Source organism: Balaenoptera musculus, chromosome 10 (genome assembly GCF_009873245.2).
Source record: "Balaenoptera musculus isolate JJ_BM4_2016_0621 chromosome 10, mBalMus1.pri.v3, whole genome shotgun sequence".
NCBI lineage: Eukaryota > Metazoa > Chordata > Mammalia > Artiodactyla > Balaenopteridae > Balaenoptera > Balaenoptera musculus.
The window spans coordinates 10,219,389-10,275,455 of NC_045794.1; the positions used below are offsets into that span (position 1 = coordinate 10,219,389).

At 42.7% G+C, this 56,067-nt stretch overlaps 1 protein-coding gene across 1 annotated transcript; it reads right to left on the minus strand.

Annotated features, from left to right (window-relative positions):
* Positions 1–6,079: 6,079 nt before the first annotated feature.
* GPR19 (G protein-coupled receptor 19) lies at positions 6,080–39,405 on the minus strand. The gene is given in 4 exon segments (XM_036866230.1): positions 6,080–6,885; positions 6,887–7,489; positions 38,528–38,580; positions 39,084–39,405. Coding segments are annotated over 3 exon segments (1,317 nt in total). The 5' UTR covers positions 38,578–38,580; positions 39,084–39,405; the 3' UTR covers positions 6,080–6,221.
* Between the last annotated feature and the right edge of the window lie 16,662 nt (positions 39,406–56,067).

The window sequence follows — 56,067 nt, forward strand, 5'->3', positions numbered from 1 at the left end:
GCTGTTCCTTCCACGTTGAGTCTGCAAAATATTAGCAGAACTAAAAAAGAAAGAAAGGAAAAAAGCTAAAGAAGGAAAACAATGCCACAATTTGAGAATGGTATTAAAAACCTGTTTCTACTAGTTAGCACATAGCAATAGGTGCTGAATAACTTGAAAATGGAAAAATCCATTGGGTTAGCAACAACTAAATTTAAATAACAATAGAAAACCTTTTTTGAGGGCTTCCCATGTGTTTGGTAATGCACTGAATGAATGATTTACATGGGTCTGGGCTCATTTTATTACAATCCTATAAGGTGGTATGATAATCTTACATGTCAGCTATGGTAGAATACCAAGTTATTTAATCAACACTAACCTAGGTGGTGCAGTGAAGGTATTTTGTAGATGTGCTCAACAGCTTCAACCAACTGACTTTAAGTAAAGAAGATTATCCTTGATAATATGGTTATCTAATTGGTTAAAGGCCTTAAGAGCAAAAAAAAAAAAAAATGAGGTTTCCCTAAGAAGAAATTCTGCCTCAAGACTGGAGCATCAAATCCTGCCTGCTGGCCTGCCCTAGATTTCACACTGAAGACGACAGCAACTACCTGAGTTTCCAGCCTGCCACCCACCCTACAAACTTCAAGCTGGCTGACCCCCTTAATCTCAAGAACCAATTTCTTAACATATTGTCATCTATCCATCTATCTATCTGTCATCTATGTCCTATGGGTTCGGCTCTTCCTGGAGAACCCTAATACAGGTAGGCATGTTATTTTCCCCATTTTAAAAATAGAGAAGCTGGGGTTTGAGAATTTGCTGGTTAAATAGGTGGTAAGCAGAACCTGAGCTTCAACACAGAAGTTGATTCCAGAGCCCTTGAAAACAACCATCATACTTGTTTTTTAAGGAAAACTTTGCTGGCTGGAGGTGTCACTGGAGTCTTGTGCCCAATTTTTACTAATTTTTAAAGGGTCATTCAAGTATATATAGTCCATCTACCTGGAGAATCAGATAGCCCAGAATTTTAATGAATCTGGACTGATGAATAGAGTATGAATCCATTCTTCTCACACACTGTGCTCCCCACCCTCTCCGCCATAAAACTCCTCACAACTCTTTTGCTGCCCAGGTATCCATGCCATGGTCTGTCTAGCACATTCAGGGTCCTACTAGCAGAATACAGTCTCCTAAAACAGAGCACTCTTTGGAAGGTATTGCAGGGAAACAGAATAGAGAGGATTCATTCAGAATTCCCTTATAGTTTTCATTTCCCATATCTAGCTGTTGTGGGCAAACAGCTGAAACTGCTGTATTGACTGTCTGCCACTGAAAACCAGATGATGTTCTCAAGCTTCCAGACCTGCATCATAACCCTGAAACCAGATACACACACCCAGCATTTCTGGGGGTCATTTTCCTGCGGAATTAAAATCACACATTCTTCAAATTATAGGTGAATCCTAATTGTATAACTCAATTAGGGTTGATGAGAGTTTTTAAAAAGCAATACTTTTAAAGAGGCTTCTTCTAGTAAGTCAGACAGAAAAAGACAAATATCATATGCTATCACTTACATGTGGAATCTAAAAAAATGATACAAATGAACTCATTTACAAAACAGAAACAGACTCACAGACATAGAAAACAAATTTATGCTTACCAAAGGGGAAATGTGGGGAGGGATAAATTAGGAGTTTGGGATTAGCAGATGCAAACTACTATATATAAAATAGATAAACAACAAGGTCCTACTGTATAGCACAGGGAACTCTACTCAATATTCTGTAATAACCTATATGGGAAAAGAATCTGAAAAAGAATAGATATTTGTATATGTATAACTGAATCACTCTGCTGTACAGCAGAAACTAATACAACACTGTAAATCAACTATACTCCAATATAAAAAAAAAACAAAAAACAAAAAACAGAAACAGATTCACAGACATAGAAAACAAACTCATGGTTGCCAAAGGGGAAAGGAGGGGGAGGGATAAATTAGGACTTTGGAATTAACAGATACACACTACTATATATAAAATAAATAAACAACAAGGACCTACTGTATAGCACAGGGAAGTATATTCAATATCTTGTAATAACCTATCTGATAATGGAAAAGAATCTAAAAAAGAATATATACTTTTACCTTCAGGTGTCCAGTTTACACCTGAAACTAACACAACATTATAAATCAACTATACTTCAATTAAAAAATAATAATAAGGAGGCTTCTCCTGAGAAAGAAGACAGAGCTTTTGAACAGAAGTGTTCAGTTGAGCAAACAATTCAGAATGGCCCAGATTGTAGGTAGGGGCTCAAAAAATTAAAGAGGGTCTGAGGAAAATGAGACGGGCCAAAAATAAATTTAACCTAAAATAAATTTAAGTGCCTACTTACCAGGAACACAGGAACATTTACTTTTAGGGAAAGTCTAGATTACACTGCTATGGAATCCATAAATTCTCAGAGTCAAATAATAAAAGGAGAAAAGAGAGAGGCCCTGGTAAGTGTGGGTGGCAACAACTGCATGTTGGTGAGATGACGGGGTTTTTCGAAAATGCTACCATTTGTAAAATGGGTTTAAAATAATATTTTGACTAGTGATTTCATGTCTGTAAAGGGTATTAATTATTTTGGAATTTCCTCCTATGTTTAGATGCTTTGTGTTTTGAACACACTGATTAGTTAATCTGCAGCTGCTGCTCTGGGTGCTCAGCAATTTTCACTGTCTTGTTGCTATGCAACGAGGACTTTCCCCCAAATCGCCAGTGTGCCAGGCCCTGTGAAGAGCTGGTGGGGTCTGCCTACTGGCCACAGTGCCACCAAGCGGTCGGTCTGCAAAACAGTGGCACCAAGCTGGTTCGTTTCCATGGCTGTCTAATCACGGCCCCCTAAGGTCGTCTCTGCTCCAGATGAATTAGCAGGTTCACTAAGCAATGGGGAATTGTTTATTCTTTTCATATTCTTCCCAACACAGTGAGGATTTTTTCACTCCAGTGAATGCATCATGCCAGCAGCACGGCAAATTTAAAGAATGTTGGACTGGTTGGCAGAAGGCATTTTTGTGTACCCCTACTTTGACCTCTCTTGGACATAATTTGCTCTTCTAAACAGTGAGGGGCTTGGGTTAGGTCTCCCAACGTCCCATTCCTTCTACTCTAAAAGTCTAATTCTTTGCTTCTGTTACGTGTGGTTTTTATAAGGAGCATAACCTTGAAGCTGATCCTGGTCCCGCAGCTCCAACAGACCTTGCTTGTTGCTTCAAAGCGAGTTTGGCAGGTGGCAGCAAGGCTGGAGGGTGAAGGGAAGCACTGCACCCACCAGGAGAGGCAAGAGTGCCAACCTTATCTGGCACATGACTCTGCTCCCCACATGCTGGGTGGAGGTCCCCCTGGATAAAATTGCCCTTGCTGAGAACTCTGGCCCAGGGCATTCATTGGTTCCAGGCATCCTGGGGAAACCTGTGACGGGTCCACAGGGAAGTGCATCTGAGCAGGATGTGCTGATGGCCTTTGACCAGCAGGCTGGCGGGACTAATGATTTCACTGAAGATGAGAAGAAAAGGAGAAATTCGAATTCCACCTCAAAGGAAGCGACCCTGCCCCGTCCTCTGATGGTCTGTGGGCACCTGGAGCCAGGTAGGGGAACTGCTCTCCTCAGAACCCTGCTCCCCGTTAGCTTTCTTGAACTCCTGTTTGGAGGCTACATGAATCCACATTTGTGATGCCCCTCGTCATGTGCCTGGTAAGGAGACTGGAGTCGTTTTCTTATTCCCCTCAACAGCCTGCCTCCCTGTGCTTGGCAGGTAAACGTGAGGTATGGTGAATATTGTTCCCGTACTGCTGGGACTTATGCAAATCTTCATCAATCTGTGCGTTACATCCAGTTTCTTCCAAATTCAGGATCAAGTGAGACAACAGGAACCATAAATACTAAACTAAACTAAAAAAAAAAAAAATACAATGAATTATCCACATGCTGAGAAAATGTAGCTGAATTATCATAGGTCATGAGACTTTAGAGCTCTCTCCATTGTGATTTGATTAACACTCTTAATTTGTCATTATTTGGGGGGATTTTTTAAAAAAGCTAATCTCGATAACAAGAGTTTGTAAGAGGTTGTCTCACTGAATTTCCACCCACTGGGGTAAACTCACAGAACATTAAAGACAGAATGGAGCTTTGTAATCATCTAGTCTTTTTTGGTTTAAACTGAGACCTAAAATACATAAATAAATAAAATTAAAGTAAATTAAATTTTACTTGTTACAATCTAACTTCAAAAAGTAAATTTAAAAAAATAAGTACTGCAGGGTCTCTTCTATTTTTTAACAACTCTGAACCACAAAATACAAGGGCCATGTGACATAAACATCTGGCTCATTTTGTCTGGTCAGCCATTGGCTGATAGGATAAGGAAGAATATGTGGAGGAGAAAGAAAAGGAAGAAAATAAAAGACACTGTTTTTATCTTTTGACTTTGATTAAAGAAATCACCTCCACTTAAATGCATCAGCATCTACATGCATCTACACCATCTGTAGATGTTTTGTGGATGGAATACTTTATTGTTCTCATTCTTTGCCCCAAATACCAAGCCTCATCTTGTCTTGTTTCCCTGTGTCTGCGAGGTGGGATGTACAGCTTCTTTCCCATTTCAGACGTTTAGCACCACCAGCCCAGGAACCTAGCCACAGCCAAGGAAAAGGTGAGGGCCAGCTCGCTAAATTTCTATACTCTCCTGTTAAGAATGCCACGTTCTCCCAGACCTCAAGATTTCCACGCAGGCAGCAGCCATTAGGCCCACAGAGGTCTGGATGGGTTTGGCTACACATGCATTCCCTAGAGAGAAATCTGTCATGTCAAGGAAAGAGCAACAGACTTGCAGTTAGGGGACCTGAAGGTGAAAAACAGCTCGGTCACACTCCGACTTGGGCAAGTCACGTAGAGATGATAATATGAACATCACAGAATACTTGAGAGGATAAAGTGAGATAATACAGGTAAAATCACTGAACGACTGATATTATTATTTGCAATTCTTGTTAACTAGGGTGTGAAAATGCACACCAGTCTTGTCTGTAAACCCGTTATTGTTTGAATAAGTACATCTTTAAAATGTGCTAGGCCTAGATTTGAAATAATGGAGACCTGGCAACCAGAGAAGAAAATCTCGAGTTACCACAGCCAAAGAAGAGTCTGAGCTTGGTGAGGGTAAGACGATACATCCTGGAGAGAGAGGAGGGGCAGGAAGTGCTGGCTGGAGAAACGGCCTCATGTCTGAGTGTCCAGGAGAAAGAAGAAAGTGCTCCTTGCCCTTGCTGTCCTAGGGTATAGGGGCAGCGCCGGGCAGCCAAAGGTGTCTGCCTGAACTGCAGAGCGCAGGGAGATCCCATCTGCACTTCTCCCTTTGGCATTTTCTGGGCTTGCCCAGCCAGGGTCCCTGCTCATTTTCTTGAGTTTAACTCAGAAGAGACATAAACATCCTGGACACAGCCTAGATGGGACACAGATGTGAGGAAAACAGCACGGCCGTTTCAAATGTTTCAAGGCATCATCAGCTGGTTAGGTTAAGGGAGAATGAAAGAGAGAGAGAAAAAGAGACAGAGACCAAAATTAGGCAACTCTATAAGCTTTCTTTCCCTAAGAATCCTGATTATAATTCGATCACAGAAGACTACCCAGCAAGTTCCAGTATATTCCCATATATGGAGTGCTCTCCAGAACAGATCCGGACAGAAGGTAATGTAAAAACATATACAATATTAACACTTTCTAAATGTTGCTTAGTAGAGAAATTCAAGTCTCTGAAATGTGTCACACAGGAGATTTCATTTGGAACAGAAGCCCATAGTTAACAAAATTTCAGTAGGGAGGAGAAAAAGGAAACAATAAAACCAGGTTGAATCATTAATCAAAGACTGTGTATATGGCTTATGCTTTTTGGACCTAATGGTAAATAAAAAGTAGGAAAGCATTCTTTTTTTTAATGCATGTAACTAATATAGTAAAGGGACTGTTGACCATAAGCTCAAGGTGAAAGCTTCCTCGAAAACAAAAAGCAACTAAAATAAAAAACACGAAAACTAAAATCAATAGTGAGTGCATTTTACAAAATCAAACATTTCCCTCAGAAAGTTGATCGAAAAAAATATATAAATAGCTTCTGTTTTTACAGTTAAACGTTTTAATCTCTGGTACATAACAGTAATTGAAAGAATTCTGAGAAATCAGACAAAAGTATTGGGCGGATTTGAATTAATGGGCCAAGCAAGCTTTTTTTCCTTGGCTTCCCTGTCAAATGAACCATAGCTTGAGTCTTTGGCTACAGCTTTGGCCGTGGGGAGGATTTCTGAGACGCCGACATAGTTTTTTTTGGCCATCCTTGAACTGGTTGTGATAGTGTAGGCATTGCTTCGGTAACACTTCATCGAGGACATGCAGAAAGTCTCTTTCATTCCTCTCCTAAAATTGGCATTATAAATGGAATACAGAGTAGGTTTAGAGGCTGAGGAACTAAAGGATATCCATGTGATAGCTGTAAAAACAAGGGAACTTTTCTTATAGTCTCGTTCATGCGGGTGCCACAGCTGAGCAACATGAAAGGGCAGCCAGGAGAGCAAAAACAGAAGATTTAAAATGAGGAACATCTTGATAGTTTTCACTTTTGTCCTCGGGACGATGTTCATCGTCCGCCTCACTGTTCGACCATCGGTGCCGATTCTCCAAATGTATTTTATGACCTTCTGGTAAAATAAGATTATGAGGACGGATGGAATCACAAAGCTCACCAAGAAATGGATGACGGTATAGGCAGTTCCTTCCCAAGAGGAGGGGAGGAAATAGTTACAATGACTGTCCCAGTTGGAGCCATAGAAAAAGAACACGGGGTCACAAGGCCGCCTCAAAGATCCAGGACGCTGCAATCATCTTCTTGGCTTTTTCTCTGGACACCTTGAAGCTCAGAGGGTAGACGATGGTGTAGAACCGGTCTATGCAGATGGAGAGGAGAACGTAGACCTGGACGCCCGGGGTGAGATACTGAAAGTAGCGCACGGCCTTGCACGTGGCGCTGCCCAGGGCCCACCGGCCGGTGGTGAACTGCAGCAGGACGAAAGGCATGCCGGCCACGCTGATGAGCAGGTCGGCACACGCCAGGGACACCACGAAGTAGTTGGTGGTGGACTGAGTCCTCCTGCTCCGGTGGATGACCAGACACACCAGGGAATTGCCAAAGACAGAAAACAACCACAGGGCCCCAAAGAAAATGCTGGCTGTGGCCACTTCCCCGGGGTTCGGTCTGTCGCGCAGGTCTGTTCCGTTGCTCCTCCAGCCGTGCTCCTCGTAGAGCTCCGTCAGGTCTCGTCTCAGCAGAGGGGAGGCCGTTTCCGTGCAGCTGTGGTTTTGGAGGGGCACCAGAAGTGTAGGAACAACCAAAGGCGGCTTGCTGTTATCCATTCTGTGAGCAAAAACCATATTCATTTTTTCCCTCTTAGTTCTGGATAAGAAAAGAAGAATGAGGCCTCCTGTTAAAACGGTGTTACACGGATTGATTCCTAAGACTAACAATCTTACTTGACGCTTAGATCGGTTGTCATCTGTCAATGAGTAGGACTTGTGTGTTGGCAGGAAAACACGACTACTACCCAGAAAAAGCTCTGGCCCCATTTCTCTTTCATTTTAGGACGGTTTCAGCTGATCCCAGCTCAGGCTTTCCCTGGCCTCCCCCTCTCCTGACCCTTAGTCAAATGCGGTGGAACTCACAGCAAGCCCCACTCCTACGCTGAACCTTGTTCCCTTCATACGCTGGGGATCACGGAGGGTTAGAGAGCTCAAATCTGGCTCATGGTTAGGGCGTTACCCCCAAATGAAGTGCTGCTGGAATCCTGGGAGGTACGTGAGAAGTTCCTGAATGTCATAACACTAAAGTAACGAGGCTGCAAGGGAGGAAAACGGGCAGATGGAAACACACAGGCGTCAGCTATGGAAAAAGCGAACAGAAATCTGTGAATACAGACTGACTGGCTACTGGGAACGACCTTGTCCTTACTTATTGTAGAATTTCCATTACAAAAGCATTATGGCAGCACATGGAGCAAACATAACACTTTCACATGAGCCAGAAGTAGCTCATTTAATGACACATAAACATAGCCTGTTTTTTTTTTCCGAAAGATGATAGGCCACCTATCAGTGACATATTTTGATGCTATTCTGTTGTTAGTGTTTCACAAAACGACCCTGACTGAAGAATATACAAGATGTCCCCTAATGAATGTGTAACCAGGTTACTAGAAACCTTATGGCATTCAGATGATTATAAGCAACCAACTCTAACTTCACCCAGCCTTTATTTTAACTCTTTTTTCCCTACTATTCAGTGAGGGGAAAAAAAAAAGGTATACTTTTTAATAGGGAAAAAGCCTGTATCATCGTGGGCCATTCAATTAAAATTGAGGTGACTGCTTGCAGTCCGATCATTAGGGTTTAATTTGGTCTGAATCTATTAAGCAGAAAGAGAAAGCACAGCGGCTGAATCCATAATAACCACAGCGATTCCACCTGGCCGGTGGCGCAGGGGAGGGCACACCAGCAAAGGCTCAGCAGGGCTTCCGTCCCTCTCCGGGGGTCCTGTCACTACACCTCACAGAGGAACGTTTCTGGGGTTTAGAGGTGAGACGAAAGAACAGTTCTATATGAAAGAACAGTTCTTAATGACCCATTTTTCCTTGAAGTGTTTTCCCAATGACTTGTGGTAGGGAGAGGGTGTTAATAGATACTGTCCTCACCAAGAAACCACATTCAACAAAAGTCTGGGGCTCAGGGCAATGCACTAAAGGCCAGGTCCAGGTTCCCTTCAAGGCTTTTTTTTTTTGTCCATGAAACAGCCCTACTTAATTTCTCAAAGAGAAATGTAAGGTAATTAGCCATTTTAATAACTAAAAGACCTTTAAGCATGGCTGACTGGTTGATAGTAAACTGTAAGACTAGCTACCATATTTTCCATATAAAAAATTAGGATACACGGTCTGAAGACAGGACGTAAGATCTAAAATTAGCACTGTCCTAGAAAATCTGGAATGCATGACTGTTATCCTTACAAAATTGAAATAATCTTTTCACCTTTATTTGTGTAAAACCTACAAAATTCCAAAAAATAAAAACACCCCAAAACCAAAAAAAAAAAAAAACCCTACAATTTTTTAAAAAGATTTAAAGTTTAAAAATAAAACAGACGAGCTATTTTCCCAGACAGAAAGAGCTGTTCTAAACTCTTGGGGGATGCCTGTGGCCTAAATACAACAGGAGCTGGTAGCACAGGCACTTTCCCATAGCTCCACACGCACTTTGAAACCTGTGAACTTCCTTCTGTTTCCTTCTTCCTCTCACAGCAAAACTCTGCAGATGAAACTCAAGATCACCACTACCACCAAAGCGCTGCGAGGCCTTCGCCCATCCTCTCCTCCAGCTGCTTTACATCAACTAGTGTGTCCACCAATTTCCCTGACGCCCCTTCCCCCGCCTGGAAGCGCAGGACCCCGCTGCTCAGAAATGGGATGAGGGAGCCTGAGGAGTTCTCGAGTCTAGGTCTCCCCTGACCGATGGCATGACTTTTCTGACTGGACCTAAAAGTGCTGCGGCTCTGTTTATTCATTCAATACACCAAGAAACTATGCTAGGTACTAGGAGAACAACGAAAAGTAAGGCTCATAAAAGGGTAAATGTATAAATGAGCTGTCTGCCATAGTATAACTAAATTCTATAATAATTATAATTAGTAGATAAGGAGCTAAGTGACAGAGAAAAATAGGGACCCGATTTTTCTTGGGATAGGGGGAAGGAAAGGAAAGGCTTCACAAAGGAGGTGAGGTGTAAGCCGGGGACCTGGAGGATGAAGGTCCCTTCTTCAGGAACACAAGGGGTTTTTTAAAAAGCCCCAAACATTCCAAGGGAGGGAGAAAGCATGTGGAATGATTTGGGGGTCATCCTTCTAGGGCTGATCTTTCTTGGGCCCTTTTCCCCTTAGAGGTATAGTCTTCTGCAGACCATACCTCCCAGACTATACAGTCTCTAAACGCCCTACAAGCAAACTGACCTACATTTTCCCCATGGTTATAATGAGAGGTTACATTTTCCACATTCATGGGCTGAAATGTGGTCACACAGTGGATAAGAATATACAGAATGGCTGTGGATTCCTTGTTCAGAGAGCATGTTGTTACTCCTTTTCCCAGTTTGTTTTGCTTTAGAGCCATGGTTCTCTAGCTTAGCAACACACTGAACTCTCCCAGGGAGCTTTAAAAAAAAATACTGATGCCTGGGTCCTACCCTCAGGGATTCTGATTTAATTGCTCTGGAGTGCAGCCTGGGCATCGGGATGTTTGAGTTCCCCAGGTGATCCCAACGTGCAGCCCAGACTAACAATCACTGCTTTAGAATGGCTTCCATGTTTCTGTCTTCTCTCATTAACTATGGGGTCCTGGGAAAAGGGCATTATTCTTTGTCCGTGCTCTACAGCTTCCACTGAAGTTCTTTACATTAATAATCGCTTGTTAGCTATTTACTGAATTGACTCCATAAGTACAGAGAACTGAAATACAGGCCTCCTACTCTAGGTGGCTCTGCTAGGAGCATTAAATGCAGAGACAGAAAATCACCGTGTGTTCTCAGAGAGCCGAAACGCTGGTGACCATGGAGACAGGGGAAAACATGGCTCCAGAGCAGAGCAGGGCAGGTGAAACTGAAGTCACCCAGGTCAACTCTCATTTAAGGGACAGTCAAGGTAGTTTAGGTGACCTCAGACAGCCTCCTGCACCCCCTCCCAGAAAACATGGTCTGCCATATTATAACTAAATTCTAGGGTCCCAAAGTAAAAGTTCAGAAAGGTCTCCCCTGCTCCATTAATTTGGAAATAACTACATCTTCAAGGGGGTGTTTCTGAAATGCAAGGGCTGCGGAATTCATAATTATGTCTGGGTCATCCATATTCAGTAATTATAGCAGCAACAAGAAAGATGTCTTCACCTCTTTCCTGCTCAACCTGTCTGTTCCCAACCAACTCGGAGACTGCCACATGACACACTCCATTGGGTTGATATTGAGGGCCGCTATTTTAAAATATATCTCTATCTATATATTATCTAAGAGAGGAATTATTCATCTATTGGGCTCTAAGAGATGGGTTTTAATATATAGGTGGGGAAAATGATGGATGGGCTGACATGGTGTAGAGCTACGGACTGGGGGACCTCTGAAATAATGGGACCCTGGAGAGTCCCATCATTACAGAGGTCTGGGTCTATATATAAGATGATATGTCTATCATTTTATACTGTAATTTTTATTTTGAACGTTGTCTCCCCTGCTGCATTATGAGTTCCTTAAAGACAGTGACTGTGTCCTTATATCCCTGGGGCATACAGATATTAATAAAGGTTTACTGAATACATAAAGGGATAGAGGTGTTAAGAAAAATCATCCAATACTTGAAAATAAGGCACAGAGAGCATAGCATAAGTTTTTTTTTTTTGGCTGCACCCTGTCCAGGGATCGAACCCAAGCCCCTGCATTGGAAGCGTGGAGTCTTAACCACTGGACCGCCAGGGAGGTCCCCATAGCATAACATTTTAATGTCATGCTACGACACTGTTAAATGGGCTTCCCCAAGGATCATTTAATTCTCTGGAAGAATGTATCTGTGCTTGATTTTGCTATTACTATATGACTAGCGCCCAGACATTACACGCTAACATGCAAGTTTCTGTCTAGTAGAAAAAAATAACCCCAAAGGTTATAGACTTATTGCCCTGTAGGGCAGTAACCAGCTCTGTGCCTCCTAGCAATCTTATGCTCACATTATTTAAGGAAACAAACAACAGCAACGACAAAAAACCCTATAAATATCCATTTATTCAAATGCTCTTGGAAGCAACCTTATTATCTCATCAGTTCCTTCAGTAATAAGTTAATAAATCTTTGACATGGTGTTCATTCTATATTTGAATGAGAGTCATGATGAATGACAGTCATGATTTTAACTTTTTGAAAATCGTATTTTGATGGATGGCTGAATGTATGAATGATTAGAAACTAATGAGAGGACCACAAAGAGGAAGAGAGGGGCACAGATGAGAAACTGTGTTTACTTCACAGTTTGCCAGCGGCTATTCCTGGATAAGCATATCCTTGCTGGTTAGGTTTCTTCTAGACTCAAAAAACCCTAACAACGGATTTCCTTTTCCCTCCTGAAATTATAAAGATCCACAGATGTTCTCATAATATAGGAAGACCATTTTTTTCTGACATTTGTTTAAAAATTTAATGGCAAATTAGAATTTTATAATGTTGAATATTTATATGATTTGGTTGGAAAAAAAAAATGAACGGAAACATTTTCTGTAGAATGGAAAGTATCTGCTGCACCTAAGCAGATACATTGGCTGTTTACTAATAAGCAGTGAGATTAATTACAATGATGACAGTATTTATAACATTACTACTACCAAGAGTTAGTATTTATTTTGTGCTTACTATGTGTCTGGTACTTCATATGCGTAGCCCTTCGAGGTAGGTAACATGATTAGCCCTGTTTTACAATTGAGAAAAACTGAAGTTCTTCCCCAAGGTCATACTGTTGGAAAGCCACAGTGGGCTGGATGTGAATTCACACAGTCAAACTGGCTGTACATGGACTTCTCAATCAAACATAGGAATATAAAGTTATTCCCCCACAGCCTCTTGCTACCCACAGATACATCTGTTCAATATGCTAGCTGAGAAATATGTGACACAGTGAACATTTGGGGGAAAAAAATCACTCCCACTATATACTGCACAGAGGCTTAGCATCAAAAGTGCAGTAGAAATGTTGGTCTAGAAATACAGCCTTTCTTCAGAATAAAGAATGTGAGAATATTGGAAATTCATTATCACAGATGATTAACTTGTTGCCTTTTAAATGCGGAATAAGGGGCTTCCCTGGTGGCGCAGTGGTTGAGAATCTGCCTGCCAGTGCAGGGGACACGGGTTCGAGCCCTGGTCTGGGAAGATCCCACATGCCACGGAGCAACTAAGTCCGTGAGCCACAACTACTGAGCCTGCGCGTCTGGAGCCTGTGCTCCGCAACGAGAGAGGCTGCAATAGTGAGAGGCCCGCGCACTGCGATGAAGAGTGGCCCCCGCTTGCCACAACTAGAGAGAAAGCCCTCGCACAGAAACGAAGACCCAACCCAGCCAAAAATAAATTAATTAATTAAATGTGGAATGTAAGCAGAACTCTAGACTTCAGTTTGATTAAAGGGCAGAAAAAGTGTGATCAATAGTATTTCCCTGAGTAGGAAATTCTCTTTTAAATTTTAATTGTTGTAATTTAGGAAATATAATGGCGGTAGATATTTTCCTTAAATCTTTCACTGTTATGCAGGCTTGATTTACCTATATATGAAATAAGAATGGAACAGAGGTAGACTGGGACTGGCTTGCATGGAGCTCCTCAGAGCCAGCTGTGCACATTCCTTCCCAACTCCAAGTTCAGTGACATCATGTTGGTATCATGAATCAGCCATGGTAGGAATATTCACACCATGAAACGGACAAACATCACAAATAGGTTTTTTCCCTGAAGAGCCAGTTGTTAAACGTTGACCAGCCCACCGCTTCCAGTAGGGCAGAGTTTACAGGGCAACCTATCCCAAAGTCCTGAACTTACACACATCCCTGCATTTACAAATGGCTAAGGAGGTCCCATAGGCTCTTCAGAAGCTTGCTGAGTTCCTATCTTGCTTTCCGGCTCTGAGCTATGGCTCTGTTGTGGACACTGAGCTATGTGCTTTACAGAACTACGTTAAGGCCCAGGTAGCCACCAGCATGACTGTGGTGGGGAACAGGAAAACCAGAGAGACAGAGACACGTTCTCATAATGTGCCACCCAGATGGGGCTGCCAGATAAAATACAGGATGCCCAGTTAAATGTGAATTTCAGATAAATAACACATAATTTTTTAGCATAAGTACGTCCCATGTAATATCCCCTACAGTATTTAACTGGTGTCCTGTATTTTTATTAGCTAAATCTGACAAACCTACACACCCAGAACATAATCTTCTGCTGAAAAACATTTATTTTTCATCTCACAATACAGGAATATTGCAAAGTGGTTATGTGTGCAGGCTTTGAAGCAGACAGCTGAAGTATGCGTCCTTCCTCTGTCACTCACTAACTAGTTGTGTGACCCAAAACAAGTTATCTAACCCACTTGATTCCAGTGTTCTCATCTGTAAAATGGGGACAATTAGTCCCTATCTCATTTGATTATGATGAGGATTAAATGAGATAACAGATGCACAGGAGTTAAATGAGTTATTACAAGTCAATCTGTCTGGTATGAGAAAAACACTCAATAAATGTTATCCTACTGTAGTTCTAAAACACACCTAGCTTGGTGTCTGGCACATAGCGAGTGCTGAAAAAATTAGCACTCTTACTACTGTCAGCCCATAAAAGTCTTCTAAGCCATATGACAAGCAAATTTTAGTAACCACATCACATACTATAGTGATAATACTAACATTAGTCACATAATTTAGCATTGTTAAGGATGAATGGCTTTTGTGAAGGGCCCTGGGTACCTAATCATCATTCACAACATTGTTTTTAAGGGGAAAGTCATTGGGGTCCAAATAAATAAACATAACCTTTCTCCAAGTTGGGGATGATTTTTTAGTGACATGTTAGCCAGATAAAACCTTTTTCTATACCCTAAACCAAAAGATGTAATATAACTGGATTGACTATGTGTTTCTCAAAAGCATATAGAGTCTATCCTGCTTAAATTATTTCCTTTAGATAATTTTGAATAATTGCAAAAGAACCTCATACTTTCAGTGAAAACCAAGTTTCTTCTCCACCATCTGAGACCACTAGCATCACGACTTATAAGCCTGGAATTTTCCCTAATGCCCTTTTCCCTTTCCTCCTGTTATACAAGATATATAAATATTCCTCCGTAATATTTCTAGGTCTATGCCTTTCAATCTGTTTCCCAACTGGGATCAAGCAGTTTCCTGAGATCAGACTTGGCACGTTTTCTTTTTGTTTGAATATTGGTTATGCTTTCAAGGAGAACATGATTTTTTGAACAGAGAAGGATTTTCAGAACAGCCTCTTCTAACATCACAAAATAACCCATAACGACATTTCTGGGTGAGAAATTCTAGATATCTAGATTTAAGGAACTATTCCTCTTCTATCACCTTTACCTTTCTTTGTTCTTTATACGAATTCTAAAATATTAGAAATAAACAAAGTCAGCATCGTTGGCGTGATTTCCAGAAACCAGGAAGGCTTCTATCACCATCAGAGCATCATTCTTTTAAAGTCAAAGTCCCATTTTAGTATATGTGCTGCCGAAGTGAGCACCAAAGTTCCATTTAAAATGTAACCACTACTTAAAGAGTAAATTTTTTTACATATTATCAGTAGAGCAGTGACCTCTGAGACCCCGTCTATCTCTGAGATCTATGATCTCAGAAAGGAGCCCGAGCTTCACTCCATGTGGAGGTTTATGTTGACCACGAGCTGCAATCCTCCCCAAATTCTCTGCAAACCAAGTTGCAGGAGAAAATGTTAGGTCATACTGGCTCCTCTTTGGGGGAATGTATAAAGGACACTATCCAGTATTTCCCACCCTAACTGCCACTTAGTAGGGTTCTGTGTGGAATGGTTTAATAACACAGAACTTCCCTCCCTACCGTTCTCACAAAGTCGGTGGTCAGATAAAATGGGAAAGAAAAAGAAAAAGAAACACCAAGAAACCTCACCGTAAGAAATGACTAATTTGTTATGATGGTATATGCAAAGTAGTCCTCAATCACACAAAATATCCAAATTTTTAACACTTAGTATGAGGCAGGATTGTGCTAAATGCTGGAGATACAGAAGTTAACTAGACAGACAAGGTCTCTGCTTTTATGGAGCTTTCCTCTAGTGGGAGAAACAATATTACACGGCTAAATAAGAAAAATTACACAATTAATAAAGAAATGGTTAGTGCTATGGAGAAAAATAAAGCAGAATGGGGAACCAAAATGGATGGGAAATGGAGGGCAGATGGTTGGTTGGTTACCCAATGGCCATTCCCAACTCCTTCCTTGCCTTCCTCTCTCCAGAGGCTGAAAAGGAAAGATAATCACTTCCCAGCATTCCTTGCAGCTAGGGGTGGTCACATCAACATCACCTGCTTCTGGCTACTGAGACAAGAGAAGGTCTCCTGGCAGGGTGCTGGAAGGCTCTTGGGAAAATCTTTCTTAATAAAAGGAAAAGTGCGTGTGGGGAGTGTTCTCTCTTATGGACCTGGCTGCCCCTCACCTCCTGCCTTTGAAAACTGTCACGTGATGATGTCAGGGCACTGGGTGGGATGTTATGAGGTCAAGGGAGGTCCTAAGACTCACAAAGATATCATCCAGTGCCCTGACACTGTGGTACTGCTAGGACACCTGCCTCCAGACTACTTGTTAAATAAGTAGTAGGTTCCTTTATGGCTTAAGCCCTTTTAAAGTTTTCAGTTATTTGCCTCTAAATGCATCCTGAAAGATACAGGGTCTTATTTCAGATACAGTCACCAGAGAAGGATTCTCTGAAGAAGTGATACTAGAGCTGAAACCCCAATGACAGGAAGCCAGCCATGTGGAAATTGGAATAGCATTCTAGGCAGAAGGAACAATGAGTGCAAAGGTCCTGGGGCAGGAACGAGCTTGTTACGTGGCTGGAGCATATGAATGTGGAAGAAAATGAGATAATCAGAAATGTAGGCAGGGGTCAGATCACATACGGCACTGCAGGGCACCGGCGTTAGTCTTATTGCAGTGAAATCCATTGCAGGTTTTAAGCAACAGAGGGATATGAGCATGACCTGATTTGTGCTTTAAAAATACAACTTTAGTTGCTGTGTAGGTGGCGGAGAGTAGAAGAAGGGAGACCAGCTAAGAGGCTCTTACAGTAACCTAGGTACATGATGATGGTGGCTCAGGCCAGGGCAGTAGCAGTGTAGGTGGAAAAAAAGTAGATAGACATTGAAAATATTTAGGAGACGACAGAGCCACCAAGATTGGCTGATGTTAGGGGATGGGGATGACTCCCAGGTTTGAGGGTCTGAGATGGGGCAAGAAAAAGTCTGGGGAGCTGGAAATCAACAATTCTATTTTGGCTGAGTTAAATTCCTATTAGATATCCAAGCAGAGCTATCCAGTTAGCCCCTGAATATATAAGTTTGGAGAAACGTCTCTTCAGATTCTTTGCCCATTTTTATTAATTCATTCATCATTCCATAAACATATTTTAAGATCATACTACGTGCCAGAACGTACTGTGCTAAGAACTGGGTATACAATGGCAAACAAAACTGTCCCTACCCTTATGAAGGTCACAGTCTAATTAGTTGTGGAGGAGTGGAGAGAAGAGTAAGAAATAAGCACAGATAAAGATGGTAAGTTGTAATAAGTTCTACAAAAGAGGTGTTATAAGAGAGCTTGGCAGGAGGCCCCTCTCTTGGGCTGGGAGGTTCTGGAAGCCATGGAGGCAGGAGAAGCAGGGACAGAGAACAGGGTCACCTAGGGTAGACTCGCCAGGACTCCTGCTGCAGACAGACGACAGGACAAGGAAATCTGGTCACCATGCTGCCCTGGATCCCCAGCCTCCTTCCAGATCCTGAACAATGTTTCAGGCTCCTTGAGGCCTGGCCTTCGGACTGCTCTTGTGATAGGCTGTTGTTCTTAAGTTGGCTCAGAATTCTTTGCAGTGAAAAGAACCTATCACATGGGGGTAGGGAAGAGAGAAAGCAGGGTAAGTGGGGCCTGGAGGGACAAAGTGCCTCTGGGAAATTCCTTTCACTCTTGTGCCACAGATTGGCTCCCCTATTCTCCCTCCCCACTCCTCACTATGTGCCCATCAGGTCATTTCAGCTGTGGGAAAAGAGCACCTTCTTTCTGCTGAGAGAGGAAGAAAGGGGGGAGGAGAGGAGGTCTGGCTCACTCCCCTGCAGGTCACTGCTGCATGGGGTCAGCGGCTGACCACTGATAACTGCAGTTGGGAGACCCCACCGCCCGGTACAGAGACAGGATACGCTGCTGAGATACTGATGTGCGTGCGCTGCGCTCCTTGCTAGGACTGTTTTCCTGTCCCCTTCGGAGGATGAACCCAGGCCCAAAGTACTGCCTTGTCTTAGGGGTGAGTTGTCTCACCGGGCCTGAGACAAACCTGTTTCCTTGGCTCTTGTCTTCTGGAAGCTGAGTTCTCTGGGGGGATTTCTGCAGAGGGGAGGAGGGAGAAACAAGGACCTCTGAGCCAGGAATGTGGCTGTGCCCCCCTGGAGCCCTGCAAAGGGGAGTCCTGGACAAGCACAAGGGAGCTTTTGAGGATGATGAAAATGTTCTGAAATTGGATTATGTGATGGTTGTACAACTCTGTAAATGGAACAAAAGTCACTGACTTGTACCCTTAAAGTGAGTGAATTTAATGGTATGTAAATAAAGCAGTTAAAAAGAAAAGGTAGGCCTGGGACCCTTGCCTCACTTTCACGCTGTGCTCCAGGTAAGGGACCGGTGGTGCTGGAGGCGTGTCCAAGGAATAGAGCTCCCCAGCTGGAGAAGAGGCCACTGCTGCAGGGCGGGGGTGGAGGTGTCCCGAAGCAGCAGGCCCATCAGCCTTCAAGGACACACACCAGCTCAGGCCATAATCACATCTCTGCTACAATCAGAGGAGATCCAGGCCTAGAGGGACCGCCCTACACCTTGTGCTGTGTGTAAGAGCCCCAGGGCCTAGAAAGAGGAAGACAGTCCCAGGAGTGTCTGTCACCGACTTTCCCATTATCCTGGTAGGATGGAGCCTCGTTATTATTTAAAGGAAATAATGTGTGAAGTAGGCAGAATGGCCCCCCAAAGATGCCCATGCCCCAATCCTGGAACCTGTGAATATGTTACATTACATAGTAAAAGGGACTCGGCATATACAATTAAGGTTACGAAACTTAAAATGGGAAGATGATCCTGGATTATCCAGGGCGACCCAAACTAATGAGCCCTTACAAAGAGAGAACTTTCTCGGCTAGTAGCAGAGAGATGCGGCGGAAGCCAGAGAGAGATTCCAAGCGTGAGAAGGAATCAACGTGCCGTTCTGGCTCTGAGATGCCGGGGCCCACATGCAAGAACCAGGGAGAGGCCTCTGGGAGCTACCGGGGGCCCACAACGGAGAGCAATCAAAGAAACGTGACCTTGGTCCTAAAGCACGAGGCACCGGATTCTGCCAACCACCGAAATGAGCTTGGAAGGGGAATCGTCCCTGGAGCCCCTAAAAAGGAGTATGGTCCTGCCAACACCTTGAAGCCTTGTGAGACTCTAAACAGAGAAACTGGCCAAGTCCCACGCAGACTCCTGACCTGCAGAACTGTGATGTAATAAATGGCCGTTATTGTAAGCCACTAAGTTTGTGTTAATTTGTGACAGCAGCAATAGAAACTAATTCAGTGTAGCATCTGTTATATAACTGAGTGTGAAAACTGAAACTCATACCAGCCATTCTATCACTTTCCACTACCCCACCATCATCTAGAATATTAGAAACCCCCCAAAAGCTTACTTCACCTTAAATGCTAGACTGGAGACTAAGAAACCTAAGTTGTAATTCTGATTATAAGCACTGAACAGCAAGTCAAGAGGCCCAGGTCTTATTTTTACATCAGTGTAAGGACCTTAAGTAAATTAATCTCCCTGAATCTCTATTTCCATGTCTACAACATGAATGAGTTGGTCTAGATGATTTCTAGGGTCATTTTTGCTCTATGAACTACAACTGATAGGTAGACATTGTGACGAGCAACACACTTTCATTTAACTTTTAATCCACCACTTTCACCTGGCGGAGAGTGCATCCTGAAAGTGCATTGTGATGGGAGGACACAGAAGCTGTTTAGGGCTGCTGGGGCCCAGTTCTTGAGCCTCTGCTGTCCAAGATTGGTAGTCCTGGGTCTCCAAAGGAGAGATGCATTGTACCAGCCAAGCCCTCCTCACTAACTATCCTGGATGTGCCAATAATCTCTTACTGAAGATTCCTTGCAAGAAGTGGTCTGGTCTAAGAAGACCTGCCACCTGTGTTTGCTTCCCATCCCATGTAACACCAAACTTCTCAGCAGGGAGAAACACTTGCTAGAACCCCTGACTGTCCTCGACCAACTTTCCACACCTCTCCTCCTAGTAAGGGATCTTTCAAATTTTGAAGAAAACAATTTGGCCCCAGAATTTGCAGCTCGCCAAATTCGATTTAATTTATTACAACAAACATTTTTTGAATAGTTGCCGTGTGCTCATTGAGTCCAAGTTTGGGGGGGAAATGTTCAGTTTTATGTCCAATGTCTGATTTCAGTATCAACATCTTTAGTTGTACGACTGAAATAGGAAAGGGGTGGGGGAGGCAAAGACCAGACTCATTACACTCAAAGCAAAGAGCTGTACAGTAGATATGATTTATAGCTATTTGAAAAGAAGGTGAAGGATTCGTTAAGAACCGAGTGTAAGCACCGAACAGGGAGTTACTAAGAACTTCCGTTTTTCAGAAGCATTTACATTCTGTCTCACATCAAGTTCACATCAACACTCTGGGGAAATTTTGATCTGCACCACTGTCTTCAATCAGGGCTTTCCAAGAAAGCAACCTTCAAGTTCATGGAGCAGAAGTTAGATTTGAATTTGCAGTAACATGTATTTTTCATGGGCAAATTATGCAACTATATATGTGGTCAGATGTGACTGAAAATATGGCTGAACATGTATTTGCATATGTTTCACATGGTTAATATATTTTTTAGTGGCATATATTTTTAGACATTTTGTAAGTTAAAATGCTACTGCTATCACTTCTCAGTGCTTATTTTAATCCTCTCTGCATATCAGCAATGATTGACCAAAATCACCAACACCAGCAATTTTCAACCTCTTCTTCAGAGGCAGATGTGACAAATGTGTCCATACATGTGATACACTCCTACGGACACAACCAGAATTACGTGCAACACCAGGAGCTCAGCCTACAATCTTCAACCTAAGAAGTCATGTTGAAAAGAAAATAAATATGCAGATATCCTTACATTTATTCTAATTAGTTTTTTAAAAAATGAATCACCGGCAAACTTTGGTATTTTATTAGCTAGAAATTATTTGCAACAGACATTTTTTGTTTGGGACATATTCTGACACTTTGGTTGATAAGCACTGCCCTGCTATACCATAAGTGTACACCTGAAATCTGAATTCTTGAAGGCTAAGGGTGCCTGACACATAGAACCAGGGAAAAGGTAATAAGAGAGAGAAACATGGCTATTCTCCACACTGGGCAACGGTGGGACATGACAAATCTGTTACAAAAGTCTAGCATTTCCCTGGAAATAATTAATTTCCTACCTATGCTCTTTAAAGCCACTGACATCCCAGGGAGTCTTCATAGCCTGCCTCCAAATTCAAAGGTGTATATTCCCTTCTTTAGATGTAGAAGAAAATAACTCTGAACACATTTAAAATGTGAAGAGGCTACGTTATCTCAACCATAATGCATGGTTGACAGCACGGGCTCTTAGACTAGTGGTTCAGAGGTCATTTTGCCTCCCAGGGGACATTTGGCACTATCAGGAGACATTCTTGGTTGTCACAACTCGGGGAGGAAAGCGTTGACGTCTGGTAGGTAGAGGCCAGGGATGCTGCTAAACATTCCACAATGAAGAGGACAGCCTCCCCCCGACCCCCAGCAGAGAATTATCCGACCCAAGAGGCCAATAGTGCTGAGACTGAGAAACCCTGCTCGCAAGCCAACCTGCCTGGGTTTCAAATCACCTGTTAACCTATATAAGTTACTAAACATCTCTGTGCTTATTGAGTGTCTTTACCAGTAAAATTAGGATAAAAACAGTGTCCACCTTCTTGATTTGTTGTGAGAATAAAATAAATGACACAGACAGGAGCTAAGAACAATGTCTGGAAAAAAGCTAGTGTTTAACAAATGTTTACTTTCATTACCACTATATGCATCGAAAAAGACTGAGAAGAAAAACACCAAAATTTTAAAATAAGTTGTTTCTAGGTGGCCAGACCATGACTGATTTTTATTTTCATTACACTTTTCTATTTCTTTATATTTTCCAAAGTTTCTAGAACTGTATTTGTATTACCCTAATATCCAAAAACATTTTTTTTTTGAAGAATGTACAGGAAAGAACTTTACTTTGTGACATAGTGGAAAGAGCACAGAATCAGAAAGACCTGGATTCAGATCCTGGCTTTATTTGCTGTGTGTGACTTTGGGCAGATTAGTTACTCTGAGCTTCAGTTTCCAGATCAGAAACTGGGGCTAATAATGCATATCAGAGAGTTTCCATCAGGATTAAACATGATAGACATCCAGTGCCTTGGAAATGTGCTGAATGACAGGCTCCAAGAGATGAGTGCTTTCAAAGTTTGGCCCAGGAAAAATGACTCTATAAACAGGGAAATACAGTCATGATGGTAACTCCCCTCTTGCTTTTTAAAGTGTCCTCTTGGAGAAGCCACCTCCCATCTCAACCCACTGTTTGCCTGGGTTCAGAGGAGAAATTGCATCCACACTTTGGTCCTTCTCTCTATTCTTTCCACCTCCCCACACATACATCCTAGCAAAGGACCCGATAATTCAGCAGGCAGGGCTTACTAGCAGCGGGAAGTTACTAAGAGTGAAAAGCAGGACCCAGGCATCACTTTCACATGCCCACTGAGGGACACGTTCATTGTCCTTCTTCTTGTTTCTTCTTTCATCCCTAGCCTCCAGGCTGAAAGCATTCTTGGCAAGGCCTCTCCTCCAGAGGAACGCTCCACTTTCTCTCTATTCTATCTTCTCCTGTTCAGCTGGTAGAGAGGACTGCCCCCTTTCAGTTTTGAGAGGGATGAGTAGGAAGCCCAGAGAGGCTTCCAGATCTAAGCCTCTTGTGTGCACTAGCCTGGCTCATCTGAGAAGGCCGGCAAGCGTGCGGTGGGCAGGCAGCACTGGCCTGGCTGTACTGTGCTTCCAGCAGGGCTGTTCCTTTTCCACCCCTCATTCACTCCAGGTCACACTAAAGACCAGGAGGATGAGTAGACAGGATTCAAGGACCCAAACCTTAACCACAAACCCCACTCTTAATGCTCCTTAATGACTTAATCAGATGGAAAAAGAATAGAATAGGATATATTTGTGTATATTATCAGGAGGGGTGACTATTTTAAGCCAGGTTAGCCTGCTAACTTAAATTCAAATCCTAAGCAACCTTTCAAGATGCCCTGAGACAATCTTTCGTACTCAGGTCCTAATTGCCACGGTGTGGAAAAGGCAGTCGGGCTCAACCCACTCTGACTTTGAAGATCCCATGGTTCTCCAGGGAGGAGTCTTGTAGTCCTACCGGGTGGGCTCTTGGTGCCATGTTCTAGGGGCTGGGAGGCACAGCTGATTAGGGCAGGATTGCCTGGGGCAGGCAGTGACCTTCTCACGACATTCACTCTCAACCCAAGGTGAACTATTTCAACACGGGGATATGGTGCCAGGCAAAACATCAGAGGAAAATGAGACTATTTGGGGTGCCCCCATCTAGGTGTAAATAAAAATATCAGGAGAACTTCATTCTAAATATAAATAAAATGTCAGGGGGATTGGTAATACCCAGGAAATAATGTATGGATCCTTCTGGAACTCTAGTCTGCTATTGCTCCAGGGTCTGTCTGACTAGCATATGTAAATTTCAGACATAATACTGACTGTTGCCAAGTTCTGTCCTACTACACTTTTACCTCCTCACTATCCTCCCCATAAAAGCATGCAAAACAAAACAGGCATGGGCCCCCAGAATGCTGTCAGTCTTGAGTCTTCCCATTCTTCATTCACAAGGGTACACTGAGATGATATCATAAACGGGCTGGGTGCTAAGTGCTAGAAATCCAGAGATGGAAGGAGATGGTCCCTTCTGTCCAGAAGCTGACTTCCGATGACTATAGTAGTGTTAAGTGTACTTGTTCCAGGGAAATGCTGATTTCAGCAGGGATCAAATCTAAGAACTAAAGTTCAATAAAGTTTAAGGTGTCAAGGGGACTCCTTCCTCTCAAAGTATTCTTCAATTGAAACCGTGAAGGAAACACTTCATATAGTGAGGAATTTCACAAATTTTGGATTCCTACCCCCTTTTCTTCCTCTTTGTATCTCTGATCTAGTAACTTCTCTAAGTTTTCCCACAGCATATAAGAACGAGATCAGTCATCTTTTCTTGTCAAGGGCCAAAAGGGAAACTACACAGACCAAAAGGAGATAACCCTTATATTTCAGATATTTCCAGAAGTTGAAAAAAATTCCTTTTCCCCTTAAAAACCTAAATTAATTTGCAAAAAGAGAGAAATCTATTCCCTATTTTAAAGTATGATAATATTATTTTAAAGCAATAAATCTAGTCAGTTTGATGACATAGTTTGTGTTTATAATTTCAGAAGTTTTTAATCTATTTATTTTATTTTGAAAACCAGGTAAGTACTGTTAATATGCTTTGGCTGGTCTTATTACTAGGTCCTGAGGATGGAAGAATGTTTCTAGGTTTGATTAAAAAAAAAAAATGAACCATGATGTAATTTTAGATTTCTTTTTTTCCTTTAGACATCATTTGGTCACCATTGCAATACAGTGTTTTACTAACAGATATCTATACAGCACAAGGGGAAGAGAAGAACAGGTAATTACTTACTGGGTTATTTGGGGGTACAGAATGTGACTACTGGGATAATTCAAGATTACTATAGATTTCACTGGGGGGTCTGTTTTAGCCAGAAAAGCTGATTCAATGTTCTAGTAGCATCAGCTGAACAAAATTTGTAGCCAAATCAACTGTTGACATCATTTGAAATAATAGGAGCAGGGAAGCAGCATAGTTCAGTGGTTAAGATCATGGACTCTAGGGTGAAGTTTCTTGGGTCCAAACCCTGTTTCTCCTGTTTGCTAGCTGTGTGACCTTGGGAAAATTCCCTAACTTCTCTGTGCCTTAGTTTCTTCGTCTCCAAAATGTGGGTACTAATAGTAACTCCCCCAGAGGGTTATTATAAGGATTAAATAACTGATTGTGCTTAGAATGATGCTTTACACATAACAAGAACTTTACAAGTATTCGTTAAATAAAGACAAAATAAAACGTAAATTTGCTAGCTCGTCTCTTTGTGCTGGATAGAAATAGTCAAAGATATCAAGATTTGAGTGCATGGCAGATTCTTTTAGCCTGTAACTTTGGAAGATTCCTTTGAGAACTTCCTGGAAGCCTTCTTGGTAGCTATTCTGAAAGATACGGAATTTGGTGACAGTCTGCTGTCCCTAAGAGAGCTGGAAACAATCACAAGCACTCCTGGTATCAGGAACATCAGAAGGAAGACGATCACACAGCACAAAGAAACAGCACGCCAGCCCACTCAGGCTCCCTAAGCCACTGCCAATAACCTCGGGGAACATGGGCACAGAATAAGCAGCTGAAAAAGGATGAAACAGGATTTTATTGCAGTGACAATGACATCTGGCTGGTGTCAGTAATACTATCTTTTTCCCTCTTTCCAGGACTCAATGAAAAAAATCCTTTTCAGCAATGAGTGCTTTGTTTTATTAATTATCACTATATACAATTCCCATCTCGTTTTTCTTCAACAGGCAGTGACTGTGGTGAATTATTCATTTTACAGAACTACCTAGGCATCTTTTCTGGACCTGTGACAAATCTAAAGCCCCTAACCAGCGTCTAAGCCCAGACAAAATCTCCAAAATTGTCCGGAAAACAGAAGGTATTATGTCCTCTGAGCCAACTTTCAGCCACGAAACCGCGGGATCTCTAGCACGTACCTTCATCCGGACTTTCTTTCAGAGACGGTCTCCTTGGGCCTTCTTGGTCAGGAACAAGCCTTGCAGAGGAGTTTGGAGAGCGCCATAAACCACCAGGGAAGCTTGGGGACACATCCATATCTGTCCTCTGCCCTCCCCTTGGCTCAGAGCCTGCTTCCTGGTAGGAAGACAAGATGACGCTGTGCAGGGGTGACTGGTAAGCCATCTTCCCGCCCCCAGCCCCACTCTCTTGGTGCCCCTCCCTTCTCCTTTCCAGGGCTCTGGAATGTGTCACATGGGAAATGGATCATGTGGCTCCAGGGGAGAATGTGGCCGGCTTCTCTCTCCCTTCCCCCACTGTTCCTTTCAGGAGCAGAGCAGCAGAAATCTCCGACCTGATTGGCTCGGACCAAAAAATCTCCACATGAAAAGGGGAAGATTCAACCATCCAAACCTCCAGCCTTCTCCACTTTCTTTTTTTTTATTTTTCATCTGAACATTTTTCCTGGGCATTCAGAATTGCTTGGAAGGGAAGGAAAGAATGCTTTCTCCCCAGGCCGTCTCTTTCTTTCTTATCATCAGTACCCTAACATGGCAAGGTGTTCCCTAACCTCCCTCCGGAGCCCCCTTGGCACATCTGAGACAATCAAGTGTTCAGCACCACGGACAGCATTACACCCCCTTCAGAGCTCCGTAAAGCCATTTGTCTATTTCACTCTCAGGTAAATAAAAATATTTTAAAAATATTTCCCCTGAGGTCTTGTGTCTAAATATACATCAGGCTATATATATGTAAGGCTCCAACCTCCCCTACTATCAACTTACTGTAACCTTATAAACAGAAATATAATTTTTACATATCATTAAACCTAAAAAGACTATCCCATGTCTACCTCCCCGGCCCCATCCCACCACCCATCCCCACCCTTTAAACATGCTCCATGTTTTGGGGGGGGGGGAGGGGAAATTCTCATTACACAGTTTACCATATGCCCATATATCTACGCTCACAGGCACAACGACAGACAAACGTAAGACTTCTTGAGTGTGCACGTCCAGATGTCTTTAGCCCCATCCCTAGGCCTCAGGCAGGGCTGAGTTCTCCAACTCAGAGAGGAAGCCCAGTAGGAGCAGTTTTATGCAGGGTCTTTCCTGCTTCACTGACGTCCCGGTTGCCATGGTAACTGTTGAAGGGGATGATTTCGTTCAGAACCAGTCACCATGGGACCCTGCTGACTAAAGAAAGGAAGAGGGAACAGGACTGAATTGCAGAGGAGGACTTTCAATTAGCATTTGCAGAGCCAAATTTACCTAATGGGCCCTTTCTTTACTGAATTGTTGCTGACCCTAAATCTTGAAAGGATTCTAGGAATTAGTATGGACACTGCAATGGTAACTCCCTCCATCCTCCACTGCTTCTTTCCTTAAAAATCTATTTAGGTGCAACTAAATGAAAATGCAGCTTCACAGAACGACTGTGCAATGCCATCACAGAGCATAGGAAAGAACACAGGAAACGTATTTCTTCTCAGGCTGAGGTTTCTGACTTTTATGAGGCCATTTATCTAAGTTTGACAGTCTTAATTTTAGGGAGATACTATAGAACCACACCTGAACCAGGAACAATTTGTGAATGCTTTACAATTTTATAGCAGAAAAGATAAATATGGTTTAACGTGCCTTGCTGGATTATTTTGAATAAAAATAAATTTGAATAATAAGGTCAATCGCTTGGACAGCATTTGGACTATCCCAAGTCAGGAACTTAAGCTAGCTATACACTTGTCTCATTAGGCATGCATATAGCTGATTGTTTCTAACTCAGAATCCTAAGCATGGCAATTTTGAATATTTATTTTGAGGGATAGAAATGCTGACTTTCAATGTGCAACAATGCAAACTCTATAAGAAAAGAGGTAGCATACAGGAGCTGGAGTATAATTTCAGGAAACTGAAGCTCCTTCCTGGTCCAACATCCACAGCTTAAGACATGTTTACATCTTTTATTTTAGGATAAGAATCAAGTTAATTCTAGTTTCTCTATGTAAGACTCACAGAGAAATTCAACTCTGTTAATTCTAATACTTGCCACTTTCAGAAAATTCATTTATCAGGAAAGCTGGATATGTGTTTGAAGAAATTTTTAGAGAGCCAGCCAGATGGTTACTTAGATATCACCTCTCTTCTTTTAGTGAATAATAACAGCAACAACAACAACAAAACCGGCTAATATTGATCAGGCACTAGGTATTTAGTACATGATGTCATTTAATCCTCCTATCAAACCATGAAACAGGTACTATTATTAACATTCCTGTTTTACAGACGAGGAAACTTACAGAAGATAAGTAATGTGCCCCAAACCACACCACTAGTTAGTGTGGGAGCTAGGATAGGGGAGTATTTAATATGACTCCAGAGCAGGCATATTATATGATACGAATTTGTATCATGGATAATGGACTAGATCAAAATAACTTGTCAATTTAATGTGACTGATGTGATTCATTACTATGGGCCTTTGACAGGAGAAATCAAAAAGATTTCTTTAAATCATCTGAGATGCAAAAAAAAAGACCAAATTATTCATTCTTTTTAGGATGATTGCATGTGTACATCACAGCTTAGTGATAAGATAATAAAAACGATTTTATAAGGAATCATAATCTGAAATATTATTAAGGATGGCTACAAAACCTGTTATGTAATATACTAATTCTGTTAAAAATATTAAATTTATAATCACCAAACTTATTCCTGGCCATTTGGAAGAAAATAGACAGCTGTCTTCTATCCAAACCCATAAAAATCCCACAATACTGTGTAGCTAGGGTAATATTTTGAAAATAATTTATGTGATTCTTTTCCCCTCTGCCTGCCTGGGGAATCGATTTGCCTTGGGGATAGGGAGTGTGGCACTGTTCAGAAATTATAAAAGTAATGGAAAGAAGGAAGGAAATAATATTCAGCTTCTGAAATTAAAAACAGGAGTGTACAGCAAGACAATAGGCTTGAAATCCAAGCTACTGTTTTGAAAGCCATTCTCAAAATTCCTTTACTTGTCATCAACCAAATATGGAAGACTTTGCTCAGACTGTTTGGTACCATAGAGCAGGCCTTCACACTGGGGCAGGCAAAAACTTTCCAAGGGGTCCCAGAGCCTGCAGGCAGTTCTATCGGAATTAATTTCTAGATTCTCAACTTCCACAAGCTGACTTTCCTGAGAACTGGTGCAGTCAAGATGTCATGCTGGTTCTTGGTTCCCATCTAGTAGTTTTTCTTCCCTTTTACCATAGATTGGTGAACCTCTCACCCACCTCTACCTCAAATCCTACAATGGTGAACTGCCTGGATTTTAAAAAGCTCCTGGGAAACAAGCAAAGAAACAACTGGAAATATTGAGGATGCTATTGAGATAGTAGTGAACTCAATAATTGAGTTAACGCATCCTTTTAAGAAACAAGAGCTTTCCAATTGCTTTAAACAAAACTGAAAGCAAACCACTATCCAATTGTCCACTGAGAAAATCATTAAAACAGTTCTCTTAAAAGAAAGCTCTTTTTACAAAAGAATGACAGCTAATAAATGCAGAATATAATAGTTAGAACACCATTTTTACAGGCCCCAGTGAAATAACTGATTCAGGCAAGGACCACAGCAGGTATTCAAACTATGAGATGAAAAGTTGTTGGGAACAGGTTGTTTGTACGTTATTTACAAACTGCAAAGGGAAATGTGTACTTTTTCAATGGTGAGACTGGCAGGGGCTCACCATCTTTACCAAGTGACCAAATTTAGCATCACTAACCTAACAGTGGGACAACCTGAAATTAGTGCCTAACATAAAGCAAGGTGACCTACCCAACATTACTAATGAAGTATTCTTTCTAAAAGCATTTAACCTGAATCTAATCAAACCTCTAAACAGAATGCCCAGTTGCGGGGGGCGGGGGGGGTGGGAAAAAGGCAGGGGTTGGAGAAACAGATTAAAGACATCATGAGAAAATAATCGACCAAACTGAGAAAACAGAATATTCTACAAGAGAACTAGTCTGGACTTATCAGAAAGTCAATGTTGTGAAATAAGAAGGGTGAGCTATTATTAAAGAGACTAAAGAAAACCAATTGCAAAGCATGTAATTTGATGAGATGCTGACTGGGGAGGGAGGGAGAGTTGGTATAAAAAACTCTAAAATATTTTGCGGAAATTGGGGAAATTTGTCTTGTGAACTGGATATTAGACGGTGTCATGGAATTATTACTTCTATTAGATGTGAGAAAGGAATTGTGGTTAATAGGTGGATTTCCTTATTCTTAGGAGATGCTGAAGTATTAAGGATAAAGGGTTGAGACGAATGCAAGTTACCCACAAATGGTTCAACAACAACAAAAAATATGTATGTACATAATCAGAAAGGGAAAGTAAATACGGCAAAACATTAACAACTGACGAATCTGGGTGAAGAGTGTATGGGTGTTTACTGTACTTACTTTCAAATTTGTTGTCTGAATGAAAATTAAAAAGTAATAAATTCTGCTCTGTAGTGGACAAGGACATGCCACATGGAAAGTAAGAGTCTCTCCCTCTAGGTCTCAGGTTCAGAGAGAAATAGAGGAGAACAAAGCAGCCAGTCACTGGGCCTGACCTCTTTCTAGACCAAAGGCGGATATGAGTGTATTCATTTTCTCTTGTAGCTGTTTCAAATTACCACCAACAGTAGCTTAAAACAACACAAATCTATTATCTTACAGTACTATAGGTCAGAAATCTAACATGGGTCTTACTGGGCTAAGATTATGGTGACAGCAGGGCTGTGTTCTTTTCTGAAGGCTACAGAGGGAGAATCTGTTTCCGTGCCACCCACATTCCTTGGCTCGTAGCTCCCTAACTCCATCTTCAAAACCAACACCCTTGTATCTCTCTAACCATTATTCCACAGTCACATCTCCCTTTGTCTGACCTCAGACTGGAAAGTCATTCGATTGGGCTCACCCAGATAATCCAGGATAATCTCCCCTCTCAAGGCCCTTAACTTAGTCACATCTACAAAGTCCCATTTGCCCTGTAAGGTAACACAGTCACAGGTTCCAGGTGTTCGGGTGAATATCTTCAGGGGTCCTTACTCTGCGTACCACAGTGAGTTACCTCCATGCTGAGAGGGGCACTCAGGGCAAGAGCTCTCTGCCTTGGCTCCCCTCTGGGGACCACTGCCTAGGCCCCTCCTACCTCATCCTCTGCACTCCCCGCATGGCCGTTCGGGCCAATGGCAAGTTTCTCACAGTGCACGCAGGCATACAGAGCAGTCAACCATCCCAAGCGTTTCCTGTTCCCTTGAAGCATGGATGCTCAGCTAACAGCCAGGGGGCCTGCCGTGGTCAGGTGAGGGGACTCCACAGCCGGGGCCAAGGGGAAACAGAGTCCCCGAGGGGAGGAGGCCGATTCTCCCCGTGGAGATTTGCCTGAAGCCAAAAATGGGCCATGAATTCACCAGCTGCAGGCTTCAGCATCGCAGGCCAGCAGGTTCCCCAGCGATCAGGCCAGCGAGGGGCATCACGCTGGAGCCCTGCCAGTGCACACTCTAGGCCCAGAATGAAGCCGGGGACACCCGCTCTCAGCAATTCCACAAGGATGTGTATGTCACCCCTCCCCATCCTCCATACAAACGGACGTTATCTTCAGAGAAGATGACGGGGCCTCCTCGGGAGGCATTATGAAAGAGAAAACGTTTTTACCCAAAGGAGACTTACACTATTTAAAGGAACCAGTTAAGAAATGAAATTGAACTAGATTTGAGACTGAACTGGACACTTTGCCGGTTTTTTTTTTTTCTCTGTAACCTAACAGTTGTGATGGTTTTAAATAAGTCCACAGATTTTTGATATGCCTCCCTTCAAATGGTGACACCTAATACTACTTCCCTTGAACATGGGCCAGCCTCATAACCTGCTTCCAATGAAGAGAATGTGGCAGAAGTGACTCTCTGTAACGTCTGAGGCGAGATTACTGTAAGGACAGTTTCTGCCTGGCTCTCTCCCTCTTGGATTACTGGATTACTCAGTCACCATGTCGTAAGGACACTAAAGCCGTCTTGTGAAGCGGTCCACGCAGGGAAAACTGAGGCCTCTCACCAACCAGCACCAACCAGCAACAGGGCAGTGAGCCACCTTGGCAACAGATCCTCCAGCCCTAGTCAAGCGACTGCAGTCCAGACAATATCTTGACTTCTACTTTGTGAGGCCCCAGGCCAGAACTGCCCAGCTAAGCTGCTCCCAAATTCCTGACCCACAGAAATTATGAGATAATGTTCATTATCAGGTTCCTAAGTTTGGGGGGATTTTGTTATGCAGTAATAGGTAACTTATACACAGGTGAAAACCCTAGAAAACAATGAAGAGAACTACTTTTTCTTGGCATATTCGAGCTGCAGTGAGTTACATAAGTGTCCATGCTGCATATGTGTGTTCCTGTTGTGGAAAGCATGTGGTTTTATTAGGCCAAGAACAGGAGGAAGGGGAGAACACAACTAGCCACATTCGAGTGCTGTCTAAGGGGAAAAAAGAAAGCCACTGAGGTGGAGGTGGATTTATTATACAGACTCAGAAGAAGTGCAGGGAACTCAAGAACAGGAAGTGGCAGTTAGACCACAGATGGGACTGAAGGAAGGGACAGAAAGCTGTCAGAGCCAAGAGACACTGACTCCATCTCTTTCTCTCTCAGGCTACGGGACCGATTGTCTCCTATTTTCTCTCTCTTAATTAGCTGCATTCACCTGCTTCTCTTTTGCGATCAGCTGGTTCTGATTACTGGCCCCTAAATGGTGGCCTCACTCTGAAAGTTACATGACCTTACAAGTTCAATGCTCCTATTTAAATGACCCAGTCCCAATTAAAAATAGAACTACCATATGATCTAGCAATCCAACCTCTGGGTATATACCTAAAGGAAATAAAATCACTGTCTTGAAGAGATATCTGCATTCCCATGTTCATCGAAGCATCATTCACAATAGCCAAGATATGGAAACAATCTAAGTGTCTGTCGACAGATGAACGAATAAAGAAAATGTGATATACAAATACACTTCACACGCACGCACACACATAATGGAGTATTATTCAGCCTTAAAAAAGAAGGAAATCCTGCCATTTGTGACAGTGTGGATGAACCTGGAGGACATTATATTAAGTGAAATAAGCCAGACACAGAGAGACAGATACTGCATGGTCTCACTTATATGTGGAATCTAAAAAAGTTGAATTCACAGTAACAGTGAGTAGAATGGTGGTTACCAGGGCTGGGGGATTGCGGGAAATGGGGCGATACTGGTCAAAGGGTACAAACTTTCAATGATAAGATAAATAAGTTTTGGAGACCTAATATACATACAGCATGGTGACTATAGTTAATAATAGTTGTATACTCAAAATTTACTAAGAGAGATTTCAAGTGTTCTCACCACACATACAAAAATGGTAACTATGTGAGATGGGGTGTTAGCTTCATTGTGGTCATCGTTTCACAATGTATATGTATATCAAAACATCACATACTTTAAATATACACAATTTTTATTTGTCAGTCATAATTCAGTAAAGCTGGGGAGAAAACATATGATGCAGGCTCTCAATGTTCTGATCTAAATTCTTAGGAGGCAGAGTCTGTTTGACTCAGCTTAAGTCGGATACAGAGCGGATCCAACCAGCTGCAGGCACTGGGATGGAGCAGAGTTCCTGTGTTACCCCTCAACACTCTCTAACAAATTTGGCAAATTTTATAAAGGGGAAGGACAAGCAGAGGGAGGAAGTGATTGACAGAGGAAATGACTGGCATCTTAGTGTGTGTGTATGTGTTTTTAAAATTCCATGACCTCTCCACTGGCGAGCCTGCCAACAGGCACAACACCTTTGGCCTCCATGTCACCTCCGTGTGAATCACCCGCCTGAATACGCATACCCTTCACACTGCCTGAGTTTTCCCACATGGACACCATGCTGTGTCACACTCCCACAGCTTAGACCTGAGGCAGTTTCCTCTGCCTTGTCCACCTGGGGAACACCTATTCCCATCTCAAACCCTGCTGCCTTTCATCTTCTCTGAGGTTCTAGGTCCCTCTTAGCCCCACCCCCTCCAAAATAAGTTACTCACACCTTCTTTCTTACTATAGTACTTCTTTAATTTTCACACATATTACTTCCTTTATTGCATACATTATATTGCATTGTGTTCATAGATTCCTATAGGGAGCAATGTCATTTAATTCATCTTTAGACCTCTAGGATCTCAAAAACAAAGTAGGTTCTCAACAACAGTGTTCCAGCACACTGAACAAGCATGATTTTGGGGACTAACTTAAAGCAAATTAATTTTTATTTCCCACTGTCCCAGTGAAAACACTCTGTAGGTCCTGGTACTCCCATCCCTGAATGAAAACCTGAGCCGCCCCATTCCCTTTTATGGTCACTTTTAGGTAAGGAAAGTTAGTAATTAAAATTTCCATTCCAGTATCATAGTCGAAATTTGCCCCCTGACTTAGTTAGGGCTTTCCCCTTCCCGCCAGTTTGCAGCTGCGGTACCCGGGAAAGCTGACGTTCAGGCCAAGAGTGGAGCCACGTCCCTCTCTCCCTGGTTTGTCTATCTACTGGCACTCCAACGACTCCACTCAAATATCCTCTGCGGAAGCCTTTCCCAGTCTTCCTCGTGACTCCTTTATGCCCCTGATATGGGTGAGAGTTATAGAGCAGTCTAATCAGTTCCCAGCCTCCTACAGTTTGCAGAGTCCTACGGAGCAGTCTAATCAGTTCTCAGCCTCCTACAGTTTGCAGAGTCCTACAGAGCAGTCTGTCTCTGGTATTTCTTGTCACAGGGTCTCAGGAAGCACTCCTGTTCTTTTTTTTTTTTTTAAGCAATCCCTCCAGGACATTCTTTTTTTTTTATTAATTAATTAATTTTTATTTTTGGCTGTGTTGGGTCTTCGTTTCTGTGTGAGGGCTTTCTCTAGTTGTGGCAAGTGGGGGCCACTCTTCATCCTGGTGCGCGGGCCTCTCACTATCGCGGCCTCTCTTGTTGTGGAGCACAGGCTCCAGACGCGCAGGCTCAGTAATTGTGGCTCACGGGCCCAGTTGCTCCGCGGCATGTGGGATCTTCCCAGACCAGGGCTCGAACCCGCGTCCCCTGCATTGGCAGGCAGAATTCTCAACCACTGCGCCACCAGGGAAGCCCAGCACTCCTGTTCTGACATACTTTTATAACCGTTTAACTAAACTGTCAGCACTTGGGATTTTTCTACTTTGAACTTTCAATACGTCTCCCTCTTCACCCCAAGTCTCCTATCCTTCTACCCCATTCCACTCCTCACTTCTGCATCTACTCACTTCCGTAACCTCTAGTTATTGACCCCTGCAGAGTCTCTGAATCCTGTCTTCTTACCTAGGCAACAATGTTTGGCCATTTCACCAACGCTCTTGCTAGGGATTAAACTAGTGTGCTTCTCAAGAAAAGGGACCCAGTGAAAGACAGATTACCCCCTCCCCTTTTGGCAGAAGATACTCCTCGCCATTACTGCTACGTTTGGGTCTTGGCATCAATGACTGAAGTAGTATGGTGGTTTCAACTTCTAAATTACTTATATCTCTAGAAACCAGAGTCGTCCTACAAGAAAGTACCTTGTCTCTTAGAACCTCAAATTCTTGACCCAGACACGCCGTCCCTCCTACTCTGATTCTCTACTCACTGAAAGTCTACAAAACAGACTTGATCTTCGCCTTTCTCATCTGTTAGTACTGACAGGACCACTTGTGTAGTCAGAGCAGCAACATCAACCCTATGAGGCTCTGGGAAGAGGCTTCCTCATCAATGGCCTTTCCACTGGAGAACACCCATGTACATACATGACAGCGATGACTCGATGTCCCTCCCCAACCAATGGAGCAACTGTAAAAGGTCCCCGCACCCCACTACTGCAGTCCGGCACGCTCATGGCCCAAGATCCACAGCACGGTAAAGCAATAAAGACATCACCATCTGTGTCACCGCTGTTAGATTAGCACCACGCTCTAACCAACTGAGCTAACCAGCGGAAATTGTGTCACCTGTGCTAATCAAAGGCCCAGATTAGGAGGCTCAAAGTCCTCCATCTCTAGAGTAAATCCTGTGTATTCCTGGGGCCTGTATTAATGACCTCATCACTGACCTTTCCCAAATCACGATGCTTACCACCTTCTTATCATAGTGCCCGCTCTCCTGAATAGAGCTCACTATGCCCTACTCATCTGCCCATCTCAAGTTCTAGCCCTCATACCTCTAGAAATTTTTCAAATATATAGCTATCCAGACAAGTGGTCTTAAACCACAGGCCTAACTTCTTTTCTCCTCCTGCTTAAAGCAGTGGTTCTCAACTTTAGCAGCAAAATGAAGAGCTTTAAAAAATACTGATGCCCAGTTTCCACTCCCAGAGATTCTGATTGAATTGGTCTAGGGTGAAGCCTGGGCATTAGGACTTTCTAAAGCTCCCCAGCTGAGTCTACTGTGGAGGCAAGGAGAAGAATCTGTCTTAAGGCTCTCTGAATACGGATGCATCCATGCTACACAGAACATCCACATTTTGGTGAGGAGATGGCACGCGTAAATGCGGTGGAAGCTCAAGGCAGAAACTCTTACTTGTTGATCATACACTACATATCAAGTCCTACGCTAGTAACTCATGCAGTCTTTTCAACTGTACCTCATTTCCTCTTTACAGTCATCCTATGAGGTAGGCACTATTGTCCTTATTTGACATGCAGGGAAACCGAGGCCCAGAGAGGGCACACTGAGTGACTGGTATGCTCAAGGGTCAAACCCTTTCTGTGACACCATCCTGGAGAGGTCACGCCTCTTACAGCTGGATGACCCTGTAACCGAGCGCCGCAGGGCGCAGCCCTTAGCCCTCCGCCTTTGCTGCCCGCCCTCACCCCGCACCCCGTTACCAGGCAACGGTTACCGGGAGATCATTAATGCCGGGGGTTGGAGCCTCAGCGAGAGGTCTTGCTCAGCCATTGATCGGCACCACAGAGGGCCCCATTCAGCCATTGGTCGGCGCTGCCGTGGGCCCCGCCCCCAAGCGAGCAACTGTCAAGGAGCCACCGTTTGAGGGGCGGTTTTGAGCCCACGGTCGGCGGAGCGGTGGTCGTCCACTTGGAGAGTGAGGTAAGAGGCCGATCCTAGCCTTCTCCCCGGGGCCCTCCAGCTCACCCGGCCTCGGGCTGGCAGGCGAGCTGGGGGGCCCAGGGAACAGGCTGGGGGTGTGCCCTGCAGGGCTCCCGAGCCTCGCCAGGCCCTCCCACGGGCCGGGCCCAGGCCCTGAGGCTGCGGCGACCCTCTCCCCCATCCCCGCCTCTGCGACCGAATGGCAGCGGCAGTCTGCATGGGACACAGTCTGGGGGACCTGGCCCCCACTGTTTACGCGGCCCGAGGAGCCTGAGGGCCAGCTGGGCCCTGGGCGCCTGGCTCCCTCAGCGATGACAGCTGGGCAGGGTCTGGGGACCTGGCCCGGAGGGAGCCACCGTCTGAGATCTGCCTCTTCAGCCTGGGCACTGGCGGGAGGAGCCAGACTGGGTGCTGGACGGACGCTCCGGGGTTAGGGTGACCGCCCCCCGTCCCCCGCAGGGACCCCTTTCTCTCCGCCGGGCCTGGACCTCGGAGGGCGAAAGTTGTGCCTTGGGACCTTCCCCTTTTCTTGTCAGAACAGAGAGTAACATTTGTTTTGGTGGAGATTTACAGGAACATCGTGACCTGACCATGACCTGACCTCAAGGACAAAGGCTCTGACACCAAAAAGTGTGCACCAACTAACCACGCCCCTCCCTCACCTTTCCTATAAAAGGGCTTTGCTGATTGCTTTCAGGGAGTTTGGGGTTTTTTAAGGCGTGAGCCACCCGTCTCCTTGCATGGCCCTGCAATAAACCTTTCTGTGTTCCAGACTCCAGCATTTTGGTATTGTGTGGCCTCACTGTGCGTCGGGCACACAGGACTTGCGTTTCGGTAACAATCCCACTCCCCCCAAAAACAGGCTCCAACGCAGAAACCCTATTCTATTGCATCCATGGATTTTTTTTTTTTTTTTTTCCTGGAACATTTTCCTATGAACTCCACACATACAGCCCAGTTACTAGGCTATACTTTAGGCTGCCAAAATAAGGTGAAGTGCTCCGGGCAGAACTTCTTGATAGGGGACTACTAGGTCTGGGCCTTTATTAAAGTACTTCCACTCTATTGACCGATACCTGGATCCTTCTCCCTCACTGCTAACTTAAACCCTGAAGCTTTCTATATTGAGTTTTTCTTACAGATGAAGCTATACTGCTTACCTACAAGCCATTCCTTTGCTGGTCTACTAAAACCATGTATTGCACCGTTCCTCTGCCTTGTACTCCAGACAGTTCACAGAGAATCAAAATATACTGGCTAAGCTGCATACGACTGCTGCTACCATCAAGATGGGACTCTCATACCTAGTGACCTGGGAGGGTAGCGGCGACAAGCCGGTACTTTTGTAACGCGCCACTGTCTTGGTAGCTCAGTTCCACCACTCACTCCATGCAATCCACACTGCATTCTGCCTGAGGGATGCTTCGAGGGACCAGGGGACCCACTGGGAGGGGACACTGCGGGTGGTACCTTTCAGACGCTGCAGGGCAAACTCCAGTGCTTGCGCAGGTGTCCCACATACCCTGAGAGAGAAAGAGGTCAGATGGGTCAGTTCTCTCAAGACACTTGCAGAATTCCTGACTCCCGTTACCTTAACTGTTCTTCCTCATCCCAACCTCAGCCCTTGCTCAGGACTCTGGCTTTTAGAATCCTCCTCGTCCCACTCACTTAGGGACTCCCCGATTTCCACCTTACCCACGAGGGACTAAATGCGGAGCATTTCTGCCTTTCTGTTTACAAACACGCACAGGGTCACACTATTTGAAGGAAGACGTGCTCTGCTGCCAAGAGTTCTGTTTTCCTAGTTTCCCCTCTCCACTGTGCTGCATAGCTACTGCCTTCACGCACCGCTTCAATTTTCCCACCTTCTCCCTCCCACTGCACTACCTTATTGACATTCACATCCTCTCTTGGTCTCCAGAAAAAAAATACAAACAAAGAAAAAACAACGTTTTCTTTCTTGGCCCCTCAGATTTATTCCTCTATGTCGCTCCCAGGGTTATCTTTCCAAACACAGAAAGCTCACCACTCTGGTTTAAAGCCTGGACGGCTCTCCCACGCCCACGCCTTTACTACTCGATTCGCTGAAACCTCCTCACAGAGTTCACGGCCGAAACAGAGCAACGGAAAGGAGTGACGACCGTATAAGCATGTGGAGTTGTGACTGCAAAATCTCGAAGAATGTAGTGTTGTGTGCTCGAATCCATCGCGTCCACGTGAATTATCCTCCGACCTTTCTCGAGGGTCAAATTTGGTTGACTATTACCAGCCAAAACGTTTCTAAATGTTTTCGCGCTAAAAACGATCAGTCATGCGCATGAGCAAACGCCCGGAGGGTGAGGGGGCCGTCCGCTGTTCGCGCAGGCAGATCTCGCGATGTTTGGGCCAGTCAGGGGAGTAGTAATGTTTTTGGGGTGCTTTGAGGCCTTTTTACGCCCCCCTCTCCTCCAGCCCCGATGGATTAATGCTGTCGTCAAGTAACAAGGCTCCGCGGCGATAACAAACGAGGCTGGAAGTAGGCGACACGCCAGCGGCAGGTCTCCGGGGCCGAGGAAGGGCTTCTCTACGAGGCCCCGAAGGCCGCACAAGTTCTTCAGAAACAAAAGCCAGAAGTATGTAAAAATGGAAAAAAGCCAACCAGTTTATCACCTTAGAATGCGGTGTGGGGATTTTTGTTGTTGTTTTTCCACTTTTCACTGTACGAAAAATCCCATTGGCTGACAGCACACCAAGTTTTCCCCTTCTGCTGCTATTGCGCCTGCGCGGGGCTTTGTTTACTACCTCGGGCGGCCGCTGGGTACCCACTTCAGAGTCCGGAGTCTAAGGTCTTGGTGTGTAGTTTATGATGAAAGTCGCGTTTTCAGCCGGGAACACGGGTGGGAGGTTAATAACAGGACAGGTTAAGTGTAAACCTGAAACCAGTGAAAATACGAGCCGTAATGAAAACCAATCTTGATCACTCAGAAATCGTTGCCTTTTCAGATCTGTCGTGGAAGAGCTTCATTATCAACGTAATGAAGGTGATAGCACCACTCTGACCATAACTAAGAAGTGGTAAGCACCAACAGTACTAAACCCAAAAGCGTAGGTCGTATTTAGGTACCTGTTAAAAATATGGACTCCTGTAGTGGAAAAGATGCAAATAACCCTAACCCTAAGCCCATCTTGCTCTAATTTCGAGCAATACCTGCGTCGTTAAGAATGACTATTGAAAAAAAAAAAAAAAGACTCTCGAAGCAGAGTCAAAAAGGGAGCCATGCAAATTTTGAAACTAAAAACAGAGATGACTCTAGAAGCAATAGCCAGAAAAATCACAAACCAACAAGCAAATTTTTTTAAATGGTTTTAAGTTCCCTTCAGAATCAGTTTCAGATGGCTTAGAAGGCTATGATACTTACAAAATGAGAAGATCTGGTGAAACTTTGTATTATAGATATGACTGGATCCGTTTGAAAACAAAGAGAAAGCAGGCAAGCTGATTTTTAAAAACTATCTTTATGGAAGAATTTCCAGTGATGCGTTTTAATGTGCTCAAAACAGCCTTAAGTAACTGGTAGACTCAGCTAAACCTGGATGTTTACCTTAGAGTTGGATAATAGCATAGATGTTAACAATTTGGAAATTTTGTTGGACTCTGTTAGGTTTTAAATGATGGATTTGAAGACTTTAATTTGTAATAGAAGAAACTTTCTAAACTTTAAAATCCTGCTCCGTTATCTAGAGGTACACTCATTTGGTTGAAGTAAGGTGATAGCCAGTTTTCTAAGCCAGGACTGAATTGACATTTTCTTCCTGAAGGAAAAGAAACGTAGATAAGCTGAATTGATTCTTTGTTCGCCTATTAAGGTGATTAAGACTGACTCATAAACACTACTTACTTTGTCAAGGCAGTCAACAACTGTAAAAGAAACTGAATGCTTTTATTGCACATGATGAGATGGTTCTAATGGAAATAGAGAATGGGAATTGGATGAAGAGTTGATATAGAACTATGAATCCTTTGAGACTACTGGTTCATTTACATGTGATGAAAATGTTAGTGTAAGACTGGTAAGTGGTCAAATAAAACTTCGTCTTTGTTCACTGAAAAAAAAAATCCTTTGATGAGTAAAAGAAACTCACTACTGAATTGGTTATCCATTCAGTCTGTCATACGACTCAGGAAATAGACTTCCAGAATTTCCACAATCAGTAGCTAAAAAAGTTATCCATACCATTTCTTTAGCAGCATTCTGAGCATGCTCTCCTGTAATTACCCTGACATTGTAAAGCAGTGAAAAAACTGCCGCCATTTGTGTCCATATATTTATGTAAACCTGGGTTCTTGAATTATTGTGACCCCAAGATAAGAAATTGCTGATCAGTGAATCTTATATGCATTCCCAATTAACCCAAAATTGGTTGAATCAACACAATATAAGCTTACTTATTAACTGAGTGATAGAACTTTTTTCAAGATAGATAATTTTAAACATTTTTTAAAGTATTAAACATGTTATAGCCAAATTGCAGTGTTTATGCATGAATCCTTAATGATAAACAAGGGACTTCAAGAAAACTGTGCTCCTGCTTCTAGCTCTGCTCTCTTGCAAGTGTTGGGAGTAATTCCAGCACTCTTGTCACACCTGAAGAAAGAATGTTCCAGTCAGATGGAAGGGAATCATTAGCAAGGAGATGGGGGCATATGGGAGAAGATAGGGTGAACTTTGGTTGTGAATATTAAGCAATGCCCATTAAGGACATATCTGCTGAAGCACTCTTCCTGCTGCTAGGGAACTCCTCTCCCGCCTCCCTCCTACCCCCGTCTTTGCCTGGCAGGCTTCTTCATGGTATTTACATCTCTGTAAGGAAAGATGCCTTTCTGTTCTGCCATCTTCAATGTACCAGAGTCTTCTGTCATAGTCATAGAATGGCTGCCACAGCACCAAAAATCATGTTCTCATGTGAAATGTTCAAACAGAAAGGAAGGGATAGAGGGAGAAGAAAAAGAAAAATGCTTTCTCTTTGTGGCCTCCCTTCTTATCAGGGTGAAAAATCTTTCCCATATGATTTAACAGACTTCCCTTCACATTTCATTGCTCAGAACCTTGTTGCATGACTATCTCTAGCTGGGAGGAAGGGTAGGAAAATACGTACAGAAGAAACAAGTATTTTCTTTTAAGTGGTGCACTAAAAATAATAGGACTTATAGAAAATACAAGCTTAGGAGCAGACCACTGAAAGCCTATGCAGTTTTGTTACCCTAGGACCATAAAAGTTACTAGGCTAATAAAAAATACTAACACAATTAAACCTCCACTGGCATTTGTACTCAACATCACAGTTATCTTTTAGAGCTATGCTGTCGAATATGGTAGCCACTAGCCAAGTGTGGCTCTTGAGAATTTCAATGTACCAATCCAAATTGAGATGTGATGTAAATGTAAAATACACACCGGATTTCAAAGACTTAGTATGAAAAAATAATGTAAATATCTCATTAATAGTTTTTATATTGATTATATGTTGAAATATTTCACCTGTTTCTTTTTACTTTTTTAAAATACAGCTATTAGAAAGCTTAAAATTGCATGTGTTTCTCGTATTTCTATCAGACGATGCTGCTTTAGAACCTTTAAACCTGGGACATGTGCTTTCTCCTTGGACATATAGGTCCTTGAGGGCATTTGATTCCAATTGAAAGCAGTTTTGTCGAAATTAAAAATCTGATCTATTATCTCGTGCTCTTGGATTGGAAGAATTAATATTGTTAGAATGGCCATACTACCTAAAGCCATCTACAGATTTAATGTGATCCCTATCAAGTTACCCATGACATTTTTCACAGAACTAGAACAAATAATCCTAAAACTTATATGGAACCATAAAAGATGCAGAATTGCTAAAGTAATCCTGAGGAAAAAGAACAAAGCTTGAGGCATAACCCTCCCAGATTTCAGGCACTACTACAAAGCTACAGTAATCAAAACAGCATAGTATTGGCACAAAAACAGACATACAGATCAATGAAACAGAATACAGAGGCCAGAAATAAACCCACACACCTATGGTCAATTAATCTTTGACAAGGAGGCAAGAATATACAAAGGAGAAAAGGCAGTCTCTTCAGCAAGTGGTGCTGGGAAAGCTGGACAGCCACATGTAAGTCAGTGAAGTTAGAACACACCCTCACACCATACACAAAAATAAACTCAAAATGACTTAAAGACTTAAATATAAGACATGATACCATAAAACTCCTAGAAGACAACATAGGCAAAACATTCTCTGACATAAATCATACTAATGTTTTCTTAGGTCAGTCTTCCAAGGCAATAGAAATAAAAGCAAAAATAAACAAATGGAACCTAATCAAACTTACAAGCTTTTGCACAGCAAAGGAAACCATAACAAAATGAAAAGACAACCTATGGACTGGGAGAAAATATTTGCAAATGATGCTACCGACAAGGGCTTAATTTCCAAAATATACAAACAGTTCATACAACTCAATAACAAAAAACCAAACAACTCAATCAAGAAATGGGCAGAAGACCTAAATAGACATTTCACCAAAGAAGACATAAAGATGGCCAATAGGCACATGAAAAGATGCTCATCATGGCTAATTATTAGAGAAATGCAAATCAAAACTACAATGAGGTACCACCTCACAGCGGTCAGAATGGCCATCATTAAGAAGTCTACAAATAACACATGTTGGAGAGGGTGTGGAGAAAAGGGAACTATCTTACACTGTTGCTGGAAATATAAATTGGTGCAGCCACTGTGGAAAACAGTATGGAGGTTCCTTAAAAAACTAAAAATAGAGCTGCTATATGATCCAGCAATCCCACTCCTGGGCATATACCCAGACAAAGCTATAATTCGAAAAGATACATGCACCCCTATGTTCATAGCAGCACTACTCACAATAGCCAAGACATGGAAACAACCTAAATGTCCATCAACAGATGAATGGATAAAGAAGATGTGGTATGTGTGTGTGTGTGTGTGTGTGTGTGTATATATATATATATATATATGTATATATAACTATGTATATATTTATATGTATATAAAATGGAATATTACTCAGCCATAAAAAAGAATGAAATAATGACATTTTCAGCAACATGGATGGACCTAGAGATTATCACACTGAAGTAAATCAGAAAGAGAAAGAGAAGCACCATATGATATCACTTATATGTGGAACCTAAAATATGACAAAAATTAACTTCTTTACAAAACAGAAACAGACAGACATAGAAGATAAACTTATGATTACCAAAGGGGAAAGAGGGTGGGGGAGGGATAAAGTAGGAGTTTGGGATTAGCAGATACAAGCTACTGTATATAAAATAGATAAACAAGGTCCTACTGTATAGCACAGGGAACTATATTCAATATCCTGTAATAAACCATAATGGAAAAGAATATGTATATCTATCTACAACTGAATCACTTTGCTGTACACCAGAAACTAACACATCGTTGTAAATCAACTATACTTCAATTTTTAAAAAATTCAACCCCCAACCCCACACAGAGGACAAAACAGTTTCACACCTTCATTCACACTTTGTAGCTTTACCACATAACAATGTCATAAAAATCTTAAAGGTTTTTGAAGCCACAAACAAGCCTCTATTTGTACTAAAGGAAGGCATTCCTGAAGAATTTCCTGCTTTTTTTCTTAAAGTGTTTATATTGCTAAGGTTTTGTATTTAATTGTAAGAAGACTTGCCCCTGATCACTTCAAAATGTAAGTGTGCTGGGAAAAATAATGAATGAACCAATGTGATTTCTGAATTATGTTGACATTATTTCCCCTTGTATCAATTGCATATGAGCTAAAAATGACTGTATCTGGCATACAGAGCTCGTATTGTGGGAGATAGGACTGCTGGTAGGCAAAAGGGAGAGAGAATTCCAATCCTATATTTTCAAAGGGGTGGTATACATTTATGAGCTATCTCGGACAGTGTCAGTGAACAATAACAGGGGAATAAGATGATTCTTCTCGTTACCAAGTTTACATTTAGTAAATTTTCCCATTTAATTAATGCAGTTCTCTGCTTCTCCCAACTTAAATCCATTGAATTCTCAAGACCCTTTCAAAAGCAACCTCTGAAGCCTTCCCTGATCTCACCTCTAGAAACTTCATAGCACTTTGCTTGTACCATCTTTTTAAAGCACATATATTTGGCTATGCATTAATGTTATTGTCTCTTTGTTTAACTTTTATATATAGAATAAAGCTCCTGCCATGGAAGATGGTAATTGTATCTTACTTTTCAAATGTTCTCTAGCGATTGGCCTTATGGTTCATACAAATGAGACACACTTAAGTATTTGTCGAATTTAATTGTACTGTATCTATCCTAAAATGACTTATTTAATAGATCTACTATTTAATAGAATATTTCTAAAATTTAAAGTATGAGTTGGTACTTGACTTACATCTCTAGTGCTTAAAAAAACTACAAGAGAACCCTCTGCATATTAGAAATCAAACTAAACATATTAGAGTATGTACTGGTGGATTTTTTTTTAATATTTTAAGTGATTAAGACTGAATCCACAGTTAACATAGACCTATGATAAATCTGGATCCACATATTGATGACATGTTTTAAAAGATTGGTTTTTTAGATCTCCCTCCTTCTCCCATTTCTCAGGGCCTTTCCCCTTTCCTCCTCTACTTTAAACTCCCTATGTTTTCTTTAATTATCGGTCTTGATAATCGCTCAAATCAAGAAATCAGTAAGTAATGTCTAACTTTTAAGTCTAAAACATCATAACCACATTTAAAGTCCTGAGAAGCCAGCAGGAAGCAATGGTCATGATGAATGTGGTAATTATTAACCCTGTCCATCTAGTTACACCATTGTACATCCCAGTCATCAGGGCACTCAAGAATGATGATATGATTCTGTTCTCATCTTTTCACTTGGGTATACAGTATGCTGACACAAATCTCATGTTGACTGATAAACTGGACTTCGCTAGAAGAGCTCTTTTAGAATGACTTACAAGCAAAAAAGGATCTACCATTTACGCCATCAGTATACAGTTTCCCTAAATTTTCTCAATTTGTTTCCATTCTTGTATGATGCCTTTCCCACTGAGGTGGGAACCCCTCAAATACAGAGACCTTGTCTTATTTGTCTCTTGCTTATTTGTCTCTATAACTCCAGCTCCCACCTAATGCCTGACACATAGGTAATCAATAGATACATAATGAGTGAATGAAGTACAGCTTTGATCAAACAATCATATGTTCCATGTGAGCTTCGTTGTGATTAAATGTTGCTTATTTTGGTTATGGAGCGTTATCTATGGGTGGTGGTTGGCTAAGTTCTTTTGGTTGTAAGGAACAGTCTCATTTGTTCCCTTGAATAGTGTGTGAATGTGTGTTCACATGTGTGATGGGAATCTTAGCCATACTGCCAAGTCCTTAGAACATGGAAACCCAAACTATGGGGCCTTGAAAGAGTCACATGTAAACAGGAATTATAAGTTCATTTGGAATGTTGGGAGCGCTAGACATCTTTGCCATAGTCGTCCATGGCCTATGAGTCCAGCACATAGTGACTCTATGTCCCTACGTGTCTTCTCTCTGCATCAGCCTATGCTCTTTTCACTGTGACCTTCTGGTTTTTACTATACCTCCCAGTTCTAATTCTTGAGTGAGAGTTTAAGATTGGATTAGCTAATAATCATCTTCCTTTTGGGCAGAGGTGTCCATGCCAGGCCCTATCATAAACCACAGTTCTTGGTCAGGAGCCCATGCCGTGGCCCATGCTAGGGGTGGGGCATTTGCTCTTGGAAGGAGCTGTAGATTTGATGGGTTCCATGACTGCCATATCGAGGACCTAACAGAATTCACTAGGGGATATCTCTTTAAGCTTCACTGCAACTGTGTATATTTGCCAGTAATATCTATTAGGTGCTACCTACTTTGTATTTATTTTGTTTAGAGGATGGAAATTGGCCTCATTGGAGGATACAGAAAAGGTTAAAGACTGTAGATTTATATCTGAAGTCAAAGTGAATATGTCATGAAGGCAGTGGAATGTATCCGTGTGTGTTTGGGGGATGGAGGAGTATCTTTCTGAAGAGCTAAGTTTAGTGGAAAAGGATCAGGCTTAGGTTGTTATCTTTGCACCTAATTGTGTATGACCATAGACAAATCACCTTTTATCTTTATTTCTACTTCCTCACTTGTTAAGGATTGTAACACTTACCTTGACTGCACAGACAATTATTAAAACACTCTGCTACGGTAAAATACATAAATGTTAAATTCAGATTATTATGTGAATAATGTATGAAAATGATCTGAAAATGTTTAATAGGTAGAGTCTATACAGATTTAGAGTTCAGTTAAATTTGGTGGGGATTAAAACTCTTGTGTATGCATTCAGAAAAGTAGACCATAAGTATGGTTGTGGTTTGGAATATTTGCCGGATTGGGGCCAACAGTTCTGGCCTTGTGCTGCCCTCCTGTGCTGTTTAAACAGCTCAGCAGGTCGATTACATTCCTGCTTCATGAATGCTCCGCGGGGGAATTCTATCTTATTACTTACCCTCTTCTGTCCTCATGTGGCCACAGAGGGCCTAACTATTCTGGATGTTTCTGTTTCTTCGGTAAAGGAAGAGAATGGAAAACTACTCTGAAACATTCTAGGTCAGAAAATCAAATCCCAAGTTAAGGAAAAAGGCAACAAATTTCAAATTGCATTAGACACTTGTTGTATAATTGGTCCACTGATACAGGAAGATCTTAAGCAGATTATTGAGGTTCGGAGAAGAATACCATTATGACAACGTCAGGAAAGGCTTTTTGTCAAGAATAAATAGAAATGCAACTCAATGTCCTTTTATTATGCTAAGAATTTACAATCAAGCCTTACACTCTTAATTTGGTAAATAGGACAGTCTATTATTGTGGGAAGAGAATTTGCTGTTCTGTGATGATTTTCTATTTCTTAGCTGGGTGAAATACGAGACTCACAAGCAAAGCTCATTCTGTGCTAATTCTCTTAGCATCGTCTCCAAAAGGGATTCCTTTCAAAGAGGTTTAAGGTAATTTGTCAACATGACAATTCTTAGGAAAGTTAAGAAAAGATATTGAAGGAACCATAGAATGTGAAAGCATACAGTGAAACAAGTTAAGGTAGTCAATGGGTGGCACCTTCTTCACATGCTTACTTCCTCATCTGCCAGCGCACAGACCCCACCCCAGGCCTGCTTCCAGACTGGCTCCCTGATATTAGAACCTAGCCACCCTCCGCTTAGACAAGGTGTATGTGTGCACATTTTGTTCATGTGGGTTTACAGCATGTATGTACGTGACTTTCCTTTTAGTCCACTCCAGTCAGGCTTTCATATCCTCTACTTGGCCAATACTACTCTTATCAAGATCACCAATGACCTTCATGGCCAAATCCAATGGTCAGTTTTCAGTCCTCATCTTACTTGACTTATCAGCAGCATTTGAACCATCTGATCTCTCTCTCGTCCTTGAAATACTTTCTTTTACTTGGCCTCTGAGTCACCTCTCCTTGGCTCTCCTTCACTCCATAAAGGTGGCGCCTTTATATTCTCCTTTGTCTAGAGCCTTTCCATCTTTTTGATTTCTAAAAGTTGTAATGGCCAGGCCTCTTCCCTGTCTAAACTCATTCCCTTTGTGATCTTATCTAGTCCCATGGCTTTAATGTCATCTAAATGGTGAAAATTTACAAATTTGTATCTCCAGCACAAACCTCTCTCCCCTAAGAGAGACTCATATATACAACTGCTCACTCAGCATCTCCACTTGGATGTCCATGGATATCTCAAACTTAACACATTCAAAGCAAAATTTGTTCCTCCCTCAGTCAACCCCATTTCGGTAAATGGCCAAACCTTCTTCAGTTGCTTAGGCGAAAAAGCCTTGGAATCATTACGGACTCCTCTCTCCCATACACACATTCCATTTCCAATCCTTCAGCAAATCCTGTTGGCTGTATCTTTAAAAACACATCTATTAATAACTCTACCCCTTTTTCTACGTACATTGCTACCACCCTGGTCTGAACCAGTATGACCTCTTTTTGGATTACTGCAATGGTCTGCTAAATGGTCTCCCTACTTCTCTCTTGCTTTTTTGAAGTACTTCCCACTCAGGAAAGTGACCAAAGTTAGCTGATCAAAACTCTCTGCTCAAAGGTGGCTTACCTCATTTGGAATAAAATCAAACGTCTTTATCATGTCTTATATAATATACATGATCCGGACCTCTACTTTCTCTCTGATCTCATCTCCTACCTCCCAGCCCCTACATACTGTGTCTGGCTTACTAGTTCCCTTACTACTCTTTAGCCATCCCAGGCACATTCCTCAGGGCTCTTGGATTTGCTATTTCCTCTGCCTGGAACACAGAAAATGACATAGTCCATGCCCTCATTTCATTCAGGTCTCTATTCAAATGTCAGTCAATCAAAGAGTCCTTCCTTGTTAATACAGCATCTGCCTTCATTACTCTCTGCATCCTCAACTACACTAGTTGTTTTTTTTTTAGCACCTATAACAACATGACATACTATGCTTATTTATTTGTGTCTTGTCTGCCTTCCACACTTGAGTGTAAACTCCATTCCATAAAGCAGGACTTCGGCTATCTTTTTTTTCTGCTGTGTCCCCAGAGTGTCTGGCATCTGCTAAGAGCTCATTAAAAATTTAGTGAATGAAGGAATGAACAAATATTCATGTGAACAGTTATTCAGAGAGTGGTCAGGAGCAAAAAATGAGCACTTTCCAGTTTTTTTTTAGGTATAAGTTTGCGTAAATTGAAGACTGAGATCATAATTGAGGGAGGTTTTCCCCTTTGTATCTTCTCGATGAATGTAGTTGAAAATGGTGAGTTGGTGGTGAATATGTTTTTTTGTTCCAGATTCCATATTCTACCCACAGAGGCTGTCCACTTATGTTTCAGTCATGGAAATTAAGGTCACGGATCCAGGGTTTGCTATTTATTTCCCATTCTTATGAAACCAGCAATACTGCATTTGCTTACTACATTTTACTTGAAAATGAAGATTTTTCTCTAATTAAAATTGCCTGATGCATTTTTTTCTTTAAAGTCTGACCCCACTGGATCAGTTTCAAACCCTTTCTGAGTCCAGTTTCTTTCGAAGATGCTATTTTTCTTTTTAGGAATTTGAATCTCATTTTCCCCAGAACCTTCTTTTTATGAATAGTGCACTGTAGGTAATTTAAGCCAATGAGCCTCAGGGATGAAATTTACAAACCCACCACGTCATTACATCTTCAAGAGTCATAACAGTGGACTCTGGACTCAGCTTCCGAAGAGCAGGCATACTGGTCCTAGCGCCTTGTCTGCTCTTTTTTGTGGCTTTGGAGCATTCAGCCTTCTCTATCTCAGGACCTCATCTGCAAGAGAGGATAATAGCATTCGTCTGGCAACCCTGGTCTTGTGAGGGTCAAATGTGATGACACCAGAGAAGCTGCTTCCAAGTATGTAAAGCATTGTGTTAATCAGGGATGTCTTGGGTTCTAATAGAAACCAGTAACAAACTAGCTTGGAGCAAAATGAGGGGAATTGTTTTACAAACACAGGCTGTCCCACAGAACTGAAATCCAGGGAGTTGGACCTCCTGAGTGGCAGGATCCAGAAACTGGGGAGTTTGGGGGTGCTAAGTGTTATCTGTCTTTCTAAAACCCATGGTCTCTCCTCTCTGCCCCACTTTGAATGTCCCTTTCTTTCTTCTGACTCTGCAGGCAATCTTAATCTGCATCTCCATCACACATGGGCCAAAGATAGCTTTCTTAAAACTGTTCTTTGAATTCCAAATCTACATTCCCTTATTAATCTCTAATTTACGGTTTACTAATTGAAGTTTCTAAGACCTGGTTTCAAATTTTCAGGAGAGGGAATTTGGTTGGCCAAATTCAGGTCAGATAGATACAGCCTCTCCCCTCCTCTGGTCACCTTCAGAAAGAGAATGGGGGGAGTTCCCCGGTGGCCTAGTGGTTAGGATTCTGGGCCTTCACTGCCGTGGCCCGGGTTCAATCCCTGGTCTGGGAACTGAGATCCTGCAAGCCATGTGGCTTGGCAAAAAAAAAAAAAAAATCTAGAGAATGGGAACAATGGGATATAATCTCTCAGCAGAAGAGCCTAAGGGAGCAGACTTTCTGAGAAGGGAGGGTGGGGCAGTGAAGAAACAATGAGTGTTACACAGCTCAAGTGTGATGAAAAATATTGAGAACACCACACACATCCTTATTCCCACACTTTTGAAAGCTTTAATCTGCTCAGGATCTGACCTGGCCATATGATTACGGGCACATTTGTAAATATGGACAGGTCTCAGAGAGCCCGCCCACCATAGCATCCTTTCACATTATGTGTCAGATTCATGTCTCCAATATTGTCTCAGTTGCCCTCTTAAGGAACATAACCTCTTATTCTTTTTTTCCTCAGGGATCCAGTTAATTTCAATGCATATACTGTCTGCATCAAGTCAAATTCTTCATCTTCCTTATTCCCTATCTCCCAAACTTTTCCCTCTGTAGTAGCTCGGATTGACTATTAAAATGTTATAACAAATGGACCTCCAAAATATCACAGTTCAACAAAATAGAAATTCATTTTTTCTCTTGGGTCAGGTCAGGGACTCAGGTTGATGGTGGCCCTAGCATCTTCAACATGTGGCTTCCAAGGTTACAGTAATATTCACCTTACAGCCCATGGAAGGGGGAAGAGAGAAGCAGAAGGGAAGGAGTCATGTGATAGGTTTTAGGCACTAGGCCTGAAAGACACATATCACTTTTACTTACATTCTGTTGGAAAACACCTAGCACCAGGCCACATGCAACTGCAAAGGAGGCTGGGAAATTTAGAGTAGCTGGGCAGCTGTATGCCCAGTTACAATTCCGATACTGAGGAAGGTGAGAATGGAATTTGGTGGACAACTAGCATTCTGTATGACATCATCTCTCTGTGTTACTTCTCTTTTTTTTTTTTTTTTTTTAAATTTATTTATTTATTATTTATTTATTTTTGGCTGTGTTGGGTCTTCGTTGCTGAGCACGGGCTTTCTCTAGTTGCAGCGAGCGGGGGCTACTCTTCATTGCAGTGCGCGGGCTTCTCATTGTGGTGGCTTCTCTTGTTGCGGAGCATGGGCTCTAGGCCCATGGGTTTCAGTAGTTGTGGCGCGTGGGCTCAGCAGTTGTGGCTTGTGGGCTCTAGAGCATGGGCTCTAGAGCGCAGGCTCAGTAGTTGTGGCACACGGGCTTAGTTGCTCCGCAGCATGTGGGATCTTCCCGGACTAGGGCTCGAACCCGTGTCCCTTAGCATTGGCAGGCGGATTCTTAATCACTGCACCACCAGGGAAGTCCTGTGTTACTTCTCTTAATTAATGGCATTATTCTCTCAAATACCCAAGCGTGAGTCCTTAAAGCCATCCTCCATTTCTCCATCTTTCTCCAGCCCCCGTATCTGTTCTGACTACCTAAGCAAGCCCACATTCATTCCTAGTTTTCCATTCCCTCCTCTGCAGTACAGCTTAAGGCCATTGTATCTCTTGCTTGAGCAACTGCAATCAGCCCGCAAAGTCACCTCCCTGTGTCAGCCCCTCCAGGCTCATCACACCCATCCTCTACTCTGCTGTCAGATGCCACTCCCGAACACAAACATCTGATTGTCCAAGATGGCGTGGGCTTCTTAACAGTTGCCTCCGCTTCCCGTCAAGGCTGTGCGCACCACATACAAAGCATCTTCAGCTGTGCCTTCGTAGCTCAGTAGCTCACACAAGACAGCCTCCTATTCTCTGTTCCAAACCCTCTTATTGTGGTCTCGTGGCTCGTGCTCCTACCCTCTTGCCTCACACCCGGACTCTGTCCAACAACCAACTCCCTTTGGATTAAGACCATAATGGGACAGTCCACCCAGCTTTCGTTTAGCTCTGTCCCTAGACACTGTCTCTCAGGGCCCAGGCTTGCTCTGGGTCAAGAGACAAGTTTGGACAGTGATCACGATATTCTTTTCACCAAACGCTCCATTGCTTACTGAATAAAACATTTTTTTTTTAGCATGTCATCCATACGCCTGCCACTGTCTGATCCCATTCGCCAATTACCACCCCTGCCAATACATCTTTATAATTTTCTTGACATTTTTCTCATTCTTCAAGACCTGACTCATATCACATCCTTGAAGGCTTCCTCTTTCTCCCTCCTTTGTACTCTATCTTTGGACCACATTCTTCCAGGTTTTGCTTTCTATCTCTGGGGTTTTTGTGCACATGGTGGTCTCCCCATCTAGGAGGTATTCTCCCTAAAGGCAGGGATTGTGACTTCGTCATCCTTAGGCTGCTGAGAAGAGCGCCTAGGGGAATACCTTACACATGGTAAGAGCGCATCATTCCACTGCTTAGAACCTCCTAATGCTTCAGTGGCTTCCCCTATCACTCAGTCATTGATAAAAACCCTCCAGAGGCCTGCATGGTCTTGTATGAGCAGATGTTTCAGCTGCTACTCTCCCCTTGCTCCTCGATGTTCCTTGAACACATCACACAAGACCACACTTCAGAGCTTTTGTGTTTGCTGTTCCCTTTATCGGGACACTCTCCCCAGATATCCGCATGGCTGCTCTCTCTTGAGTCCTCGGGGCATCTCTCCAAGGCCACTTCCTCAATGAAGCCTTCCCCAACCACTCTAGTCCCACTGGGACCTCACGACACTCTCCCTCCCCTGCTTGTTGTTTCTCCATAATATGTATCACCTCCTTACACAGTGTATATATTTCACTCATGTATTATTGTGTATCATCTGTCTCCTCTCCCCCTACTAGAGTGTAAACTTCATCCTAGTTTAAATCTGTTTGTTTACTTCTGTATCCCCAGGGCCTCGGATATCAAAGGCACTCAACAAATATTTGTTGAAAGAAGGAATAAGCAAATTAATAGAAGATGCTCAATAAATATTTATTAAATTGAATGAAAAGTGTCAGAAACAGACGACTGTGAAATTTCCAAACTCTAAAAATATGTCGGTTTAGAAGAATAGTGAAATTGAGTTAACGTTGCCTCACCGTAAACATCCTGGAGGAAGGATTAAAATTGTGTGCTTGTGGTGGGAGGGGCAACAGAGCAAGGAAACCCGCGCCTTCGCAGAAATTTGGGGCTGCCTGACTTCCCCCCTGCGAGGACCACACCTGGGAGGCGAGCTTGCCCTGCCGCCCCGCCGGGACACTGGGCTACAACACAGGTGTTTTCTTTTAAGTTATTTTGGGCTTCCTCGGTCTCAGCTGGTGAAGGACACGCAATCTTGGGTGGCTTATGGGACACTTCTCAGCTCTAAGGAGGAAACCACCAGGAGTGCAAATGACAGGAAAAACATCACCCAGGACTAGATTTTGGGTCTTGGGCCAGCAGAGCCCTTTTTAGAGCAGTGCCAGTGGAACTTTCTGTCTTCTACCCAGGCTCCGCCTTTACGCTGTTTATTGGAAATTCTTCTCCCCCGGTCAGTCTTTTAAAGCCGCCGCCTACTTTCCGCAGGAGGATGGCGCTCTGAGCTCCCAGTTCCCTCTTCCCCCGGGGACTCCATAGTATTTTTTCACGCTTCGTCGCTACTACAGCAGACGCCTGCCTTCTCATTATTTGCTGTGCAGATCTCCTGTGCCTTGACTGTAAACAAAACACTTTAGATCATAGCAAGGTCGGAGTAAGCACAGCCTTTCTGCTGGCAGCCAGACGTCTTAAGGTGGCGTGACTGTGACTCTTTTACTTTTCAAGATTAACAAAGCGACAAAATGGTGGTCCCACATATTAGTTGAAGAAATATTCAGGGTGTGGAGGGGATAGAAGTATTCATTTTTAACTTTTCTGTAAGATATTAATTCCACGAATAAAATCAAACATCTGTGGCAAGGTGCAATACTCTAGAATATCTCCATTTACATATATGTGATAGTTGATGTAATTATGCATCTGAATTGACGCTTATATATAATATAGAATTCCGGTGTAGTCTAGCAATTGTGTAAAAATTTCAACAACAATGATCTAATTTCAGGAATAGGGTATAAATTATGGTATTGAGACCTACCCTAATTTTCCTGTCCCTCTCCCCCTCTTCTCCAACTCAGCAAACTAAGTGGGGCATTCAATGTAAAAAAATAAAGAAGATGAGACCTTTTACTTTGATCCCAGGTGAAGTATTTTCTGTCAGTCAGGTAGGAAGTCCCGACCTTGAAACAACTTTTGGGCACTGCCTCCCTCACTGCTCTCTGGGTCTCGCCCTGCCCTTTTGGCATCTGCATTTTAGTCAAATTAGTGCCAAGGTCATACCAAAGGCCAGTGACAGCTGTTTTAAAATATCAGGGACCACAGGCCGCGTCAAGGAAACATCTGCAGGCAGCCCAGGTCATGAAAAGGAGCCATTTTGAATCATTTGTAGGAGAGGGACATAGGCGAATCCAGACGAAAACCCAAACCATTTGGGGTTATCAGGAGGGAAAGGAACAGAAAATGAACCAGGAGACCTGCCTCTAGTCTGCTACCAACTGGTTATGTGTCCCTGGACAGGAATCCTCTCGGTCTCTATTTCCTCAGTGGTAAAAAAGAGAGGGTTGAACTACACGGTTCCCAAGGTCCCCCCCCACCACCACCAGCTCTTACATTCTGGAGTGTATGAAGCAAGGCAGGCACACAAAGTGGACGAATAATACGTGGTTAAGAAAACAAGTTAAAAGTCAAACTCATTTGTAGCATAGACGCCCAGGAAGGCTGTTGTGTACAATTGCCGTTGTGTACTGTTAGAACTGAAGATTAGTTTCCAGTAAAATGTGTAACTTTGACCCAGACCAAGATCATATACGGGGTTTGGGGGGAGGCAGTTAAAGACTCTGAGCTCTGTTTCAGATATGACAGCCCTGTCCATCCTGTTTTAACGTCCATCACCTTGCTCAAGATCATATTGCTTAGGTAAATTTCAAGTTGCAAAGGGGAGCAGAGAAA